Here is a 57,841-nt window from a genome sequence, read left to right on the forward strand (position 1 = left end):
TATATATATATATATATATATATATACAGGGTGATTCAAAAGTCGCGCGACATAGGACAACTCCGTTATTTGTGCAGATACCGAAAAAAACGATAGAGGTCATAAATGTAGGAAATACATTGTTGGAAATCATGAGCGTAATTGTTGCGACAGCAGATGGATCATTTATTAGTCTGCTTAAAATGACTGTCAAAATGGCAAACGGAAAGAAACACAAACAAATCAATGTCATAGCCGTACTCTATTTACGACCGAACAACAAAATTGTCAATCGCAATAGCAATAGCAACCGCACGGAGTGGAAAACTGATACAAAGGAACGACCTGAACTGACATGTCAAGCAGCTGCACCGCTGGGACACTACCGGAGGAATTGTTCAAATTGATTGCCATCCTGTTGACGGCACATCCGAATACGGTTCACAGAACCCTTGCGCACATTACGTAACACCACACGTGTTATTGCTGCACGGGCTCCTCTGATGTTTTCCTGAAATTCCTGCAGTGTTCGGGGCCTGTTTCTGTACACAACAGATTTGAGATGGCCCCAGAGGAAAAAGTCAAGTGGTATCAAATCTGGCGACCTAGGCGGCCATTCCACGGGACCCCTGCGACCTATCCAACGCCGAGGTAAAACTTCATTCAGCAATTCGCGAGTTGTTAGTCCGAAATGCGGCGGTGCTCCATCTCGCTGAAAGAAAAACCACCGTCGTTTTGCTAGGGGTAGATTATCCTCATCGCTGAAAATAATATCAGCTTCAAGGTGTGGCTTCTGCGTTCGTCTTTCAGTAAACCACTCACAGAACTGCACCCGTCTATCTGTGTCATCTCCATGCAGTTCCTGGACAAAATGCACACAATATGGATGGAAATTATTTCTGGATAGTATCCTGGACACGGATGCTTGACTGATGCCACATTCTTGAGCCACTTTTCGTGTTGACCGTGTTGGACTGACTGTCAGCTTAGCTAGTACGCTAGCTGAGGTTGCATGATCTGTTGCTGTACGTGGCCGCCCAGACCGTCGTTTGTCATGGACATTGCCTGTTGCCTTGAACCGCTCCAGTAAACGACCAATGGTTGCATGATGTGGCGGTGGTTGATCTGGATGCCGTCTGTGATATTCCTCTGCAGCTTCCCGTAGACTCATCCCTGCAACATGGATAAGAACCATTTCCACCCTTTCCTGAATTGTGTACTGGGACATTGTTGTTGATTACTGGGGGAAAAAAAATTCAACATTACGGTCATGATTTAAAACGTATTTTCCAACAATTTTGTTCTTGTTTCCTGCACACAATGAAAATAATACAAATGCAACATCATGGTCATGATTTCAAACATATGTCCAACAATTCTGCCCTCTATCGTTTTTTCGGTATCTGCACACATAACGGAGTTGTCCTATGTCGCGCGACTTTTGAATCATCCTGTATATGTATAGTGCATGCGCATAGAAATACGGACAAGTAGTCAGTGTCGACGTACCATGCAACACCAATAACTAAATTAAATTAATAAAACCTGATTGCACTCTAACATTTTTCAGTCACGAAAATGTCAGGGAAAGTACGGTTTTTGTGGATGTATTTTCGTTAAAATTCTTAGACTGAGATTAGCAAATATTTAAGACTAATGGAATATTACGTGCACAATTATGCTGAGGGCTTAATTTGGCCTACAACTATAGTTTATATATTGATCCCAAACTATGCATTGTGTGTCTCCTCCAGGAATCAAACTTGGAACCTGTTGATTACAAACCACCATGCTGACGGAAAAGTAAAAAAAAACTGAATATTATGAAGGTCAGTCCATATGGATCAGTATTGTAGAAGAGGTACGTCAAGTTCCATTTTCTTCTTCTTCTTTTTTAATAAAAGGATATTTTCCAAATAGATTATTAGAGGTAATGGTATATTTTTCGAATTTGAATTAAGTAGCAGTTAATTACTTGGAAAATTAATATCTAGCTATTGGCTAGATGTATTATGACTGGAGGGCGGATGCGGGATTATTTTTTTTTCACATACGAAAGCGTATGTGGAAAGTTCACTTGTGTAAAATGTGACATCTTACACCTATTGGGAGGGCGGGTGGCGCGAGGAAGAGGTGGAGAGTGGGACATGTAGTATCTGCTACTCAGGCGCGGCTCGTGCATAATTTTCCTGGGGGTTCACCAAAATTATGAAAAGTGGACTTACCTAAACCTTTTGAGACACTACACGCTTTGGTTCGTAGAGATAGTTCTGGGAAAATTATCAAATTTTGGCCGGTAGATTACTGACAAAGTTGATTTGCTTTATGTTCAGATAACAGTGACAGCACCAAGGACTGTGTGTGTAGGGGGCGATCATTTTAATTTAAGATTTTCGTATGGTATTGTATTTAGGGGTATCTCAGAATTCAGAAAATATTCTCGCCTCAATTTTGCCTCTTCCACTCTTGCCAACTCTTTTCTGGTCCCACCACTGTCAAATAGACTATATTATTGAAACTGGATCCTGAACCTACAGTTAAAAAATACAAATCTCTGCCTGCTAAAATGAGTATGTATCAGTAATCGAACCCAAGACCCCTTGATTACAAGATAATTCTTATATAACTATTCGAAAGTATATCGCTAAATCAAAGCGATTAGATTCTATTCTATGCAATATGTTAACTTCTCGCACAGCAACAACTACACTCCTTCCAATACACAATCCACCTCACTTCACTCAACGTATCACTATGCCATATATATTTCAATCACCAGCCATGCACTTCAAAACAAACTAACAAGTATGCAGACAATGACACGTAACAAAGTTAAATGCGCGCGTCCCTTCGAACACCCTCTCGCGCTAGAGTATAACTGATCGCACGAAACCCAAACAACTTTTTGGTCGTCTTCTGACGTAAGTGCGAAATGCCTTCATTGTTAGGTTAGGCTTGAATAAATAGCAAATATTACATTTTTGGTCAAGCACGGTAAGCCCCGAAAATTGAGTGTATATATTCTAAGACAACTAAACCTAAAAAGCCTAACATGTCAACGAAAGCATTTAGTCTGACGTAAGAAGACCAAAAGGTTGTTTAAGTCTTGTCCGATAAGCGACCACTCGTCCTCGCGCTATTTTTGACTTTTCGGCTCCTTCCACCTGAAGTGTTTCCATCTTAAAGATGAAAACTCTGAATGTGTAGGCAAGTTGTTTTCTATCATATTTATCTTATTTGTCCCATCATCTTTACTTCTAGCTTTCGTTCGGAGTTACCTCTACATTTGTATTACACCCTCTTCATTAATCTAATAAGTCTTGTAAAATATAAAAATACAAAGAGAATGCCAAATGAATTCAAATTGAAACACATAGTGCAACACTGGAAGAGAGAAGAGCGTGATTCACTCCAGCTCGCTGGTGATCCTACGAACTGCGCATGTCCGTTTTGACGAGACGACCTTCCTGGAGTAGCCGACCGCATGTATTTTCGCCATATGTACGCGTCGAGCTTCTGCTAGCCGTCCTAAGCTTTTAGCATGGTAGGGGTTGGCTTGCGGAGGTTCAGCGGAGACTTTGCACGAAACGGAACTAGAGGGGAGCTGAGTGGCTCTGGCCCGCGGTTTCTTCTTCTCACTAAGAGAATTTGCCACTCTACGCTTATGAACATCTCAGTTATTGTTTATTTTGTATATGACTGGGGGTTCACTGCACATTTGCGCTATACAGCCAACCGCGCCTGCTGCTACTACATATTAGCTGCAAAAATATATTTAATACTTTTATTATTTAACATGTAAATTATTTCTCTTTAACGAAGCTTCATATGTAGTAACAATACTGCTTTCATATTATGTATATATGTATATATTATGTGTATACATAACCAAAACGGGACGGGTGGGTGGCCGAGAGGGATAGGGTGGGTTTGGGATTTGATTCTTTCCACATGTGAGAACACGTGCGTGAAGCAGTCATTGACGTAAGGTGTTACATTTTACACCTACAGGGTGGCGTAGGGTGGGAACATTTATAGTAGTGTATGTTAATGTGGAATTTACTCATTTGTTTGGAATCAGATGTGCATGGAAACATGGAAAGGACTTTTCGAGGATCGTCTCTGGAAGATCGAAAAATTGTGGCTGGATCATATCCTACAGAATTTAGTTCAGCGGTTGCGATTGCCTGCTGTGAGTTAGAGAGAACATTAAATTGAACTTCTGTAATTCAATGTCGAAAATAACATTATCTACCAGATTATGAATCATTCATACGAAGGGACCTTGATATTTCGCAATCGAGATAACATCGACAAGCTGTTACCAAAATAATGTTTACATATGTGTAGTGACATGTTCAAAAAGCATTTTCATGAATTGGAAATCGCGAGAAAACGCGTATTTGGCTTAAAATACGAAATGGGGCCTTTTCCCGAATTTCAACACATTTTGTACTTAAGATACAAAAAAATACCGCGAAAATGCAACACTTTTACGCATGTATAGCGCGCACGTTTTACAGAATTTTATCCTCCAAAATACTGTAGCGTGTGTTATACATGTAATAATTCCGACAGCTACATGAAACGACGGGTAAATTAATGTTTTCCACGATTTTTCACCTTCTAGTTGTGCTTTTTGCATAACCGAGCAAAGTGGCGGGGTTCGAGCGGGAGATCGAGTACGGGAGCTGTAAAATCGTTATTTGATCCGCGAGAAATGTTTGCGTTAAGGAGTAAAGTGGCATGGTTTGGGCGAAGATGAAGTGCGCACCTATATTCACACGAATGCCGTAACTTCGCTATTTGTCGCTCGAGAATTAATGGAAATGAACTTCCTCAAAAGAGTTTCCAACGTATAAAGCTCACGTAGCTGACAGGTATTGGTCATGTTGTGACCTAGAAATTAAAGTACTAGTTTAAGAGCACAATGAAGGTTTAATTTTGGACATGTTTGGCAGAAAATTGTGCTGAAATAATAACGCGAATTTTGGAAAATATAACACCGAAAAGTTAAATAATCATAATAATAATACCAATTTTGGAAAAAATAACACCGAAAAATCGAGGTCCCTATTCGTACGTGTAGACCCGACATGGCCGGACTGGTCCACCGGGACACCGGTCAAAATCCCGGTACGCCCTCTCGTCTCACCGCCCTTCCGAAAATACAAATTCAGTGCTTTTCCCTACTGCTCACAATCGGTCACAGATATAGAATATATATGAATAATTTATATGAATAAATAAATAAATAAATATATTTATATGAATAGACCTTATCTTTTCTGTTCCCTCGTGGACTTTCACAGGAACGGCTTGAGTTGCCGAGCGACTGATAGGGACGCCGCTCTCGGGGAGAGACAAACCGCGAGGTTCCCCTTTGATTAGTGCCAAAACCTTACTTCTGATTACCAGTGGCGTAGCGTTATAGTACGCCCGTACGCCCGGCGTTCCCAGATTTAAAATTTCAAAAATTCGTAAATGCTGTGAATATAAAGTAAAACGTGACTAATTTCATATATGTTTGACCTTCATGGCATGATAAAGCTATTTTTCGCAATCTGCTTGCAACGCTCCACTCTCAACACTCGTTCTAGCATCTCTTTTCAATGCCTTTCCTCCCGGACGCCGGGCAGGTTCAGCGTAAAGGACTCTATATTCCTTGCTGCCTTTCTGGAGGGAAAGCTTCGATCTCTACAGCACGCGCGTAAATGCTCTCTCGTACGCCAGCGTACGTAGCAGAGGGCTACCGTGATTGGTTCATGTGACCCTTCCTGCTTTCTGAAGCAGACGACAGCGGTAGAATTCCTACCCAGTTCTTCGCGTTCATGCAACTCGTGCTATGTGATGCTACAATACGCAATATTGACTGACGTAACTTTACCAATCTCAAATATACCGCTTCTTAATGGCAACTGCATTGTATAATTTATCGCACGAACAGCGATGTGCATTAGAAACTACAAGATCAACACAGTTTTTGTCAAATAAGTTGGTGAAGTCCTCGTGGTAGAAATTCAGCCTGTGGCTGCTCTACCACTTAACCCGCAAAACTATTATTTTTTTATTGTTATTATTTTTTCGTTATTATCTAACTGCTTAATATTGTGTCAATGGAAATGTTTAGCATTCATTTGAAAACTCTTAACATCGAATGGTCTCTGGATAAAATTATTTTAAAATGTTTATCAGCTTTCTCAAGATGTAATAAATGGTCTGAATTACTAATCGGCACTGTTACGTCAGTAGAGTGTACGATATTTGGGTCATCCGCCCACCTCCCTGTCAGTGTGTTTTGCACAGCGCGCCAAGACGACAGAGGCCCCTGATTCGAATCCCGGCGTGAGCACGGGTGTTCTTTGTGAGTGTCCCTTCTTCAATATCATCACTCATATTCATATTCGCGATTAACCAAAAGTGGTAGAAAAGCGAAGTAAAATAAACCAAATCAATCAGTAGTTGGATCATGCACAACAATGACGTCTACTGTTGTTCAGAGGCGCTTGTGATTCAGGTAAGTTTATAATGACTTGCGTCATGCAGAAAGGTATAAAAAAAGGTATAAAACATTTGTGGCATAGTGAGGCATCTAATTTTCTAGCTAAAATATGCATGGATGATGTTTTATTGAAAACCCAGCTGACTTCAGGCAAATAAACAATACCTGTGGCGACTAATATCATAAGTAAATTATTACGCCGACCCTTCCTTCTTCTTTCTTTGTTTGAGGTTATTTCTAACTCCACTTTATGTACAGAAAAACTAAACGGGACTGGCCTTATAGTTTAAAGTGGGATCCTAACCACTATGTGCCTCCACCTGGTGCGCGGCTAAGAAAGTTGGATTAATTGAACTTACTGCTGCATAACATATATTGCAAAATCATGTAGCAATTTAAGCTAAGATATTGCAGTTATTAGGTATTAATTAAACACATACCTACAATAAAAGTGTTATTCTAACACTTAAAGTATTTTTAAAATAAAGCTATTATTTTTCGTCACTAAAACCATAAATATACTAATGTCCAAAATTAAAGCAACAAACGGAAATTCTTTCCCGTGTGTCCATTTCACCACATAATACGATCAGGTGATAGTAATATTTATGATGTCATAGACAACTGGTTTAAGATAGAAAATAAACTAACCTTAATGTGCAAGGAGTCAGGGGTGTCCATCCCCCCCCCCCAAGGCCAATGATGCATCCCTCCAAAATCATGTCATGCGTTTCCCCCAAATCATATCATTCGCGCCCTTAAACCATATCGTAATCCCCACAAAATATTTTATTATGACAACGTGTCTACCGAAAGTAACTTTTTTCTTAGCTTTACTGAACATTATAATTTATCTGCCCCTCCTCCCTAAACAGGGGTGTCCATCACTCAAGATCACCCCTAAAATCGTTCATCATAATCGAGAAAATCGCGTGGATTCCACTTTAAACTGTAGGTTCAGTCCCTTTTAGCCTTAAGAGTGCATAAAGTGGACTTAAAAAACCAAATCAATCAATTGAGAATATCGCTTGTCTTGTAATGCAGATTTAGTATAAAAACTTCATATTCATCTCATTAAATCGCCACACACACATATCGTAGCAACAAATTATTGCGAGCGAAGCGAGGAAGAAAATTTTTACATCCATTTCTGTGCAGGCTTTGAAGAATATTAATTTAATGGGGTGTCAATACTTTCTTAAGATCCCGAGATATTTTTTTTCCAGCTTTTCCTTTGGCACATTTGGGGTCGAAAACGTGTGGATGCCTTATCGCTAAATACAGTCTCCAAAATGTAATGTTCGAACTCTCTCTCCACTACAGAAATCCCTTGACAATCTAAGATTTAACACTTTATCAAGAACTTTCTATCTCCCCCTTTAAATTTCATACTCAATCCTACCACCAAAATTTCCATGCCAATTTTAGACTTACTGTTAATATTGAAGAGTAGATATTGCCTCCTCCAAAAAATTAATTCTCAGTCTCCACACTAGAATTTCCGCAACAGTCTCTAAGACAGTAATAATACACAAGAATTGGATATCACCTTCAATTTAATGCTCAATCACCCTCTAACTAAAGTACTCGCCATAATCTAAGAGCTAGAGTTGGATACTGTCCCCCCAAAGTTTAATTCAGAATCCCCCTCAGAACCCACGTGTCAATTAAGCCCCCCCCCCCCTTCGATAATGCCCTAAACACTTTCATTTCTTCATCTAATGGATTAAATATGGTGCATTTAAGGTGTAAAATTTTTACATATATTTTGGAAAAGATATAAATGTCGAATTTTATATTATTTGAAGGCAAAAAATACCCCCCCCCCCAAAAAAATCTCGGTGGCGCAACCTGCGCCATAGAAACCCCCTGTGGACACCCCTGCCAGGATTTATGAACAAAAAAATCACGATAGCAACAGTTTAAACTTGGCAAACTTGTCAACAAAATAATCAGACGAGGAAAGGACTTCTGTTTGATGTTTTAATTTTGGACACTAGTGTATATAACATAATTTTCATTGAAGGAAGGTGGAAAGTTGGAGGACCAGGGTAGAAAGAAAAGGGAAACAGGGTGGAAAGTGAGAGGGGGCAAACATCTATCTCGCCCTGGTGAAAATTTAATCTTGAGCAGCCCCAGTACTTACAAACAACAATGTAGGACTCAACGACCTGGTGCCTCCTGAATAGAAACAATTGCTTCAAAGGATTAGTAATAATCAGGAAAATAGAACACAAAAGTAGCTCGTGTTACTGTGCAGTGAGAAAATTGCCGAAATTCAGCCAGAGACGTCAGCCCTTCCCCTGTTCATCCTCTGGCGCCGTTATTGGTTTACCTTTCTCAATGACCCTCGCAGGCCGGAAATAAGCTAGGGTCGAGTATAGTGTTGTCACACATAAAATAAAATCAACTTTGTATGTGGAATCATTGCTCGTGTGAATTATATTTTGTTTTACTATGTTTCACTATTTGTTTTAATGTTAACAACGGCACAAGGACTTCCTATAAGCAGTGTGGTATTTGAAAAAAATGCATTGTAGGAGAATTTCCAGGTAGCCTACTTCTTTCGAACCATTGAGGTATTTCGTAAATCACGATATATGTACAAATTCTGGCATAAAAGGAAAAGCAACTTTTGCTCAAATTTTACTTTATTTTTATTATTAAGTTTAATATATATATATATTTGAAAATATATTTGAATTTTATTATTGGGGTTAAAATGATTTGTTTAAAATTTAGTGAAACAGGCTTGCCTGACACTTGTTTTTTTGTCATTTGTGTTGGTAAGACACAATCTTAAATTTCTTCTGTCTACTTTAGACCCTATCCAAAAAAAAAAAAAAAAGAAGTGTACGTTCAATTCAGCCCTTACTGTAATGATGTCATTGCTCGGAGGTTGACGACCTAAAAGATCTTTTAAAATAGCCATAGAATGACCTTAAAATTATTTTTAAAAATGACCTAAAATAATTTTTGATCTTAAAACGAAAGCTTGATTTTTCATAAATTACAACAGATAGTTGAATAATTAGACAAAACCCGTTGTTTGGTGTTTTAAACTATCTGAAGCAATTAAGTGCTAATGAAGTTCTCTTTTTTTTTATTTCAAGTCATTCACCTCCTTTCAGAGTGGGTCTTACACAATACACAGTAGTCGGTTAATGTCTGAAAATACAGTTGTATTCCAATTTCGTGTACATTAGATTATATTTTTTTATATTGTGACTAAAACCAAAGATTAAAGCGATTATAGTGGCCAGCGAGGAACCTCAAAGTAGGCTTCACACATGGGCGTCCGGAAGGGGGGGCCGTGGCCCCCCCCCTGGAAAATGAAAGTCAACCAAAAATGATGTATTTCACACATATAATTTCATTTTAGCCACAATAATATGTGTTAATTATTGCATGAACATCATACATTCAAATTTAAGCAATGTTTTTTTTAGAGAACAACACTTTTTGGAGGAAATGTGCCTTGTTTGGCCCCCCCTGGAAAAAAATACCTTCCTTGCCCCTCCCTGGAAAAAATCCTGCGGACGTCCATGGCTTCACACAAATAAAATACTTAAGTGCTGGAGGAAAAATAAATACCTAAATTATGCCAGTAAATGCATTTAATATTCACGAAACAGAGACGAAAAATAAACCTAAAAAATTAAGAAAATGCAATAAAGACCGCAAAAAATACTGAAAAATGACCTAAAACCCAAAAAGGCCGATAAATGCAAAATATGAACAATGTTTTCTGTTTCTAACTTATGGGAAAAGGACTGATATAGATTTAGCATTGTTTTCAAGGCTTAGAAAAAAATTGATTTTTCATCAACTTCCGAGCCTTATTCATAAAATGAATGGATTTAAAACGTTTTTCATGTCAAAGTGGAAATGTCCATTCTACCCCCCCTTCCCGCCGGAAAAACATCCTGCGTACGATGGTGAGTGGCCTGCGTGTGTATATGAGAGTTGATTTTAATTAACAACGTCTGTCTGTCTCTCATTCTCTCTATCATACATATATATATATATATATATATATATATATATACACATATACATAATGTTGTTAATTTTCTTAATGATTTGATCGAGATTTTTCTGACATTTTGGTCCATCCAAAACGATAAACCTAGCCTGCTCTTGATTACAAGGCGATGACGTTACCACTTCGCCATGGGGAAGACCTCAAGAGCGAGTGAGATATATGCAGAATTAATATTATGTCTTCTGATATCCTTTTCTGGGGAAAACTGAGGCAATTTTGGGCGATATAAAATCCAGCCCCTCTCCCCCGTTTGAATATCGCACTGCATTGCGCTCCATTGTAAAGCTTAGGGTAGCCAAATGACGAACAAGCAAGGAGCCACCCGAAAAGTTTGTCCGTGAGCAATTCAGTGTTCATAGGGTGAGAGGGGGAAAAGTTTGATATACAAAATCTGGCAACCAACCATGATATTCAGTTATGGCGGCGACGATTGACCAGAGTGGCAATGAATTTCCAGGATCAACTGGACCGGGTTCCAGCCAAGGACAAATACCTACACAAGCACCAGGAGATCAGTATGGAAGAATTCCTCAAACGGTTAGCTGGAGGCTAAAATGTGTATACATGCAAGATGCTTACTTGTGAGGAAGCTACATGAAGTTTGTTCTGCCATAAAGCCTGTCTGTAAATCGATGACTACATAGTTATGCAATTTCCATGAAATATTTCGCGAATGAAATTACGTTGGTAGAAAGTGGGGTAACAGTTCGTTATATCGGAGACACATTCTTCATTTTTACAGAAGAAACTACGTACGGAAATGAGTTTTTCCAACGTTCGTGGAGGTATTTTCCTTCATCGTGGAATCTATTTGACCGGCAAATCATATATTTTTCAAGAGAAATATCCCACCGACGCACAATTGCCATGCTTCCCGTACGTGAACTGTATGCTCCGCACGTTCGATGATGTAACCCACTGTCAGTTTTTCAAACTCCTCTTTTTTTTTGTACTATGCTTGCCTAACCCAACCAAACCTAACCTAACCTAACCGTATGGAAATGGTTCGTGGGGCTATCCATCAGCTACCGTGCATAATGGTTCGTGGAGCTATCTGTGAATGGTTTGTGGGGCTATCCGTCGATGGTTCGTGGGGCTATCCATCAGCTACCGAGGCTATCGTCAACTACCCGTGCATAATGTATAATTTCCACTGGTGACAAACACGATAGTAGGCTAGGTATTTTTTGGTGAAGAAGGTTTAAACACTGCATACCCACAACATGAGTCAAGATGTGCCCGCCATATTTTGTATTCCGGAAGCAAAGTAAGGAATAAAAAAAATCACTGTATGTGAAAAATGGTTTGTTTTCGTGTAAAAAGCATAATGGCACTTTCAACTATGTTCCGCAATACACAGTTGGTAAGTACGAACTATGCAAAACACGAAATGTCCGATTTAAATGTGTCTCCGATATAATGAACTGTTACCGAAAGTGGTTACATATCCAATTTTGAGTTAGAGGTAGAGTTTTGAGGATCTAAATTCCTTAACTGCCTACATTTTCTGGTGGATATTGTTACGTGCAAGGGACAATAGCAGTCGGCAAACAACTTGCATAAAAAATTGTAAGAGTTTAGTATATCGGAAACACATTAAAATCGAATATTTTGTGTTTTGAATGGTTCGTACTTACAAATTGTGTATTGCGGAACATAGTTCGAGGTGTCATTATGCTTTTTACACTAAAACAAACACAATTTTTCACATAGTGATTTTTTTATTCCTTTATTCGCTTCCGTAACACACAATATGGCAGGCACATCTTGACTCATGTTGTGGGTATGCAGTGTTTCCAACCTTCTTCACCGAAAAATACCTACTATTGTGTTCGTCACGTGTACAAATTGTACATTATGCACGGGTAGCTGAGGGATAGCCCCACGAACCATTTCTGATAAGGTTAGGTTAGGCAAGCATAGTGAAAAAACAAAAGGTATTGGAAACACTGACAGGGGCTTACCTTATCAAACGTACGGAGCATCCGGTTCTCGTAGGGCAAGCAAATGAAAGCAATGGCAATTGTGCATCGGTGAGATATTTCTCTTGAAAAATACATGATTTCCCGATCAAATATATTCCACTATGAAAGATAATACCTTGACGAATGTTGTAAACGTTGGAGAAACTCATTTCCGTAAGTAGTTTCTTCTGTAAAATTGAAGAAATGTGTTTCCGATATACTAAACTGTTACCTAAAAAATCACTAAATGTATCCATTATTGAAATTGTATGTTAATTTGATACTGTAGTCTGTCAACGAGTTCTATGAAGTGGATGAAAGAGTAAACCCAAAGACCAAAACTTATGAAAGCTGTGTGGTCAATAATAAAACTTTCTGTTACAACATTTCTACCGATTTACGTCCACGTATTGTAGCCCCTTGAAAGTGTCACGTGTAAACATTAAGGCAGGAAACCCAATGTTTGATAAAGGCCTCACTTGTCAGTTGCTTATTTAAGTTACTAAGTTTTGTACATTAAAATATCACCTTCAGAAGTTTATTTTTATTTAGAGAATGTGAGTACAGACATAACCCTGTGCTCTTACCATAACTAGATGCTACTCACTTGAACACCATTGCCACTGCACTTAGGTGGTTTTCTGTCTTTTCATTGAAGTAAGCTCTAGATTTGGACATGATGTTTTTGCAATGTGCATTTCAGTTTTTAAAGGAATGAACAAAAATACTAGTAACATGACATGGGGTAAAAAAAATAATAATCAGAAACAGTTAAGAAATCTCTTGGAGAAGCAAATTAAGTCAATGAAACCAATCTTACAGAAATAAATGTTTCATGTTACCTACTCACTTTAAATTCAAGGTATAATTACAGAATACCGGAAGTGTCTCTGATTGCTTTCAAATTTGGTATACTCACTAATTGTGACCTTGACCACTATGATTGTCGATACACTAATATGGTCACCATGTTTGATGATGTGAACAAGTGAAGTTCACTATCCTTTTCATGGAACGTTGCTTTACATGTGACAATATGGCATCTTCAGTAAATGTGGAAAACATACTTGCCCCACGATACATTCATGTAAGGTTATGTTAGGTTAGGCAAGCATAGTTAAAATTCAGGGTATTCAATAAACATAGTTTTTGAACGCTAATTATTGCAAAAAAATATTGTTTCCTTCATAAATCACCGGTGTTTACTTCATTCACGGACCCCCTTATTTCTACTTATTTTGCATTTTCTAGACGTGACCACCAATTATTAGCTGCAGATTCGTGATTAGGATGCCAAAATTAGGGAGATGCCGAATTTGAAAGCAGATACTTCCGGTATTCTGTAATTGCTCCAAATTCAAACTCAGGAAACTTGTATGCATTCACCACCATTTCCTCCTCTCTTCCTAATGTATAATTCTTCCGTGCTGAACCACTACAAACACAACTAGAAACAAGCTTCCCATGTCACACATATTTTAATCCAAAGAGCATGTGAAAAGTCATAATATGTGCATATACTATAACCTTTCATCTAGGGTATAGTAACCCTTGGTAGCGGTAGGGGCCAATTTGCTGACCTAGCTGTTTTTTTGTTCACACCCTATACTGTCATTTATACCTATGGTGTGAAGGCAACAGAGTTATGCTTCCTGTCCTGTAGATATGAAATGTGTATTGACAGGGCTATTAACATTTGGTATTTATCCCAAAACTTTTTTTTTTTTCAGTTAGCCTATAGTTGTGTTAAATGAGGGCCCAACTTGCAATACTTTGATATGTATCTTGGCATTATCTATGTTCTACCTCCTGTGACTTCATTACATGGACATGCTATGAAGTAAATGAATGCTGCATAAGGTTTTTCTTGCCATTTTTAAAACATTTTGATTATGCCCAGTTCTACATTTTTATATGAATAGAAACTTCTTTATTTACAAGTATATACATTTGTGATAAGTATGCCCACTTTTCCCCCTTGTGTAATATTATTACCTCACAAAAATACTTGCGTAGTAAGTTAGGCAGGTTCAGTTGAAATGCTTCAGTATTTCCTTACTGATTTCTTCTGGTTATGCATTTAATATTTGTTCTGGCCCAAGTTCCACGTGTTTAATTCTGAATTAATAATGGTACACATGCATTTTTTACATGGTTCAATTTCTATGTATGTCTGTGAACACATACTTCATTGGCTTAGTAATTAGTTACTGTGTGTGTGTTCTAGTGTTATCCCCCTCTCTATACTCCTATGTGCATATTTGTTACCCAGTATCAGTTTTATTTGCTGTCGTCTTGGATAGGGACTGCTCCTGTTAATATGTATTTTTTGTAAGGTGCAAAGGGGTGTTGTGTCCCTAAATTCTTTCATTGTTGGGGAGGCAGGTCAGGTTTAGGGCTCTTAGTATTAAAATAACATTCATAAATGCTCCCAACACCTGATCATGTGACGTATGGTCTAAAACATGAAACCTCCTTTGAGCCTCGCATGAAAGTACATCGGGAATCTGTATCTGCAATAACTGTAAACCAAGAACGGCTGGCCTCCGTAAACTACTTTCAAATCATAATTTCTCCAGTAAATAATACCTAGTGAATTTTTAAGTATGCTAATTAGTTTCTACAAGCTTAAAACTTACTTCCACAAACGTTTCCTGTATTCTAAAACTCTTACTAATACTTCCATAAAACTTGCAAAAATCATTACACATTTGGAACTATTACCACTTTTATTTTTAACCTAAAGAAGTATCTTGCATGAATAAGCAATTTCCTCCAGATGGAGCAGAACATAGTTCAGTGTTTGAAACCTACACACAAATAATTTAACTGTTTTCACTTTGAGTATCCAAATTGTAAATATTCTCCACAACGTTCTTAACATTCCAATGTTCTTGAATCAGTGTACGTTTTCAGTTTTTTTTTCGTTTTTTTTTGTATGGTTTCTAACCTCATGAAATGTTCAACATTTCCAACAGTCATTTGATTAAATTGTTGTGCACTAAATACAAGCACACTGAAACATTAAAATAATAGCCATAGTTCTATGGGGGTGAAGTGAGGGGTAGTAACAGAACAAATAAATTGTTAACTTATGACAAAACCTATAACAATGCATTTAATTCTAAAGTATAAAATTAAATAATTCAAATTTGAAAAAATAGAAATTTTTCATATCTTGACTAGCAAAATTTTGTATTATAAAAAATAACATTTTCATAACATATTAGTTATTCAGATTATGTATAATGTAGATGAATATTCAAACATACCCCACTTTTTCTACTTTCGGTCCCATAAAACTGAGTATGAGGCATGAGAGAAAAAAAATGTGCATTTTATGCATATTTTGTGAATCCTGATACTTTCATGTAAAAGGAACTAAAATTCCATTGACTGGTAAAGAATGATTGTGTACTTCGCAAGTTGTGGCATGTGGATATGTTCTTGAATAAAAAGTTGTGAACTTGAAAAATTACTATGAACCTCATAACTGATAGTCCACATAAAATTTGTAGAATACCTCATAATTGCATAAGTTATATAGCCTCACAAAACATGTTGGTACTAATACATGGATACTATTTCCTTCTAGCCTTATCGGTTTACTGCAGAAGAGATGAGAGTTCTTAGACAATGCAATAAAGAAAGCTTCTACCAGCGCTCCCTTCCGATAGGGACCTTTCTAGGAATAGGCACCTATTACGGGGTTAAGTCAGGTTTGTATATCCTCGTGCTGCCATTTTATATCAATATTTTTAAAAGTGATGATGAAATTGATATATTGCCAAGAATGGTAATAGTGCTGGATGCATAACCTTTACACAAATTTTATGCATCAAGGCTCATACTCGTGCACATTTGATGACATATTCATAGCCTTTTAAGAACAAGAGATTCATCTTTTATGCCAGTAGTGGTCTCTTTCACCCTTTCCTGAATGAACATGTTTATCATTGGGTAGGAGCAACACAAAAGAAAAATAGAATGCATTTGGGAAATACTAATGCATTGAAACCTGCCGCAAACAGAATTGTAAGGGACCAGGACATTTTTCCACTGAAGTCTTGTTTCCGTTTAATGCAGATGTAATGTCTAAAAATGTAAATGCTTTTTATTCAGTCTAACCCAGTTTTTGAGAAACTTTTTTTAGCATATTCTTGTAACATAAAACCCCACAAGTGAGGGTTTTTCACACTGGCACAAACAAACCACTGCCATGCTATTTTATTAATATTTTCTTTTGCAGTTTTCTGAAGTTTTCTTGTTATTTTTTTTTAAATAAGTTTCTCCACAGCTTTCTTCTTTACGTAGAATATTGTACACTTAAGTTTTATTCTATTGAACATCTTCATGATCTGCTTAACAGACAATTTATCTAAATTCATTTTTTGATACCTCAAGAACTACTAAAAGCCATTGGCATTTTCATAAAATTTGATGTGGTTTACCACAACAATTCTTATTTCTTGTATATATTTATTATATATTAATTAGATATAATATTAGTGCATATGTTAAAACAAAACCAGAAGTCTGATAAATTTTCCTTCAATTTCTATGTACAGTGCGTCCATTTCGATCTTCAGCCAAGAGATCGGGAGAAGCGTGGCGGGCGGTGCTGACGGAGATGCCGACATTTGCGGCCTGTAATGCCCGCTTATTTTTATGGACATATGCAGACATTTATATAAATATTGCAAAACGAGCACTAAACTGTGTTATAATTTATCATCTGTAATTCATCCAAGTTCTGCCCTTACATACACAAAAAATACGCTTTAGAAACGATGTTAAGAGCCACAGATAATAAAACATTTTAATCATAGTTTTGACCAGTAACGTCCTGCTTAAGTTTATATCCTTGAAAGAGTTTTGTGCCGATGGGGATCGTTTGAAGGTTTCGAATGTGCAACACTGTATCAAGATTACGCTGCAGACGAAACTGTTAAAAGTCAATGGTGTTCGTGAGCTTCCTTGCAATCCGAAATCTCCGAGTTCGAGTTTTTTGTTCCTTCGCGACAGAGCTGTGAATATAGTGGCGAGCAGATGTAAACCAAGAGCATGTTAATTTCGTACTGTGCGCAGGAGTGTTATTATTGGTTACTTGCCGTTACTTGTCTGTGTTATTGCAGTGTGTATGTGTGTTGTGTCAGTGAGAGGATTGGAATGCCAGCCGCAAGGTTCACGTTACGAGGGGGCTGATAAGTTCTCGGCCCGACCCAGAAGGACTTTAGCTACAGGCACGAAAGTTTCAGGCTATTCAACGTATTCTCCCCGAAAGTCTACACACTTGGCACTTGGTGGATATCAGTATGTACAACTCTTATAACACAGGTTAGTGCACGTTTTGCAATATTTATATAAATGTCTGCGTATGTCCATAAAAATAAGCAGGCATTACAGGCCGCAAATGTCGGCATCTCCACCAGCGCCGCCTGCCACGCTTCTCCCGATCTCTCGGCTGAAGATCGAAATGGACGCACGGTATATGTACATAAAAAGAAAGTTAAGGTAAACCAGATAACATGAGAGAATACACCACTGGTAAATGCCAGATATCTAATTTTCTAAAGTTGAAGATCTTGCAAATAAAAGTTTAATGCAACATAATGTATTTACTGCCACATCTGTCTATCTATTAAAAGAATTATTTCGCTACATCTTAAAGTTTTTATGAACGGAGAAATCATCACAAAAAATCAATCCTCACTTGGTAGCTCACCATGCATTTTCAGATGTGGAAGTAGTTCTGTGGCTTCGTTATTTTTGCAATCTGTGGTTTTTGGGCATGAACAGATTTATTAAATTTAGTGATATAATAGTGTCAATTTTTTGCAATTGTGTATAAAGTGTTTTCAATTTGTATATTTAGTAACTTAACTATGATAAAATTAAGCATATTGTTTCTCGTGCTAGTTATGAATTAATGTAATATTAAAGGTAAACTATGCAATTGCAGGATATCTGAAACCAAATCCTCGGTGGGGTCCAACACCAAAGGTTATGCTCGCTGTAACAATAGGTTACTTTCTAGGAAAGGTTTCGTACCAGAGTGTATGTGCCCAAAAAATTATGGAACTGCCAAATAGTCCACTAGGAGCTGCTATAAGGAAGAGACGACAACAGGGAAAGTTTCAGGAATCGTAAGTTTTATTTATTATTATAGAACTCTCCATATTTGTGAATGCAATAGCTGTTTTGCAGGTTTGATGTACACAGTGTGTTCCAGTGAAAAGGTGGCAGTCCTGAAAGTCCTCCGCAAGAATCCTCTTGAGATGTCTCTCAAGTTTTTGGATGTCCTCAGTTGAACCATGATGTTCTTCTTTCATGGCCAGCTTCAATTTTGTCAACAACGTAAAGCCTGCAGAATAGGTGTATGGTCACGTGCAGCATCTCATTTTTTTGTCCAAACATTTGCTCCACTCTGGCATCTTTTTGGTCATTTGACAACAAATGAGGGACAAAGAACGTGCATGCGTTGCTTTTCTTAAAATCATTCATTGAAATATGATGAGCAGTGGTTTTTGGAGGCCAGTGAGTCTGACAGAGACAGCGAATGGTTCGGAGAAGGTCAGCAACTTTCGCATGTTGTCTTTGTTTCCAGCTGTTGTTGATGCACCTGACCATGGATGGTCTTCAGTGCTCTCCCTGCCATCACAAAATCTTGCATATGACTTGAAAATGTTGTTGCGACTTGTAGCTTCAGTGCCATACACAGTTTGAAAGAGATGCATGTTGATTTTCATTGAAACCATCAAATTATTTAGAATTTCCTTATTCTTAGGCGAAAGAAGTTCACAGATAGTATTTTATCTGTATGAAATACAGCGTTATTTCAATTTAAGATAGTTTGTGGGGAATAGAAGTTGTCGACATTTGCACGTTAGGATCATCATGAGAACCAGAGACTTAAAACATGTATAAATCGAAGAAAAATTTGCAGAGAATATGAAACAGGTTGGAGCTGATGGAGATCTGAGCTGCAATGTCATTCTTGCCTCGCATGTTTGTCTGGATTTTTTCCCTCTTTGTAACTGCTCAGTGGTTTGTGATTCAGGTTAACTTGTTTTGGATTTTTATCCACTACAACTAAAACACAATTGCATTGATATAATAACTAGAGGCACATAATTTTGGTAAATAAAAAAGCAAAATTTCGGTACAAAAACAGTCAATTTCAGGTTCAAAAGCAGTAAATAAAATAAAATTTTGGTTTTATAGCGGTGAAAAATCGGATGAAAAGTGGTGTATAAAAAGACATTTTGGTTTTAAAATTGTTAATATAATCCTAAATTTGATTTAAAGATTTCACTTATTACACAAATTAACATTTCACTTCTAATAGCATATTAATGTAGTTACCAGAGTATTAAGTTTATTTCTGTGTAAAGGAGTCAATTTTTGATACTCCAATATTAACAGCAGAATTAATCAATTTTCCATAAATTGCATAACTTACAGGATAATTCAGACCCCTGAAGGTGTCTCATCGGTAAATAAACCCTAAATTTCGCATTTTGTAGTTCATTTCACATTATATCGTGACAAACCATGGTAGCAAAATGCATCTCACACCTTACAAAACATGAAAAACACTGCAGTGTGTTTTTTTGTCATTTCGTTTTTTCGTCAGAAACTAAATATGCATGCCCTTAGTAATAACCTACCCCTGAAGATGGAGACAGATCTTGTCTCCAAGGCAGTGGGTCTCAACCTTTGCGCGACTACAGACCAGTAAATTATTTTTTTTAAAAAAAGGTGATTGGTAAGTGCTGAATCAGAATATTTCCACTACAAAATATTTTTTCAAATGAAAATTGCCGCACAAATTAAATGATATATTTCTAGAGAACAGATATAGTTTATGCCAGGGACCAGTACCAGGCCGTGATTGTTCGTTGAATAATGCTGCTGTAAGGGAGCTTTCAGACCTAAGGAACATGCTACAGTATATGTGTCACTTGGATAATAAGAGTTTACAGCAGAATGAATGCATATGAAGAATTAATGTATCAATTTACATGTTTTGAATATAATCTATATGTGTATTATATACTGCTACTGCTCTTGCATGGGGCAATGTTTATTGTGAGGGCCATAGGGGCTATTCAAGGTGGATTTTTTAACCCATTTTCCGGTCTGTAATTAGAAGTCTGTGGCTGAAGGGAATGGTTTCGCACATACGCAGATCATTTTGCACAAGCTGCTTCACATGAGACCAAATTCCACAAACTTTCATTTTTTTTTATCACAACCCTTCACAAGGTGACTTGAGTCAAATATTTCATCCGACGTGTGGCCTAATATTAGACTAATATTAAGCCTCCCTGAAACGAGATGAGAATGATTTGTCGTATCTGCCCGAAGAATTTTGAAACATGAACATGAATGGAGCAATAAAGTCACATATGTGGCAAACTGAATTATGTCACATGATTGTATGCTCAGGTTTGTGATCCCTTCTTCTCTTCACTTTTGAGTCCCCCCTCACATTCCTCATATTCACTTTTTTTTAAAATAATAATAATATTTTAAGATGTAGATTTAAATTAATGAGATTTTTTTTTCCAGGTTATCTCTTGATCCATCTTTTGGAGCGGCTCTTCCTCCATTTGGTAGCTCATACGAGACCTACAGTGATGTCAGCCCCAAGCATGATATTGATGAAAGGCCATACCAAGCAGAGGGACTAGATGATTCCTTTAGGCCAACTGTTGACAGTAAGCTTTAGAGGTCCTTTTTTTTAGAATTTATATTCAAGACTATCCAAATATTTTTGATTTATGAAGATCGACATAGAACTGGAATAATATGTAGTGTGATGATGGGTTTACGTGTTTGCGACTAGGTCCCTGCAGTAAATGGCTCTGGGGCTCACTTAGCCTCTAATCAGTGGGTAGCTAGGAGGTAAAAGACAACTGGAGCATGATGCTCATCACACCACACCAATTCTGACCGAGAACGTGTAGGGTTCCTTTCCTTCACATTTATGTCTTTATTGCACGGTGCATTTCACAGGAAAAGTTGTTTTTTTTCTCTACAATACTACTTTTTTTTTCCTTTTTGAACATATATTGTTGACAATATTCCATTTCTTAATTTATGTTGCATGCCTAGTTTTTCCATTATCATATTTGACCTGTGGTGCAACAGCCAATTGAGGCCCGGGCCTACCTACCGATTGCTGGCCTCCTGATGCTACTCACTCATTCACTTGAGGTGGGAGATCATCCAACCATATAAGGCGACGTGGGATGCACAATGAACCCCAGTCGTTGTTGTATGTATCCATGACTGGATTACGCTACTCATTAAAATAGCGAAAGAACACATCGGAAATTGCTATCAAATCCTAACCAAAGGGCCTAAAATTATAACACTGTTTTCAGAATGTCATGTTGGATGGTATATTCACTTGCACGAAACCTTCGGTCTGTTCTGCTTCACGGTAAGGTAACAGACGTACTTCATTTCACAACAACACACATCTCCAAGCTAAAGACAATGGAAAACATTCATAAACATCATAATCTTCATAAACAATGGAAAATATTTCACTTTCTCGATTAGATAGGGTCAAGGGCAGGGGCTGCTTGCACACCTCTTATTTTCTTCAGCACCCCCTATGTACAACTGTGAAAACTAGGGATGTGCCGAAGCCGATTACAGATGTATGGAAATCGGCCGAAATTGACACATCGGCATCGGTATCGGAATCGGCAAAAATCCGATATTTAAACCGGTACAGATTATACTAGAGTTTTTACCTTCTAAGTTTTATATTCTAGTTTTGTAAGATTTATTGAAAATTTGGTTATGATTCGTCATTATTGTAGAGTTTTTGTAATAAAATTATTGCAAACTCATTCAGAGGGCCAACCTAACTATAAATCGGAAATAAAACAGTACATTGCTGAAGCAGGATCTGCTGTTGTATTGGAAATTCAAAAATGAATATTCAAACCTGAAGCAAGTCCAGAGAAAATACTTGGGCATACCTGCTGCATCAGTATTCAGTGATTGAGTGTTCAGTGTTGCTGAACAGATTTGAGATAAGAGAAGAAGTAGGTTACTTCCTGAAGTGCTTCCAAATCTCGTGTTTCTGAAGTTGAATCTGGCAGAACAGGAATTCATTTTGCATTTCAAAGAACTGCTTGTGTACTAATGTTTAATCTCTTGAGAATCCATGTTCTTCTTAAAGGTTCACATAACATTTTGTAGATGCAAATGTACATTCGCATCTCTTTAGAATATATATGTGTATACATATGATATGCAATAGAAATGTACATAGCAAATTTATTTTTGTCATGCTGAAAATAACATCCCATTTCTGTTTAATAATCTTATGTATCGGAATCGGTTAAATATCGGCATCGGTATCGGTTCCAAAAATTATCGGTGAGTACATCAGCATCGGTAAATTTTCAGCTTCGTCACATCCCTAGTGAAAACACTCACACTTGGAGTGTCATATTATGTCATGTTGTCATATTGAGTGCCGAATGTTAAGGTACTGAAGTAAGACCATTATTATTGTATGCAACAGGCAAGCACTGAAAGAGATGCCAACATGTATACTTTTCTGTAGTGGTGGCAGCCTTTATAAAGATCAGCGGCCATTTTTTTCTTGTCAGCAGTGTTGTTATATTTTTTTTTCTTTTGTTTCTTCAAGTGGTCTGTTTGTGGTTTTCGATAATTGCCTATAGCTTAATGTGTGTTATGTTTTTCTTTTGTTTTTTTGCATTGTTGATAAACTTTATTTTCTGCCTACTGGTTCTTCTTCACACTGGAGCAAAATTTCAGCTGCTTTCAAGGTATCACCGGGTCGTGCTCGGAAAATTATTTCATGCGAGTTGCAACGAGAAGTGTAGTGGTCTTGTGTATGACCACTTTCTTAGGGTATAAGACTTAATACATATCATCATGGGCATCCAGGTGGAGGGCAAGGAGAGCACAGCCTCCCTGGAAAATGAATGTCAATCTAAATTTATATATTTCACACATATAATTTCATTTCAGTCTAATTTATGTTAATTAGTGGCAGCAATTAGTGGTGCAGTTGGCCCCCACACTATGCTAAACATTATCTACCAAGGGAAAGTAAACTGACTTCTTCCCCCAAGTTTTGGCACCATGCTCCCCCAGTTTTGAAAGGTTGCATGCCTGTTTCATGTTTTCCTTATTTTCAGCATCACATCCCCTCAGCATCCTTAGATGATTTATCCTGGCTGTTCAAGGATATCAAATTTTTGCATTATTGTTTTCAAATATGAGTCTGTTTTCCAAATGTTATATTATACACACTGCGTAAGTCATATTAAGAATAATTTCCTTTCCAGCGCCCATCGTAGAAGAGGAACCTCTGCCACCAGCACAGTCATACACAAGCTATGAAGAACTTAGAAGGAAGAATAGAGAGGATTATGATCAAAAAAGAAAGAACCCATACAGGTTTGTAAATGCAAATATGGTCAATTTCCCAACATAGTCCCCTTTCTCACATAAGATACCATTAAAGAGTACTGCTATAACTTGACAAGTTTAAAAACAAGGCCCTGCAATCCATTGATTGCCCACCTCACACCACATTTCCCCACTCCCTTCTCCACGGCAACGTTGGTTTGCAGTGTTGCAACCTGGAGGGATCAGAATGGTCTTGAGGATTTTCAACAAAATTTGAATGTGAAAGGCATGAAATTAGTATTCCCTCACCTACGCTACCTATTGATTACGCTAAATTCTAAATACATTTTGATATTTTCCCTTTAAACATTAAATGAATTAAGTTATATTAGGGATATTTCGTGCCAGCATAAGAAATGTATGAAATAAAACCATTGTTCTCACACGCAAACACACACCACTTCAACGTCAGAGAAACGCCTCTGAAATCAAGAACCTCTTCCACACAAATGATGGGGTCAGATGGGGGTTTAAATATTGCCTGCAGTTGTGACGTCAGATAAAGAAAGATTGGGTTAAACAACGGTGAAATATTGTTCGCATACTGATATTGATAAGATATAAAAGAGGAGCTTGCATTTCAAAAATATGCAGCCAAGAGTAAAGAGCAAGAACATTCCAATGCTTTAGAAAAGAACACAGGCAAGCATCTTATCAGATTGCCTTCTCGTAGTGATTGTTGTATGATAAACATAAGAACCCCCACCCCACTCAGCTTTAAAAGAAAAAGACAGGCTGCTGCTCGATGTCGCATTCAGAAATTGAAGTCATTCGCCCTGTAGTTTCTTTTCGTTATAAACCTTAACGTGCGTGCGTCATACTACAGTTTACGATCCGCGCACCGCACGCATTTTCAAAGGCCGGATTAAATTAAATGAACCACTGATATAATATGAGCCGGCACCGTCACGCTACACAGTGAAAATCGTTTGCCATATTTGTTTTTAGCTTAATTTTGCTGAGTTGGCACCACTGGTACTCTCAAGGCCAGACCAGTACGTAGAAGAGTTGTGGGGAGGATGATGTAATAGGAAGTGCTCCGCAGTGATCTGTGCATATTGGGACTTAACTTGACAGGCTATAGAGCTAAGTTGTGGTAGAAGTGAATGATTTGTAAGGATTATAACGGATTTTTATGACCTTCGCATAAACACAACATATGTGTGCATAGATAAAAAAAAATGTAAAAAATAACCTCCTTATTTTCAAATTACAAACATTTTGTTAATATTTTAATTAAAAGAAAATGTGATAGGATGTAAAAAAAAGCTGTGCAAGTAACATCGGCGCAGAAAGTATGACATATTCCCAATATATCAATAATTTCTATCATATTGAAACGCTTGTGCCTTTTGATATACAACAGCAAGCAAATAAATAGAAGAATAACCTTCCAACCAAGGGAACTAATTGTCACAAAAGCAGAATAAAGGTAAAAAAAAGGTAAAGTGTTCCCGTGTGCATAGCACCACGCCATGAAGGCGTATAGGGGGTGTGGGGGTAACGCCCCACACTTTCTTGATCCGGTCATGAGTGGGGGTGATGTGATCAGCATCACACCTCTGACCGCCTTTACCCCCTAGGGTTTCCCCCAGGTACCCATGTTATTCGACGCTGGGTGGGCGCCGGGGCCGCTTCCACCATTAGAAAAGTTCCCGGATTTGAACCGGCCGGGGATCGAACCCGGGACCTTGAGCATGGTAGTCAGACGCGTTACCGACTGAGCCACCGCGGCCACCCACAAAGGCAGAATGTATTTTGTAATAGTTTTATGTTCCCACAACCATGCAAAGTCATGTTGAAAATAGCCAGATTCATCTTGGAGAAAAAATAATAGTAATGAATATGGAAAGCAGTGTTGCCATCTTACAGGAAAAATCGCTCATAGCATTGGCCCTATGGATGTTGGATGGACCAAATTTACAAGGGAGCACAAGAAAACCACTCTTTGAGGCCATGTAATCCTCGTCCCCCAATTTTGAATTTAGGGGTCTCTTCCTGGACCCCTAATTACCACACTTTGTAAAACAAGTTTCTTTTGTTTTTATTATTACATGGAAAAGTAAAACATATCAGCATAAATCAGTGATTGAAGAGTCATTCTTAAGTTACTAACAATTTTTGGAGACAAAAAGTTACCATTTTAGTAAAATGTATTTCTTAAAGAAACTACATAATAATAAATACATTGTTTTGTGATTGAAATATGTCATTCCTTCATATGTGTATAAATGAACAAGAAAGACTGAACTGAAATACAGTATTGTGTGTAGTTTTGGAGAAATGACTTTTTAATTGCTGCCATGTGGTGATGGTGGTGGTCAGCATGTTGATCACCCATCCATAGGGCAACATATTTGGTGGTCTAAATTTAGGTCACTTTTCCTCTAAAGATTAACAGTCATGCCCTTAAATTTTAAAGTTGTCAACAACCTTCATAGACATTCTATATACAACATATCCACCCTCTACCAACATTTGAACTGTTCTTCAAAACTGGACTAAAATGGATAACTAAAAAAAAACATAGACATAAAAAAAGGGTAAAAATGATAGCAGTACACAAAAGTCTTCTTCAGAAGTGGCTGGGTGTGGGTGTGTGTATGGGTGTGTAGGGAGGCATGGATTGAGAGGCTGTAATAGGTAAGTAAGGTTGATTGATTGAATTGTTGTTTTAAGTCCACTTTATGCACACAAAAGCTAATCGGGACTGGACCTACAGTTTAAAGTGGGATCCGAACCACTATGTGCCTCCACTGGGTATTGAACCGGGGACCCCTTCTTACAAGGTGACGACACTTCCACTGCGCCATCAGGGAGGTCCAGGTAAGGTTTAAATAGAGAAAATATCTGCTTGTGCAATTGAATTTTTGGGACGTTTCCCTTGAAAACCAGGAATTAATACTTGAAGTTTATCATAGTCCTAGAGTAGATCTGCTTTTGATGTTGAAGTTTGTAAATTAAATTTAATAACAGGTGCGGCAGTGAAACGGGCGATTTGGCAACCCTGGAAATAGCAAGTTACGTAAGCAAGCAGAAAACGGGAATGGTGCCATCTGGACAACAAATCTTTGCCATTGACACTGATATCGGTGTTCAGTCGAAATGGCGTCGTGGACCGGTGAACAATGCGCTTTTGCCGTGAAGGCGTTTTACAAAAACAATGACAGCTACGTGACCACGCAGCATGTATTTTGTGCCCACTTCCATCTCGCACGTCATGCCCCAGTCCCGTCGTCGCATGCTATCAAATTGTGGGTACAGAACTTTGAGGAAACGGGTGATATGGTGAGAAAGAGGGGTGGAAGTGCATGTGTGTGACGGAAAATGGGGGCCACCTGCGTGATGTCATTTTCAAGTGATGGACATCTTGTGCCGTGACATGTCTGTGCAAGATGTGCACGTTGTTCAGAAACATTTATCACAAATTGCAAGCATTGTAAATTCATGTTGTATTTGTTTGATATCGCTGTGAATAAATTTATATCTCTGGTGGAGGTTTCAAAATCGCCCGTTTCACTGCCGCACCTGTTATAACAATGAAATGCAGTGTAAATTCAATAATTGAGGAAAGCTTTGAATTCCTTCTGCATCATTGACATGAATCTTCATGTGGTTTGCTTTTTGCTGTTGCCTAGATATTCTCAATAGTTTCATGACTACACAAGTCTATTAAACTATTGATAACATCTAGACAAGAGCGAAAGCAAACCAAGTGAATACTCTAGAACGAATTCTAAGCAGATGTAGTTTTTCAGATATTGGAATATCATAGCAGTTTTCCGAAAGAAGAGGAAAATTAAAAAATAGTGCCCTCATGTCGGCCAAAGGTCCAGCCAAGCCTTAAATGACAAGTTTGGAACCATAGGTTGGGAACATTGCCTCACACGGTTCTACATGATAGCTGCCATCTGATAGTTTAGTTTCTCATAAAGCATTTCGCTGTAGGTGACTGCATGTGGAGCTTTATATTCATAGAGGTCTGTAATAGCTACTCAGCGAGAGTTTTGTAGTCAGTTTAATCAACATGATGCATCATAACACAACATATTCTTATGTGGATATCGGAGGTTAGACAATATGGCTCTGTTGTTGATACCACACTACCAGAGGACAGTTTGATCTATCCATTCAGGGGAAACATCCACTCAAGTGTAATAGAAGATAGTTTTCCTGCTATGAATTTTTTGTGCAGCCCTGCTCATTTGAAACAAACTTCTCGCATCATGAGAGGCTTACAAGCTGAAGAGGTTAAGAAGTTTATTTGTTTTCACAAGTTTAGAGTACTTGCACTTACATTCCACTTTTGTTTTAAGGAGTTTGAGCCAAGAAGAGGCCATAAGAATGAGGTCAGGAGGCTCTCCACCAGCAATCGGTGGCAGCATACCAGCACGAAGTACAGGAGCTGAGAAGAACAAGTATGGCGATGTTTGGGATGGATAGGATTGTAGGTACAGTATTTTGCAGCGTTGATTTAAGTTACAGCCAACACGCCATTGGGAAAAAAAATCATTTTAAAAAGTACATGTTTATTCCATGGGACCTATCAGGCTGAAGCATCATCCATTAATTAAACCAGGGAAAAGTAATCAAATAATATACTTTCATATCATATATATTCAATAAGTATGCAAGTGTTAACCACATGGTTACATGAGAGCCCAATTCATGTGCTCTCGATATGTAAAACTGCAGTTTCTACTTCTCAAACCATTAACATATATTAAATAATCACATAAAGGAATCAATGACATTTTTAATGATGTGTTTTGTGTAACAAAGAAATAAATAAAAAAAATGAATTGCCCACATAGCCTTATTCCCAAACCTGAAGCGAGCAATTAAAACAAATAGCAAAATATATATACATTCTGTAACAAAATAACTGCACCACTTAACACAATGGAATGCAATCTGTGTTTTAGGTGATATGTAGACAATTATACCGCTCATATTTTACTTTATATTAATCCTGGGCCTTGTTTTATATGTCTGTTAATAATTAAAGCCCGGATATTGACCTTTTGTCATTTTTTATTTTCACTAAAATAATCATTACATATTGATTTTGAACAAACTGACATTATTAATAAATCATATTTCAACCACAGTTTTTGCTAGCAAACTCAATGTATCTGCTCAAACTATGAACAGGGAATATCCCATTGAACATTAAGAGAAACATGAAAATTATTACAATACAAATGGTACTCAGAACTTGGTATGCCACCCCTTAGCTGCCTTCAGTGCAGCCAACTTGTGTGGCATACTGTAGAAAGTTGCTGACACAGGTCCACATCCAATTCATGGTACCATGTAGCCACATGAACTCCCACGGAACATGAGGTGCCACAAATTCTCAATCTGGTTCAGATCTGGCAAGTCGGGTGGCCACCATAAGTGGTTAATACCCATGTCACAACACCACTCATTCACTGCACGGGCTCTGTGGCAGGGAGCATTGTCATCCTGGAAGATGAAATAATTTAAATTCTCATTTCAGAAGTAATCTCTAGCAGTTGGTAACAACCTTTTTGATAAAATTGATATGTATTTTTCAGCATTAACTGTTTCAGTACAAATTTCCAGCCTGCCCACACCCCTGGATGTGAAATATCCCCACACCATTTCACTTGCACTGAACTTGTGTGTATGTAAACTGCAATCACTCTTCAGTTCTTCACCATTTCTCATCCAGAGGCGAACACCACTATCATTAATAGTGAACATAAATTTCTTCTCGTCAGAAAAAATTACGTTTCCATTCGCATAACTTCCTCCTATCAATGATATGCTTTTGTGCGAGACATGGCTTTTACCTTGGCCTTTTATTTGAAATTCCCGCTTTCTTAAGTGTTCTGGCTGTGGTCATATGTGACACAGTGATACCAACATCAGCGACAGTGGCTGCAATTTTTCTTGTGGTAGATGATCGATTTCGTAATGCTAATGAAGTTATTATGCGCACAACTCGTGGACTTGTTTTGGGGTTTCTCCCACACTGGCTCCTCATGGACGAAGTATCATGATTTGCTTACTTCCTAAGAACTCTCCCCACGGTGCTGTGGTGTACACCCACCTCTGCCGCAATCTGCCGATGTGAAAAACCAGCTGATTTCAGGGCCATAATCTTGGATTTGTTTGCGTGGTGAAGTGTCGCTTAGGATTTTCCCCATGCCTGTACACTGGTCACAGTTACTGCACATTAGTAATTCAGAATAGTCCAGACTACCTCTCAGACACGGCTGGAACACACTTTAGTAATCTAGCAATAGAATGAAATCCATTACACAGATTTTCCACCCACTATTCACATGATTTCCACCAGTAAGCACGGCTCCACATCAGGAACAGGCGGCAGCCATTTGCACATGGGTGCAGACACACCTGTTGGCAGAGAGTGGAATGAAAGACAGCAGTGCAAAAATAACAAAAAAGAATCACGGTGCACCAAGGAACAATCCCAGGTGCAATTTGCCATTGTTTTGCACATTATTACAATGGCAATTTTATCATATTTGGCACTTGAGCGAGATCCTCTCCCTGCAGCACTAGTCCTTACTACTCAACCCCCAAATTTGAAGCTCGTATTGGCGATCGAACCGAAGACTGCTCACACCAAAGGTGGCTCGTGAGAATATAAAAACAAATTTATATAGTTAATGCAACTGTATTTTCAGAAATAATACTGAGCAGAGTAATTGCATGATTTGATTTAGGAGACAATTACTGTACCTAGTCTGGCCATTAATACTGTTGCACACTATTTTGTGAATAAATTGAATATGGTTTCAGATTTTTAAATGTTCGTTTAGTATGTTACACTTACATATATTACACACAAATAGCACCAATCAGTTTCGCCCTCGCACAGGCCTTTATCAATCACTTGCTTCCGGATGAGATTTCAGCGGATGCGAGCCAGCACTGCTTTAACAGCCGCAGCTGTTCATACGGTGTGAAGTCGACCAACTCTTTGGCAATCTTTCATGCTACCAGTATCAGTGAATCTCTGGATTGTCCGATACACAAACCTTTTGCTGATCTTCGAGATTTTTAGGGGCTGGAAAATCTCAGTGAGGACTTCCCAACCATATGCAGAGCAATTACGGCTACTCTCCCCACTCCATGCTAAGCACAAGAAGATACACGCTTGCTGTTTCACAGCTGAAGACACAATGGTCAGGAGTGAACTTCAGCACAAGTATGGTTCATGAGCCTGACTACTGGATGTATAGTCCAAGTCGAAAGTTTGTAACAGTATTTATGGCCAGACTAAGTAGAATCTCAGTTTTACATTCCCAGATTTTTCATTTCCTCACATTTTACATTCAATCTTCATGGTCCCAATAACGTAAAATGTTATAAAAGTTTCCACATTTTAAGGTTTTTTTTCACCTTTGTTCCCTGAAAAATGTAAAATTGAGGTTCCACTATGTGTCATTGAGAGTTTGCAAAAAATGGTTGTCATTTCATATCATATCAGTGCACCTCAACATCAATTTAAAAATTTTAATCGCATACCCCTGCTATTTTTCATTTTGTACAATGATAGTAATAATATTCTTTCTTTCTGTGGTCTTAGGTAATCATTACTACCCTGTTAATGAACTCCATGAGGGAGTGGAAATCTGGTGAGTTATACCATGCAAATAATAATCAAGTCTTCCCATGTTGTTTTCTGTTAACAAGTCATATGTAGTAATAATAATAATTGAGAGTTTTTAAAAAAATTGTAGTTTATGAAACTGGTTCATGACTTTCTTACATTGACATTTCATCGTGTCAGAAATAAAAAATCGAGCATGAGTAGAGGCATTTATTGAAGTGATGCTATTTTATTTTATTATTCAAGTCTATAATAAAGACAATTTGTATGTACCTATTAGTATGTTCAAGATATGTTGCATATGGTCAGACTAATATTACTTTCTATCAATTGTAAGTTCATAAAACGTTAAAACACTTAAAATATTGCAATTTATTTTATTATTATGACTGCAGGGTAATGTGTTACGTGAGAAAAAATTAATTGTGCTTTCCATTGTGTATATATTTATTACGCTTTTTTTAAAAAAATGAAATCTCAATGATCCATCCTTTCATCAAGCTAAAATTACTAGTAGTGGGATTGCATGATGGTAAAGCCATAATAGCACATTTTTACACAGTTAGTAGTCAAGCCTCTTCCTTCCCCAAAATATGGATGAATATTCAGAAAGATACTAAAATAATGCACAGACAAGTGGATGTATACACCTATTGCATGAATAATTTTGGCTACATCATGTGTGATATTCTTGAAGATGATGTATCAAAATATGGTTGACTATCACGATACAAAAATTTTCAGTTTTGTTAAAATTGCTTGACCAGACTGATATTCCGTATTTACTCATGTATAATGCACACTTTTTCCAAAATTTTTGCCCCAAAAAACTGTGGTGCGTATTATGCACGGAATAATTCAGATGGCCAACATTAAAGCCACACATGTTTTTACTATGTCACTGTGTATAATTTCTATATATTAACAGGCGCAAATACAAATTACTAGGTTAGATTTCTTTAGTAATAATAATTTTTAAAAGAAGTAACTATGAAAATGAAATGGTCATTTCTCATGATTTTTCATTTTGTAGCGGAACATTTTGTGACACCAAGAAGAGCAGTGCTGCACCGTTCTGGCAGAATTTGAGCAAGCACCTCCCATCACATGGGATGTGTATCAGCAGTATTTGTCGGGCACGAAATAATATAAAATAACTTGCTGAGTGCTGCAAATCCATAACATAATTTTGATCTTGCTTTTTTTCTACTACAGAATAAACAAGGTGGTTACAAAAGTCCAAGTTTTGGGATGTTAAACACAGTGGAGGGAGAATGGGGCAAGGTTGGTGACTCATTGTATACACAAGACAATATTCTCCTCTTGGTCGACATTGAATAGCTATGATGTAATTTGCTCTTGATCGGCATAGCAGCAGCTTTAGAACCTACAACTTAGAAAGCCATTTCTTGAACCTGAATTGAACTGCGCATTATGTATGAGATATAATTGTTTGCTGCTTTTCCACTTCAAAAACCAGGGTGCGCATTATACATGTGTAAATATGGTATATCAAGCTCCTAATATCACTTATCCCTGGTTAGAACATGCTAGCAACTGGACAAATTTAAGTATAGCTTCATTTGAACTCTGCTCATATTCTAAATTGTAAGAGATGTATCTTGGGCAGATCCTGCATTACATTCCTACTGTTGAAATATTTGTAACTATTTCACCATGATATTACTAGTACACATGAGACAATCTGCATGAAGGTTTTTACTAATTCCTTGGGTCTAACTGGAATTCTAATTAGATTTCAGAATTTAGAATAAAGTCAAAGCTGAAACATCAGTAGCTGTTCCACTCATCTAATGAATAATGGAAAGAGTGCTCTGATTGCCATAAGGAAATCAAAATTATTTCATTCATGTTTCAAGGAATGAAAAAGAGGGTAGCAAGTTAATACACTGAAAGAAAGTACTTTTTTTACCTGTGCATTTAATTCCCCTACTGCAATAGCTGATGCCAAAAAAGAGTAGACAACACTGCAAACATGCAGAGTACTTAGTGGCATGCCACAATAAAAGCTTGCCAAGCAATAGAATCCTTAGAGGATGGTGGCAATGGCCACTGAAATTAATAGAAAGAAAGATAAAATGACACTGACGATGTACTTTTAGTGTATTAAAATCATTTTAGATTTTTAGAAATGTTTTTTTTTTCTTTGTAGTATGTACTTATGAAAGATTGTACATCTCTCTTCCCCCAGATGATGAAGAAAGTGATTGTCAGCCGAATTGTTACGGATGGAGGTGGTGGTTCAGATATTGAAGAATAGAAATCACATAATTGCTAGCTTGTATATATAGTTTTGTAAATGTAGGGAAAGTTAATGAGATAACAGGTTTATTTTGTCAAATGTACAAATACAGTAATTCACCTTTACAATTAAAATTTGCTATTATTTAATCTTTTATTTACACAATTATACATATGTATGTAAGAAATCTTTCGAAGTATGTAAATGCAATGCTGCGTAGTAGAGCAAAGATTTTTGATTGATTTCTAAAAAAAAAGTTGTGAAATGTACTTATGGGTAATAACAATACAGCAAATTTGAAGGAAGTATCCTACACTCACTATTTTGTTTCCATTTTTAGTAATATGTTGATATTGTGCGTTGTGCTTCCTTCCTTCATTCATTTGTAACAGTTACAAATTTCCATAGTGTGGCAACATACTAATTTTCAGTAGTGTTATGTGAAGCTGCTGTGATCTAGTCAGTAGGGTGTCTGCCACGTAGGAGACCCGGGTTCGATTCCAGGGGTGGGTGCTCACCCAGCCTCAAATCAATTGGTACCTGGGGCAACCTGGGGGCTTCAACCTTCGTGAACCTCCAGCCTGATAAATTTGTTTTTAAAAGTCAATGTCTTTATCCCAACAATATTACTCGTACACATCTTTCTTTCTTTTTTAAAATTTATGCATTAATTAATATGTACCCTTGAAATGTAATATTAATAAATAAGCTATTGCATAATCATAGAGAGTAATTAGTTCGATTATGTGTAGGCTTGTTGACAAATATAAAATTTGATTTAAATTAGTTAGCATGTACTGGATCTAATGGAATCTTAGTTTCCTCTGGGCAGTATCATTAAATTAATTTGGTAAGTGCTGATTTTCATTGCCATGTCCCATTTCGGACACCGAAAAATTCCAATTAATCAGAGTATTTCCACTTCAAAATTGACTACAGTGCCCTTCCGTCAACCTCCATTTTTGGAGGTGGAACACAACAAACACAAGTTAATGTAGTGTAAGAGTTTAGTCGACAGCCAGATGCCGAATCCCTAACATGGTCCAAGGGGCTCGAACCCAACATGGAGACTGAGCAGATACCCTGGTTCGATCCTTTGACCAAATGAATATGCTGTGCAGCAAATTAATCAATCAATAATGAACATTCTCATTAGCGGTTGCAGACACTGACAAATATTACCCAGCACCAATTTAAAACTTCTGAACAACAGACAATGTGAGAAACAATAATTAAGAAGTAATCCATATACTCTTCCACTTTCAGCAGAGAAGGTAAGAAATATCTGCTGTGTCTGTTAGGAGCAATTGTACTGCATTAGGTTATACACAAGCTCAAAATTATTATTATTATTTAAAAAATACTTTCCATATCTCCCAGGACATCATATTAGTGTGCGTCTGCTAGAACTCTTATCTATTTGATAAATCGTTAAATTGAGAATTAAAGAACAGTTGTTAAAATATACAAGGGTCGTTCAAGGTTGACCGGGATTTTCGTACGTAAAAAATCGATGAATAGCCGGATCATGATGAAACGTGCAGGTGACGTAATGTATTCCTTCGCGAGTAACTAGCACCCGGCATGACGTATTTCGCGCATGTGCAGCAGTTGCAGCGAACATGGCGGCAAGCAATGTGTGTAAGCTGTGGAGCAACGGTGTGTAATCAAATTTCTCGTGAAGGAGAAAGTGAAACCAGCTGAGATTTTCAGACGATTGCAAGCACAGTATGGTGAACAAACGATGTCGCGGACAAGAGTGTACGAATGGTGTGAGCAGTTTCGCGAAGGACGGGATCTGGTGACAAATGAAGCGCATGGACACATTCGCCCGACTGCAGTCACACCAGTAAATATCGCACGTGTTGAGCAAATGATTGTTGAGAACCGGCGAGTAACAGTTTGGGATATTGCTGCCGAGGTGAATATCAGTGTCGGGAGTGTTGAGACAATCATTCACGACCACTTATGCTTCCGCAAAATCTGTGCAAGGTGGGTTCCCCGCCAGCTGACATTCGATCAGAAGTGGACACACAGGACGGTCTGTGAACAGCTTCTGAATCGGTTTCGAGCAGAAGGTGATGAATTGTTGCAATCCATCATCACGTGTGATGAAACATGGTTGCACAATTCAACCCCAGAGTCCAAAAGATGCAGCATGGAGTGGCGGCATAAAGGTTCCCCGCCCCCCAAGAAAAGCATAACGCAGCCGTCCGCTGGAAAGATCATGGCAAGTGTCTTCTGGGACAAAGGGCGTTATCCATGTGGATTTTCTGGACAAAGGGAGCACGATTAATGCCCAGTATTACTCCACATTGTTGAGTGGTGCTGTGCGAAAGTTCATTCGCAAGAAAAGACATGGGATGTTGTCTGGAAATGTCATTCTTCTCCATGACAATGCCCGCCCTCACACGGCCAATGTGACAACAACAATTCTGGCCGACATGCGCTGGGAAGTTCTGCCCCATCCCCCCTACAGTCTGGATTTAGCCCCCAGTGATTATCATTTGTTTGCACCCCTTAAAGACCATCTGGGAGGGAAGAAATTCAAGACAGACGAAGCACTGCGGAGCGATGTCCTCCAGTGGCTACGACAACAACCAAGTTCTTTCTGCGCCAAAGGAATTCGGGAGCTGCCAGAACGATGGCAAATGGTGCCTCGGCGCGCACGGAGAATACTTTGAAAAACTGACATAGTTAGGTGTTTCTTCTGCTACCTATTTCCTCTGCAGAAATAAAAGTCCTGGTCAACCTGGAACGACCCTTGTAAAAAGCCTATAAGTGTGACCATGTCACATTATCCAAGATTATAATATCTTATTTTGAAATAAGTCTGATCTGTATCGTAGGTATATTCTAATTAAATCAGTTCATTGCTGTGTATGTCTCTGTTTTCACATAATGTATTTTATATATCTTCCAGAGAAGTTCTATTATGAACACGATTAGCGCAAAGATATTTCCAAACACAAAAACGTAGAAACCAGTCTCCAAGTGCCTTAGTGACATTACCGTATTTGCATTGCAAGACTTACCACTGGGCTTTAAATTCATGATAGAATTGTGATACCATTTCAGGGAGAGGCCAGCCTCGTGCATTCTCCTTATGAGCACATTGAAGCGAGATACAAAAGGAGATCCCTTGGGAACGCCAATGCCACACAACAACGTTCCAAGGTTTTCCTTCACCATATGGAACTGTTTGGTGCAGCTGTTGCTCACGGCGAGTTTCAACACATGGTACTCCAGAGTGGGTGTAACACTCACAATCAAGTGTGCTGGGTAGTTTCCATCCACTGTTTGATACCTATCGTACAGTGTCCTGAAGTTAGGATCTGACATGATGTTCAAGAAGCTACGAAACAACATGACCCCCTTGATCTGTATACCCGTTTCCGCCACTTCTCTGACGGTGTCAAGATCTGGATAATATTTTGGAACAGTCAACACGCTCACAATGCTCCCATTGTAAATAGAGTTTGTGAGCAAGCTGAAGTATACCCATATGAAGAAGTTCAAACGATTTGGGTTGTCCCTTGGTTGAGGCACTGACATGCTTAAAAATACACTATACTGCTTCAGGACTACCTCGCCAACACTTTTCACTTTCACCAGCGCAAATATTTGGAAAACCCTAGTGAGTAAAATGCTTAGAATAAGCATTGAGATAATAGCTACGTACACTCCTTTGCTATATATACGAATCATAGCTACAAGATGCGAAAGTTCTTGACCCTTTGGCACTAAAATCTTAACAGGATCTAACTCAATGTATTCTGCATACTCTATCACTTCATACCTATCTTTAAAAAACCCTAAGGACAAATAGGCCATATCAGCTCTCTTGTACACAAGATCACCCATTGCATATGTCCAAGTTCCATTGTCAAGTTTATGCCCTACATTCCACCAACCGTGAGCGAACATGTTCTTAGGTGTATAGTTCATGTAGTGGCTAAGGGCATCGAATATTTCTGTATAGTAACCTACAAACTTCTTCTCGCCTTGGGGTGTTTTGATAAGCGAAAGGTGAGGTGGAATTTCAGAGTACATACTGGTTGTCTTTAGTATGTACTTGTGAAGGTTCTTTGTTTTACAGGAAGAGTATGCTGTTCTGAACACCTCCGAAGCTTTGTCCAATGTTTCCCAGGTTACCGTCTTCTTGTAAGTTATATTTAGATACGGATTATATGATAACACACGCAGTAAAGCAGAGTTTTCATTATTATCTACATTCAGAGGAAATTGAATGTATATCAAAGCAACTCTCAGGATGAATTCTTTCCATAATGTTTGGAATATAAACCTTGCATTTTCTTCAACGTTACTACGCGAAGACACAAATAATACAAGAAACATTCCCCTATTGTTGAAATACGGATACTGTTGCATTTTGTTGACAAGCTGATAAATGTCTTTATCACTGTCAAGAAAGATCATTAGAACATTGTTCAATTGATACTCATTATGGATCAGTAGTGGTGTAAACTCAAGATTTGCAATGGAAAATGATGCATCCATTGTCCTAATAACTTCAGATGAGAGTAAAAGCTGAATTTCATCTTCAGCAGTGAGAAAAATACTAATAAATTTACCATGGAAATATTTTCTGCATAGTGTCACAAGGGAACATGACAATCCTTCAGTTGTATCAATAGTACGTATGTACTGCAGCTTTGAATAACACTTGTATGCATTCAGAAGTACAAGGATGATCCACACCTTTGAGGTCCAACGTAGAGCAGCCATCATACTTCAATATGTGGTGAGTCTTGTTCTTGAAGCACCTTCACTTGTTCTTTTAGATTGATCTGAAATGATACACGACAAAATATTTAGCTAAACGTGAATACTTAACTCAGGTAACATATTTTTTAAATTGGCTGGCAAAGCATATTAATAGAGTGTTTAGAATTAAGGTTGTATAAAACGGTTGTTAAAGGTCCAGGAATTGTAAATAAATTCCTGTCCAGGAGAGAAAATCAGCAAGTGTAAATGGGTTCTACACCGCAAAGAACCTTTTTACGTTTAAAGTATTTCAATTCGACCCAGGAACCTATTTCTTTTTGTGGATCAAATTAAATTTAGTCCAGGAACCTTTTTTCCGGATCAATTTAAGTAGTCCAATAACCTTTTATCGAGATTAATTTAAATTCTGTCCAGGAACCCTTTTTCAATGAAACAAAATGCAACTTTGACCGAATTTAAATCGTGCAAGAAAAAAGGTTCCAGTCCTATTCCAAAACCCATTACAATGTATGGGTTCCTACAACCCTAGTATGAAACATCACGAACGTGGTGTTGTAACCTGTGGAGACTAACAGTTAAATGCTGAATTTTTTTTCTGATGGTTTGTTTGTTTGTTTGAGTGGTAATTTAAGTCAACTTTATGCACAGTAAGAATAATCGGGATGGGACCTATGGTTTAAAGTGGGATCCGAACTACTGTGTGCCTCCACCGGGTATCGAACCTGGGACCCCTTGATTGCAAAGTGGCGATGCAAACAATGGGAAATGACGTCTGTGCATAGCTGAAATTAAAACTATACTTAACCAGTCATAAGTGGCCAAAGTGTAATATAAGCTCACTTCATGCAATGGTATGTAAACTAGGACTTGATGTACAGTTTAATCAAGGTTATTAGAATTATATAAGGTTGGGTCGTAATTCGTAAACTTGTTTACTCAAAATGCATGCAATCTGATGAATTGTGGGAGCATGTGAATCTAACACCCGAAAGTTCACATAAAAATGTTGTATTATCCACATATCAAAAAAGAGCACAAAGTGAAAACTTGAAATGGAGCACAGAAATACGTATATCTTGATATGCCAGTTCATTTATGCTTCATAATTACTAAACATCTTTCCAGGTTTTCACTTCAAGTGGATTAAAATTGCTGATTTTCAGATAGAAATGCAAGTTTTCTAATGTGTAATCCGAGGCCACGCTTCAGCATTTCAGATTTGCAGATTTATTGTTTCGTGAAACTGTGTTACACACGTTAAACAAAATAACGTGCAAAGGCAAGTTTTGTAACTAAAAAGCAAGTATAAGTTGTTAAATCACTACATTTTGATTCCTATTTCATAACTCACGTATCTTGTCGTGGCAAATTAGTCCAATGGTACAGTTTTTGCTTTGCGATATGAAGGTTGTGTAAGTTCTGTGCTCCTGCACTGAACTTAAACAAACAGCTCCCCCCCCCCATTTCTAAAATAAATTTACATTAAGTATGGTATTTTTAAGATAGTCATTATTGATTGTTTTTATTACTGTATGCCAAATAAAACATTTTCTACAACTAAAATAATCACCTCTTTGTCCTATCTCTCCTAATATCTTTCTGTTCCTCTCTTTCCCCCCACACATGCATCAAACTAATCTTTTCTTATGCTTGTATGTGTATAAATATAAAATTCAATACGCAAAAACATACTATTTACTTTCTACTTTCCGTAACCCCTCCCCCTCTCACACAACCCCTCATTATTATAGGCGCTCGCCAGAGCATAGTGGTAGTGTATCTACGTCTTGTAATCAGTGTGTCCTGTTCCAGTCAGGTCACATAATGTTTCACATTCCAATTTAAATGTATCCCGAGTTGTGATTAGCCTATGTGTGCAAAAAGTGATGTTAAAACTAACTCTTTACCTCAATAATGCAATTTATGTATTTTCTTTCAGCTGTGATTCCTTCTTTTCCCGAAAAATTATGAATTAACCTAATCATTAACTCAACAAATGAAAATGCATCTCTAAATTAATTAATGAAATATCATCTCATGTAATGAAAATAATGTGAAAACTATTCTAATTAGTGATATATATTGTCAAACGCATACATGAATACATATATTAAGTTTGTGAACTATAATTGGGACAATTTAATACTAATTTGAAACAATTAAATGCAATTAAAGCGACAATGTAAACTTTTGCGCCATCTTTCAGCTGATTTGCGTTATTGCAACCATATTTAACCAATGGGGACGTTATCTCATGTTTGAAAATGCTGCATTGGTTGAACTTCCTGTAAAGAACATGAGTCACACCTCCTGCTCCTCCGAAGCAAACTTCACTCTGATTGGAGGATCGTATATTTCACAACACTTCCTTGTTGTAGAGCTACCAACATAATTTGGAAAGACGTTGGACTTAGAAAAATTCCATGCGACAAATTTTTGTGACAGGACTGTACCACTCGAGGGGAATGGGTTCAAATGTGATTTTTTGACAAGGTTTGGATGTCTAAGGATGGAAAATATGTGATAGCAAGTCATAACTCTTTGCCTTTTATGTTTATGGAAAGTTTTGATAATTTTTAATATTGTGACTTTTATTATTACAAATAACAGTTACAGTAATTCTGTTATAAATTGAGAACAATGTTAATAATAATTGATTATAATAATTTAATTACTCATTTGGACAGGATTTAAGATCATTACAGGATTCCATTGGCTATTTGCCCATCATCAATGCTGCTGCAACTGGGTAAGACAACTAAAGTACACAGTTGTACAGATGACAATAGCAGTCCATGGACAGTGTAAAAGCTCGTGGAGGAAAATGGGCAAATGTACAATGCCACAAGAGCCTGATATACCAGAATCTTTGGTGTGGAGAGCAATAGTAAGGATGGAAGCTGGACAGACACAGCAAGATATAGCAGTAGTCCTTAGAGCGTCATTTTCCGCTTGTAGATTTGGATCAAAATGACGGAAAATGTGTGACAAAGGCAATCTGAGAGAAGCAACAGCAAGAGACTACCAGTAACTTGTTATTAACCCATCGGAACAGACGACAGAATGCAACGGAACTGCAATGTGTCCTCACAGTAACAGGATGCAGTGTACGCAATCGCCTTCGTGAAGGTGGCCTCATGCTTGTAGGCCCATGGTATGTGTTCCAATAACCGCACCGTATACTCCATAAAACCTGGGCTGAGGAACCGAGCAATTTGAGGCATGCTGAATGGAGTCTGGTGCTGTGCTCTGATGAGTCGCGGTTCAGTCCAGCCTGACACTTTTTGGGCCTGTGCCCCCCTTTGCATCGACAAATTAGTCCACGCCTCCTCCCTCTAGGCGTAATGAATATTGATGTACAAAAGTTCTACTGTGCTGTTAGGGTTAATAAATCTAACTCAAAGACTATAATGCTTTTATTATTACAGATATTAAAGAAATACTAATACTTGTTTTGTTGATAGAACATTTTCATTAATTAAAAAAAGTGCTCAATAGGCCTACATTACAAAGGATTCTGCCCTCAATGCAGTTAAAATTTCAAGCTACATCGTTTGGTTTTATTTCTTAAGAACACAATGAATGGGAGGGCTGGCACTGCTTTTCCTTCACAAGTTTTTGAATGTTTGTTCCAACTGCGATAATGCACACTTCGGATCACTTTCAACATCCAGCCGTGCTCTGTATTTTGATTTGATGTAAGCCAGCGTAGAAAACCCAGACTTGCATAGATATGTTGATGAAAACTGCACCAACAACTTGTGGATACACAGGAAAATAGCTTAACCAAAAATCTTCAACAGTCATGTTTGGGAACTCCGATTTTGCTTGAGAATCTCATTTTAGGTCAATTGCCTGCTACTGAATGGAATCAGAAAGCAAGTCCACTTCTATTTTGAACGGATCTCGTGTCAACTGAAATTGCCAGCTATCTGAAGAAATATCTGGAAAGTAGTGTCCAATTTCGGTTTTCAAGGATGCCAAATGTTCTGAAATCAAGTTCTTCAATTCACTTTTCAAATTTAGTGTAAGATTTTGTGTGTCATCAAGAAGCTCGTTGAGACGTGGGAAGGACGTAAAGTTCGATTCTGAACTCTGAAGGTGACGTTGCTACAAATATATTATTTCCAGGAAACCTTTCATGCTACCATAAGCCATCAAAATGTTTTTGTCAAAAAGTTTTCCCTAAGAACACTGCTCGTCTGCTTCCAACAGAGGTGCAGAGGGATGTAGCGATATTGAGGCAAACTATTTATGTATAGGGCAGTGTAAATAAGACGTGTATGTGAATACAGTTACATCTAGCGGTGACATAGAGAACTATTTGCAGAAGTTTCTTTTCTGAGACCTGCACAAGGGGTTTGCGTTTGTCACAACTGTTTGGGGGGGGGTAATTCATGTATATATTTTTCATTGTTCACCATGCCTCCCCTGAAATTCTCCAATGCCTCCCCATGGGGGCGTGCCCTCCAGGTTGAGAACCCCTGATCTAGAGGAAGTAGGGAACGTGGAGCATGCAATAATCCTGCTTTTGTGCAAGAAACATCCTACTTTGGTGGTGCTGGACTGATGGTGTGGATGACGGACCTCTACGTCATCCAAAATGGCAGTTTGACAGCCCTTAGAGTTAGGGGCGAGATCCTCAGACCTCTTGTCATGACAGGCGCAGGTGCAATTTATGGTTCTTTCTTTTTCATGAACAAAAAATGCTCGTACTCGGAGTTCTGTTGGTGGACAACATCCTACAAGACGAGGGAATCGAGCATGTGGAGCGGCCAGTGTGCTTCCTGGGCTTAAATCCCATTGAGCATTTCTGGGATTCACTTGGTAGATGCATTGCAGCTGGGACGGCACCTCCCTCAAGTCTTCCAGAGCTTAAGATTGCCCTAGGTGAAAAGTGACGACCAATCTCCCAAGCTCTCATCCATCACGCCAAAGAGTCCGTGCCACACAGGTGTGCAGCGGTGTTGGCCGTTCGAGAAGATCACACAACATACAAGGGGCCAGTTACTGTTGTGACCATGTCAGTTTCTCAGCTGTTCTATTGCTACATGCATTGCTCTGTAGAGACACACATCATGTGCACATTGCTTCAACTGTAGGGCCTTTCTCTTGCCTGTACTAATACCTGCTCTAGAGTGCGCATCAAATCTCCTGCATATGGCCTTGAACGGCTGAACAGCACCAGCGAATCACAGACATGCGGCGTTGCCTAGTTCCATGGCAAGGCGTTTCGCTTAACCATGCTGTCTCTTCTCCGTGTGAGATTTTGACATGGCACCGCTGCATTGCGCTGCTATTGGCTATCGCCATTGCAGGAGATTTGACGTGCATTCTAGCATATTGGTTACGTGCGTATTACTCACTATCTATAAAGAAAAATACGTTAAAAGTATTAAATTTCGTCTACTTACGTAAGTGAGTATATATTTGTTGTAAACTACGTTTCGGAAGCTTTACTGCTCGCACGCTACACCTTGGCAGGGAACTAGGGCTTTCAACGGCCACTCAAGCATACCGTGTTGATGATTTTAACATGGTTTTTTTTTTTTTTTTAGGGAGTTTTAAGGGTTTTTTAACATAGGTAGTTTTAAATTTGTAAGTGTCGAGCGCCATGAAGTATTTTAACCCCATCGTTTTACCTAGTATCCTCGTATGACACTCCTGCGACGTGGCTTGATGTTCCGAGCCTAAAATGCGACCACCTGAAGAAGGAAGCAGTAAAGCTTCCGAAACATAGTTTACAACGAATATATACTCACTTACGTAAGTAGACGAAATTTAATACTTTTAACGTATTTTTGTTAATACTTGCTCTACTGTATCACTTACATGAACATCGGTTGAACATTATTTTCGTCTCTTGTTCTCCTAATTGTTTGCACAGTGTACTTTAAACTTGAGAGACTTGCGAATAATCCATGTATTAAGAAGTTACATGGTCCGATGAAATTGAAACAAGAAAGTGTCTACAATATATCCAAGAAGAAGGCAGTGAGTGAACAGCAATGGCAGGACAATTATCATACGGAGCACTATTATGTCGAATGTTTGTGACAGCACAGAATCGGAATCGAAGTGACACACAAAGAACATCTATGCTCAGGCTGGAATTTGAATGTGGTACCCCTGGTTTCGTAGCGTGCATGCTAACCACTCCGCCACAAAGGCTGGCATTTTTTTTTTTTGTTCAATTATACATTCATGTATATGTATGGTGTAGTAACAACTATAATGATTAGAAATTGTAAGTAATAGTTATGCACATAATCCATATCAGTATGTAAGGAATACAAGAAAGGTGTATTATTATTGTAAGAACTATGTTATTATTATTACATTTAAGAATTATAATTATTTTAAAATAATATGGACTGTAATCAGTATGTTGAAATTAGAATTATTTTTTCAAATATGGTGAATTTATATGCTATTTATAAAAAATATGAAAATGTTATTTTCTTCAGTTATGGTTGATAATCCAATAATATCAGACAGAAGGCAGAGTTATGACATGCTATCACATATTTTCCTTCTCTATGCATCCATACCTTTCAAAAAAATCATATGAGAACCAATGGCGGAGATTGGGTTCCAAAATGAAGGGGGGGGGGGGGTGCTAAGGACGGTTTACTTTCGCTTGATATATAAGATTTAACATAGTGCGGGGGCAAAAGTGGCAAAAATTGAGGGCAACTTCCCCACTCTCCTCCCTAATCGCCGCCACTGACAAGAACCCATCCCCCTGTCTTGTACCGATGGCCTAAATTTGAGGTCCTGGCTCAAGGACTAAATATTGTTCGATAGAAACTTATATTAATGATGTCGTTGATAGTAGGTTACTCATGCAACGTATCGAAAACAATGTATTTTCATACCAAGTCAGTCAGATTAGATTATAAGCACATTACTGTTTTTTAACATTTGAGTTTTTTGAGAGGTGGGAGGGTTTCATTAAGTAACCTAAAATCAAGATGAACTTGACCTACTGCTTCACAATGAAGTTCTGTGGATGAGTAGAGCAGGGGTGCCCATCCCCCTCAAATCATGTGGTAATCCACATGAAGTATTTAATTACGATAGAGTGTCTACTGAAAGTCAAGTTTTTTTAAGCTTTAGGGAACATGATACTTGATCTGCCCATCCTCCTTAAACAGGGGTTTCCATCACCCAGATAGATCGTGGATCCATTACCCCTCAAAATAATTTGGTGAGTATGTAATAATTCATTTTATTTTAGTATAATAGCTGTTAAACTGTTCATATTCGTTAGTGGTTCAAATTTTCAAAATAACGGAAAGCTAGCAATCTCAAGTGTCATATTTATATAAATATGTATTTAAACAGTGTTTGTGGTTGGAGAACAAGATTTCAATAACCCAATATTTGGGTATTTAACACAAAGTCTTATACAACTGAAGATCGAAAATTACAGAACCCTAGCTAGAAATTCCTAAGGCCTCCTTCAAGGAACTCTCCCCATGTGCTTGGGGTAATTACATTTTTTTTAGTAATCCATAGCAATAATTACATGGATTTCATCTTAAGTGCAAATTTCATTGCAAAAGCAAAATTACCCTGCAACAATAAGTTAGAAATGCGAATTTAACACTATTTATTTTCCTGTTTCATCGAGTAATGTGCAAGACGTTACTATGAAGTACACAGTACAACTATTGCAGCATAGCCTACAGGGAATCAATAATAGAATAATATTGCTAATAGAACCACATCATCTAACTGACTCACCTGCTTTAAATTACCAGTATACCGACACTAAACATTATATTTTAAGAAATTATATTATTAATAAATATCGAGAATATTGTTTGTCTTGTAAATAAGCTACATTATAATTCTTCACAATCGTCTCATGAAAATGCCAGACCCACATTTTCGTAAAGGAAGAATGCGAGCGAAGCGAGCAAGAAATTTTTTATATCCATTTCTTTGCAGGCTTGTAAAAATATTAATTTAATGAGACTTCAATACCTTCATAGGATCCATCGATATTTACTCGCCGAAACGTGTGCATACCATATCGCTAAATATAGTCTCCAAATCCCAGATAGCACATAAACTTGGGGCAAGCTTGCGATAGCTTCCTTTTAGCTTGTCAAAGCAAGCTTGACATGGCAAGCTCGACGTAAGCCTGATGCATGCAATAAGGATGCATTTTTTTAAAAATAAAACAATAGAGATACTTATTGAACATAAACAATAGTGACAAAATGAAATAAAACTGAAATACAGTGGAATGAATTCCAGTGTGAATAAAGCACCAAAGCTTTTATTTCATGCGGCGTACACTAGATGGCAGTGCAACTCAAATGAATAGAATAGAATAGAATAGAATACTTTATTAGTCATTAGACAACATGATTGCAATAGACTTCGTCATAATAAGTATATAAATACTAATATAAAAAATTACAAAAGAAAAGAAAATTAAAAATTCATATTAAAATATTACACATTCAACAATACAATTAAACTACATGTTTTATTACAGCGAAAGCAATTGGAAAATAGTACTTTATTTTGATTACAATACAAGTCATATACAAAAACCCATTTTACAGCTTTGTGATGCATTATGAGTAGACATTTACATTTTACAGGCCCTGATGGAAGTGTTCTTCAAATTCCGTGACACTATATATACAATATTGTACTAATATATTATTAATGTGTTTAGAAAACTGCTTGTTTTCTAAATTACGTATAGAAGCTGGTAGCAAATTGAATAATCTCATTCCATTATGTTTAAAATTTTGTTGAGTCTTGCATAGTCTAGCGTATGGCATTTCTATATTCAGATTGTGCCTTGTATTATAGTCATGTACATTAGAACGCAACCTAAAACTGGGGAGGTTTTCCTTTATGTACATTAAACTATGATAAATATTTATAGAGGGCGCTGTCATTATATGGTATTCCTTAAAGAATTCCCTACATGCCTCCATATCCTGTACTCCTTTAATACAACGTATAGCCTTCTTTTGCCATTTAAAGACTTCCTTTGCACCTGTAGAGTTTCCCCATAGTAAATTTCCATACAGTAAGTGTGAGTGGAAAAGAGCGTAGTACACAGAGATCATCATTTCCTCACTTACAGACCTTTTTAATTTCCGCAATACATATAAGACACGGGCAAGTTTCTTACATAGTTCCTGGGTATGAATTGACCGATTTAATTTTGTATCTAAATATATGCCAAGCAATTTTACATAATCCTGATTATTTAAGGTGCATGGTGGGTTATTTGAGTAGAAAAAGTGAGTTTCTGTTTTTGTCGTATTTAACACCAAGCTATTTGTTTTAAACCATAAAGAGGAAGCATTTAACATTTCTTTATTTTTGATACTAAGGTTAAGAATACTATGATCATTTGTAATAAAGGTAGTGTCATCAGCATAGATAGCTGTTTTATACGGTAGGCAATTAGGTAGGTCATTCAGATAAACTAAAAACAAAAATGGACCTAATACTAAAATAAACATAAGTTTTAGTAACATAAATAAGGATAACTTTAATTGTAATTAGTGAAAAAATGTGTTTTATTATCCTTCAATAGATGTGTGAATATTGAAGTTGCAACGAAGATCAGAAAATAAAATGTTGTGAATAAAAATGAAACTCCCATGATAAATATTTTTATCCCAGACTTTATAATCAGGAGCTAAGTACTGCAAACAAACATTTACCGTATTACCAGTGTGGAACGGATCGTGGCTTTGCATTCTGAACTCGTCCAGGCCCCGCAATATCTTGCTACTCCAATGGATAATGTACAATAATAACCCTCTATTCCTTCCTGGACCCCTTAAAGTTAATCAACTTTCGCGCCAAAACTGAATTTTCTATTCAAACTTTAAAAAACCATTAAAATCTAGCATTTTAGACGAATTTCGAATGGGGACGATATATATGCACAAAATGTACTCCTCTCCAAACTATTTGTAGAAATATACAGGGCGATTCTGTCGCTAGTAAACTCAAGACTCCTAAATAAGTTTTTAATTTTTGGATGGTTCCCTATGAAAATGTACATGGACGAAACCTATGTATATCGAATGGGCTTTATTCAGTACAATAATCTTAGAAAACACAAACATATATATATATATACACACACACACCTGTTTGCATTCAGTTGTGCAGTGTCTCCAGAGTATTGTTAGATATCGTATATGCATATCCATACTTCTACCTGTTTGTACAATATATTCCTTATTGCACTCACATCTGATATTATACACCCCTTTTTCTCCCCCCCCCCCCATTTTTCCCTAGACTTTCCACCATTTTTGTACTCGGTGAAATGTTTTTCAAGGCTGCAAAGATAAACTGTGACATTACAAACATGGGTGTTTGTGGTGTTTGTTGTTAATTAGCCCCAATTGTTTCTATTTTTGCTGTTATACATATATGTATATACAATGTACATTACAGCCATGTTTATATATATATATCAGGGTGGCTACAAACAAGCAGAAATGAAATTCCCTGACTTTTCCAGGTTTTCCAGGACAAAATTTACATTTTTCCCTGACAATTACAAACTAAACTAAATTGATGTTTTTGCAAAATGGAAATAATAAACTCATACAGGTCCACGTATGGTTTTGTTAAGTACCAATATCATCTTCTATGAAATTGACTAAATTTCTCTATTCTCTATGATTTGAATTCAAACTGCAAAATAGTGAATTTGGAAAATTATTACAAGTCACAAGCTAGAGAAGGATTATGGAATTTTGTCATATGCAGTAAGTTTAAAATAAAATATTTGATCATTTTTAAAGTTATGACTAAATGAGATAAGAGTGAAGAGTGATTGATTAAGAAATACAATTTGTAATTTATCAGTCTCCTTATACATTCTCGGTATTATATGTTGATATTTCCACTGAGGTTTGGAACTCTCTGCTTGCAAGAACCATGAGTGCGGACTCATTTTTCAATGCATAAAGCTCCTTCTCTCTTCTCTGTAAAGCAAACAACTTAACTCTTGCATATAAGTGAAACAATTGAATCGAACAAAATAAAGTGTCATATTTCCTTACATTATCAATGGGATTTCTGCTTCAGTACAGTATATCCAAGTGAAGTACTGTGAAACTGACAACATGCAGTTATACCATTAATGCTGACGAAAAGGGTATGTAGGTTGCCTATTAGAAATTTAACGCAAGGAATTTATAGAATAGCATTGTATAGGTATCTGATTTAGCTAACCACACATTAAAACAGAAACACTAATAATATAAGCTTCTGAAAGTTCATATACGAGGGGAGTGCTGAAAAAAGCTCCAAGCACTAGTGGTCAGAGAGCGACACACACACACATGCAGGCAGGAAGAAGTGGCATATAGCTGTAAACTGGTACAGTTGCAACGCAGCCGTTTTAGGACAGTTCTAGGTTAAAGATTGCAGCTCTCATACAGTCTCCCACCGACTGCCATGTAGCCTACATTGCACGCTCAGAATTTGGCACAGAGCCACAAGCAATTGTGTGAGGTGTGCAGACTGGATAGTATAGTCAGACGATGGTGCAGACAATTCACGGAAGGCCAGTCGAATGTGCACAACCGCATAGAGCTGAGTACACACGGGCCCTTTGTATCACTTCAGGTGAGAGATCTTGAACCACTCCCTGTACAGCCCTGGCCTTGCATGTACCGACTTTCATCTCTTTGTTTAACTGAAGAGGTTTCTGGTAGGGCAAGGATTTGACAGCTACACTGTGGTAGAGATAGTTCCAGTCTTTGCCGTCAGACACATATGCCAACGGCATACAACATTTAGTGCCATGCTACGACGAATGCTAGAACAACGGTGGTGATTATGCCGAAAATTAGGTTAGGACTCACTGTTACTAATGCAATAACTTACAACTGATATTCTTGTTTTATTGATGCCTAATCGGTAGGGACCTTGATATTTTTTTCTTTTCAAATTGGTGTATTTTCTTATTTTTTATTTTTTACTATACGGTGTTATTTTTCCCAAAATTAACATTTTCATTTTAGCGCATTTTCTGGCAAATATCTGAAATTATACCTTCATGGTGTTTTTAAACTACTGTTTCAAATTGTAAGTCACATGGCTTACGCCTCTTTGTGAGAGTTTGATATCTTGAAAGTTATTTTGGGAAAGTTATTTTCCATACCCCTTTTTTAATTTTAAGGTATGGATTTTTAGATAATGGAATTTTCCCCGTATATACTGAAGGGTGCATAATGACCATAAGTGGCGACGGACCCAAAAAATTAAAATCAACCAATCTCACGTGACCGATACAGATATATTATGGCACCAAAAATTGGCATTATCTTTTTTGACTTGTTAGTGTTACGTTTCCCAAAATTCGCGTTTTTGTTTTAGAACATTTTTCTGCCAAATATACCGAAACTTAATACTCCATTGTGCTTTTAAACTATTGTTTTGAATTGTAGGTCACGTGGTCTACGTATTTTCGTGACAGTTTGATATGTTGGAACAGATTTTTGAGGAAGTAAAAGTAAAGTGCTCCCCTGAACTTTTCCATGAAGGTGTATAGTAGGGATGTGGAGGTAGGGCCCCACACTTTCTTGATCACGGCTGAAGGTAGGGGTGATGTGATCAGCACCATGCTCCTGGCTACCTTTATCCCTCAAAGTTTCCTCAAGGTACCAGCTTCATATGATGCTGGGTGGGTGCCGGAGCAGTTTGAATAGGTAGAAAACAACCCGGTTCTGCCCCGCAGGGGGTCGACCCTGGGTTTATCGCATGGTAGTCAGACGCCCTAACGACTGAGCTCCATTTTTTCTCGCTCGACAAATGCCGATGGAGCGCACTTAGCTTGGTAATTCAAAACACATCTCGCGCGACAAATACGAAGATGTGGCTCCCGTGTGACTGTACATATATATACGCACGCCATCTCTTGTTAGAACCCTGCCACTTTGCTCTGTGATGCAAATGGTTTTGATAGAAGTTGAAAAAATCGTGGGAAATACATAATTTAATATGGCTGTCGGAATTATTCCATGTACGTATAACTCTATAGTTTACTCTTGAATAAAATGTTGAAAAACTTGCATATTCTATGTACACAAACATGGCCTAGAAAAGTCAAGAATGTTGGATTTCATGGAATTTTTCGTTGTTTTAGGACATTTCTTTAAAAAAATCGCTAAAAACGCGAACAATTCGCATTTTATGCCAAATTCGCATTACTTCGATATTTCGAATAGGCGAGAAATGTGTCCAGACATCACTGCACATTCCTAAACATAAATTCGCAGCAATTACCATTTTTCACGGTTTTGGCGTTTGCGAAAAATCAATGTCCCTACTAATTGGAAATTACTTTCTGGCCACCCCTCGTATAAATCAGTAGATGGAAAGTGAAATTTAGCAGGGCTGGCAGAGAAAAGTCAATTCTTGAAGAAAGTGATTTGCTTTTATGATTGAATGATTCGAGTAAATACGAGTATGATATTAAATATTTACATATTTATTATTAGTAATTTATTTCATAACATTGGACATTAACCTTACTCAGTGAGAGATTAGTGACCATCTCTCACGAGTTTAAAGAGACAGGACAGAGAGTGGCGTTAATTTCATTGCAATACTAGTGTTGCAGTAATTTTGAGGTTGGGAGCATGCACTTGCCAATTTTTATAACGTTCATCAATGCAGATTTATGTTTCACTTTTTCGTGATAGTATTCAATAGCTATATATCCCATTTGGTTGGATTCTTCTTGATATCTAACAATAGTGCAATGTTATTGTAAACGTATGTTAACTTGTGCGAAACCAGTAATGCGTCAGGATGATGAAAGAGAACCTTCGTAAGCACTGCTACATTCAATAAGGTGAAGTGAGCCAGAAGAGTAATAAAATTCCAGCAGCATATTTGCAGTCTAAAGCTCTTCTTGTTTATGCATGCGATTTTTGTTGGATGTTGTAGTCCATGCAATTTCTGTCGCATGTTGTAGTGAGATACTCTGTCGGGTGGAGATATTCGACAAAAATCGTATGTTATCAATGGAACCTATTTGTTTCCATGTTCCTTCAGTTTGCCAAACAAAATGCCTTACTACGACGTCCAACAACTATTGGACAGCCCCACCCGCTCGTATCCCCTCCATCTGTTTGCAAGCCGCCTTACTACTCCCATACGGAGAAGAAAAAATGATAATTCAATTCATTTTCCACGTAATATTTAGAGGCTTAACCTTTACTCCCCCGATGATACCATATGGTATCATCAGAGTAAGGTCGTACTGGCCCGATGATACCATATGGTATCATGGTGCTGTTTACGAAATTAATGTGCTATTTGGACCTTCATACTGTTATGTTTGGGTGGAAACTCTGACACAGGTCTGGAGCAAGCCTGGGAAATTCATATTGATGACCAACCTCTCCCCTCTCCGCAACTAGTGTTGCCCACGGGACGAGACGGGACAGGCTTTTAAAAATTCGAGACGAGACGAGATTGATCATGTGTCCCGAGACAAACGAATATTTTCGAGACGAGACAGCATTTCACAGCATTTCCACGAGACGAAACAGGCCAAAGTCTCGTCTTGTGGGCAACACTATCCGCAACATATCCATGCCACATTTCCGAACAGAGTTTCACATTTTGCCTCATTATTCAACTTGTATGGCACCCAGGAACATGAAACATGTTTCATTCTCTTTGGAAACGTCCATTCTTTGAAGAGAATACTAAGGTTTGCGACCTCTTCCCAAAATAGCGCGAGAAGGGAGGGCAAATTCCAGATTTTTTTTAAAAATTCGGTGGTCGCACCCCCAAACCCCCCCTTCCTAAGTTCGGTGTTCTGAATTGTACATGGTTGCATGCTATTATGTTCTAGCTGCAAAACAAAACTTATCCGAAGTAGATTGCTCTCATAGTGCGCGAGTTATAACAAATTTCCTCCAAAAATGCAAATTATCTATTTTTCGTAAAGAAAATAATCACATTTTGGCTTATTATTCAACTTGTATTGCACCCAAGAACATGAACCATGTTTCATTCTCTTGAGAAATGTCCATTCTTTGAAAAGAATACTAAAGTTTGCGCACTCTCCCCAAAATAGCAGGCGAAGGGGGAGCAAACGCCAAATTTTTGTTTTTCCCATTGAAATTCGGGGTACGTGCCCCCCAAGCCCCCCTTCCTCAGTCCGGTGTTCTGAATTGTACACAGTTGCATGTGCTGATGTTTTAGCTGCAAAACAAAAGTTATCCGAAGTAGATTGCTCCCATAGTTATAACAATTTTCGTCAAAAGAGTGTTCGAAGTCAACGAAGACGAAATTCCCTGACATTTCCCTGACTTTTTTTGACACCTCAAATTCCCTGACTTTTCCCGGTTTTCCAGGTCTGTCGTCACCCTGTATATATAAATTTTGCTTAAGGATACACATTATGGCTTACTTCGAGCATTGCATTCTGTAAGCTTACAGCTAGTTATGAAAAGCTTGATGCAAGCATGCCTTGGAAAGCTTGCTGTAACTTCCAATTGTGGTAACTAGATTGCTTAATGCAAGCTTGCATCCAGCTAATAGCTTGCCATTGCAAGCTTGCTGCTAGCTATACTTAGCTTGCCATGGTAAGCTTGCTTCATGCTTGCAGCAAGCTGTCGGTGCTATCTGGGATAATGTTCGAACCCTAAAGAAATCCCTTGGCAATCTAAGATTTTACACTTTATTAAGAGCTCCATATCTCCTCGCCTCAAATTTAATATTCAATCCTTCAACCTAGATATTACTCCCTCCAAATGAAAAAATCTCCAAACCACATTTTCCGCTACAATCTCAGACGTAAAACTAATACACAAGAGTTGGATATACCCCCATATTTAACGCTCAGTCCCCCTAACTAAAATTCCCACGATAATTTAAGATTTAACAATGATATTCAATAGTCGGATATTGCCCCCCTCCCCCAACGTTTAATCTTCAATCCCCTACCAGAATCCATCCAGATTTAAGACCCAATGTGTAAGAGTTGGGTTTCCCCCCTTCCTTAATAATATTACTCGTTACAATTTCCGTGGCAGTCTAGAATTTGCTATTTATGTAACAGCAATGGATAGTTAATAACGTAATTCAACTTGTGCTAAATGCTGTACTGTTTCACATCACATTTCCATCACAAAAAATCGCCCCCCCCCCCAAAAAAAAAAAATTTGGCCATAACGTGAGTTCACAAACCCACCTGTGGGCATCGTAACCTCTAAATACTTCATTTTCCTCATCTAATGGGTTAAATATGGTGTACCTAAGGTGTAAACGTCTTTACATTTATTTTGGAAATAATATATAAATGTTGAATTTTATAATACATTAAGGAAAAATCCCCAAAAAAATTTCGATGGCGCAATCTGCGCCACAATCCCCCCCTGTCGGCACCCCTGGAGTAGAGGAAAAGTTCTACAACGTTTCAATGAATTGCTACCGGCAGTCAGAGTTTTTTTAAGGAACGTGGTGAACCGTACCCTCAACTTCAAGATTCCGTCTAGTTGTAGGATTTCGCATTCCTGGTGGACATAATGGAAAAGCTCAACGAACTGAATTGCAAACTGCAGGACAAGGATAAGGACTTGGGAGAAATGATTTCCAATATGCAAGCATTTTGAAGGAAGCTTCAGTCGTGGGAAAAGAATCTAACCCGAGGTGATGTAAAACACTTTTTCTGTCTGAAAGAGAAGCAGGGAACGTCACAGGCCTACTGTGGTGAACAACATGTAGAAATTATTTCAAGTTTCAGAGAACAGTTTCAGAAACATTTTCAAGATTTCAAGAAAATTGAACGATTGGGGCTGTTCGTCGCATCTTCTATCCTGGACAATGATATTGCGGAATTTTCAACTTGTGTCCAGTGCCGGATCTACAAGCCGCAAAACCCCGCAGTGCGGAGGGGGGCGGACGCAAGTAAGCCTTTAGAGGGCCTTTAGCCATTGATATAGTAGAGGGTTCGCGTATGTAAGAAATAAAAGTAGTTACTCAGGGATACAGAAACGAATACAATATATACAGGTAAAGTTAAAGTTCAATGTGCATATAAGCACCATGTCATGAAGGCACACTTAGCGTATGTGGGGGTTAAGGTGTTAAATATTCTTGATGTCTGCCATCTTGGAGGTAATGTGGTCAGCACCACACTCCGGCCGCCTTCACGCCCCACAAAGTCATGGTGGGGTTTCCGAGTCCTATAATATCTGCCGGACCCTGTGGCTGAGTGGTTAGCACATCGCGCTGCAACGCCAGAGGTCCCGGGTTCGAATCCCGCTCGGGCTTGGTTGTTTGTGAATGTCCATTCATCATTTCATCACCCATCCCCGTCTTCGCAAATTAGCCACGAGGCACAAAACGCGAAGTAAAATAAAATCAATCAATCAATCCTATAATATCTAAACAAAACAAAAACAATGGATAAATATTACACTATATTGAAGAGTAACTCAAAGAATTTCCTTACACGTTTAGTGCAGTTCGATGTGTCTTCCGTTTGTTGCCCTAAACACATCTAATCGATATTCCAATTCTTGCCACACGAGACTCAGAACATCAGGTGTAACAGACTGGACAGCTTCTCTGATTCTCTCTTTCAAATGATGAATGTCGTTGACATGATCACGATAAGCACATTGTTTGACGTAACCCCAGAAATAAAAATGCAAAGGGGTCAGGTCAGGCGATCGTAGTGGTCATGCCTTCCATCCTCTCCTTCCTATCCACCGCTGTGGAAATGTCTTATCCATAAACTCACGAACAATTTTCCCGTAGTGTGGAGGAGCACCATCTTGTTGAAAGATGACATCTTTACCTTCATCTTGAATTTGTGACACTGCATACGATTCCAACATGTCAAGGTAGTGGTTTGATGTCACTGTAGGCTCCGCAAAGAAAAATGGGCCTATAACTTTATCATATGTGAGGACACACCTGACGTTCACCTTAGGACTGTTACGTTCATGCTCCATGTAGGCATGAGGTTATTCATTAGCCCATATTCTGATGTGATGTCGATGAACATGATCACATACATGGAATGTTGCCTCATCACTAAACACAATCTTCTGTAAGAACAGATCATCATTGTCCATTTCACCAAGCATCTGCACAGCAAAATCAAATCGTTTGGGTTTATCGGTTGGGTGGATTGCATGTAACAACTGCAGTTTGTAACCCATAAAACGGAGACGTTTCTTCAAAACTTTGTGAACTGCTGTCTTCTTCAGGCCTAGATTTCGAGCACATACAATCATCGATTTCTTGGGGCTCCTTAGGTAGCTCTCCCGTACAGCTTCAACAGACTCGTCACTAACCGATGGCCTCGCGGAACGTTTTGCATCCAATAAACTGCCGGTTTCCTTAAGCCAGCGAATGTTATTTTCATGTGGTGCCTCTTTATTGTACACACGACGAATACGCGTCAAGGATTCAAATTTTTCAAGCCAAAGGACGCATTGAACTTTCCTCTGCACCGTCCACATCTTGACTGACGGAATGGCGTGATTTGCTTCACCGTCACGTGATTACCTGTGCTCGCATCGTAAGTCTTCGCTTCGCTACGCTTCCGAAACTCTTTGAGTTACTCTTCAATGCAGTGTAATAATCATCCTTTGTTTTTGTTTCGTTTAGATATTATAGGACTCGGAAACCCCACCATGACTTTACGGACATACTGTATATATCACATCACCCCGTCACATTTAAAAATTTTGAGTTGAATTCAATATGGCGGACGTCCGCTTGGAACATACCAATATGGTTCCCCCTAAGCCTAACCTGTTTGTATCATGACCAATTGTACCCAGCCTAACTCTTTTTATAGGGAGTGTTAAGGGACTTTTGAATCAGCCTGTAGGCCCTTGTATGTGACTTTGTCAATATGAAATCAAGAACTACACACACACATACATACATTATATATATATATATATATATAATGTGTGTGTGTGTCTGTGGAGGTAGGTAGGTAGAGGGTGGGGCTTTGGTAATATTTCGCGGGGTGGGGGACAGATGTGTAGATCCGGCACTGCTTGTGTCATGCAACATTTTGAAGAAGCCCCTTCAACAGAAATAGAACTAAGAGCTTTCCAAAGTGATTTCTCACTGATGTATCTGGCCTCAAGATCAAGTGCAATTTGCCATTTTGTATCTGAGGGAAAGTATCGTAATTTTATTCGGGTTGGATTACGAATGAAGGCGTTGTTCAGTTCTACTTACTTGTGTGAGGTTTTGTTTT

The 57,841-nt window shown here is 38.0% G+C and overlaps 2 protein-coding genes across 7 annotated transcripts; one reads left to right on the plus strand and one right to left on the minus strand.

The window, feature by feature from the left end:
* Window positions 1-9,014: 9,014 nt before the first annotated feature.
* Window positions 9,015-34,449, plus strand: LOC145982743 (OCIA domain-containing protein 1-like). Of its 6 annotated transcripts, none has more exons than XM_083116113.1 (8): window positions 9,015-9,033; window positions 16,086-16,209; window positions 18,453-18,636; window positions 21,065-21,213; window positions 23,836-23,947; window positions 28,276-28,410; window positions 31,545-31,593; window positions 33,781-34,447. In XM_083116113.1, exons 2-6 carry the CDS (start codon window positions 16,110-16,112, stop codon window positions 28,400-28,402), a joined length of 672 nt encoding a protein of 223 aa, XP_082972239.1. In that variant the 5' UTR covers window positions 9,015-9,033; window positions 16,086-16,109; the 3' UTR covers window positions 28,403-28,410; window positions 31,545-31,593; window positions 33,781-34,447. The 6 variants fall into 6 exon arrangements, with proteins under 6 accessions (XP_082972239.1, XP_082972237.1, XP_082972236.1 ...); XM_083116111.1 differs by lacking the exon at window positions 9,015-9,033 and adding an exon at window positions 10,743-11,063 and having other exon boundaries at window positions 28,276-28,406; window positions 33,742-34,449; XM_083116110.1 differs by lacking the exon at window positions 9,015-9,033 and adding an exon at window positions 10,743-11,063 and having other exon boundaries at window positions 28,276-28,406.
* LOC145982745 (glutamate receptor ionotropic, kainate 4-like) lies at window positions 30,270-37,884 on the minus strand. Its single transcript, XM_083116115.1, has 2 exons — window positions 36,867-37,884; window positions 30,270-30,346 (listed from the first exon to the last, which is right to left on the minus strand). The coding sequence occupies exons 1-2, from the start codon at window positions 37,882-37,884 to the stop codon at window positions 30,270-30,272; spliced, it is 1,095 nt and encodes a 364-aa protein (XP_082972241.1).
* Window positions 37,885-57,841: the final 19,957 nt, after the last annotated feature.

Source organism: Lepisma saccharinum, unplaced genomic scaffold (genome assembly GCF_977018435.1).
Source record: "Lepisma saccharinum unplaced genomic scaffold, izLepSacc3.1 HAP1_SCAFFOLD_384, whole genome shotgun sequence".
Classification (NCBI taxonomy): Eukaryota; Metazoa; Arthropoda; class Insecta; order Zygentoma; family Lepismatidae; genus Lepisma; species Lepisma saccharinum.

What these genes read in the sequence shown, in the direction of transcription:
- LOC145982743 (XM_083116111.1), top strand. Translation starts at nt 10,944, where the DNA reads ATGGCGGCGACGATTGACCAGAGTGGCAATGAATTTCCAGGATCAACT. An exon ending in ATGGAAGAATTCCTCAAACG is followed by an intron (nt 11,064 to 16,085) that starts GTTAGCTGGAGG and finishes ATTTCCTTCTAG; the next exon opens with CCTTATCGGTTTACTGCAGA. An exon ending in CAGGGAAAGTTTCAGGAATC is followed by an intron (nt 18,637 to 21,064) that starts GTAAGTTTTATT and finishes TTTTTTTTCCAG; the next exon opens with GTTATCTCTTGATCCATCTT.
- LOC145982745 (XM_083116115.1), bottom strand. Translation starts at nt 37,884, where the DNA reads ATGTACTCTGAAATTCCACCTCACCTTTCGCTTATCAAAACACCCCAA. An exon ending in CATGAATTTAAAGCCCAGTG is followed by an intron (nt 30,347 to 36,866) that starts GTAAGTCTTGCA and finishes CTCTGCCAACAG; the next exon opens with GTGTGTCTGCACCCATGTGC.